The sequence below is a fragment of the Primulina eburnea genome, chromosome 12, assembly GCF_022965805.1.
Source record: "Primulina eburnea isolate SZY01 chromosome 12, ASM2296580v1, whole genome shotgun sequence".
NCBI lineage: Eukaryota > Viridiplantae > Streptophyta > Magnoliopsida > Lamiales > Gesneriaceae > Primulina > Primulina eburnea.
This window is the reverse complement of record NC_133112.1, coordinates 272,586-344,279: the sequence shown is the minus strand read 5'-3', so window position 1 is coordinate 344,279 and position 71,694 is coordinate 272,586. Positions and strand designations below refer to the sequence as shown.

The 71,694-nt window shown below is 36.0% G+C and overlaps 4 protein-coding genes and 1 long non-coding RNA gene across 10 annotated transcripts in view; all 5 read left to right on the top strand.

Moving 5' to 3' along the window:
* The first annotated feature begins 20,148 nt into the window (after positions 1–20,148).
* LOC140807885 (mogroside I-E synthase-like) lies at positions 20,149–22,611 on the top strand. 3 transcript variants are annotated; one of them, XM_073164842.1, is made up of 3 exons: positions 20,149–20,309; positions 20,997–21,671; positions 21,758–22,611. In XM_073164842.1, the coding sequence occupies exons 2-3, from the start codon at positions 21,024–21,026 to the stop codon at positions 22,478–22,480; spliced, it is 1,371 nt and encodes a 456-aa protein (XP_073020943.1). In that variant the 5' UTR covers positions 20,149–20,309; positions 20,997–21,023; the 3' UTR covers positions 22,481–22,611. The 3 variants fall into 3 exon arrangements, with proteins under 3 accessions (XP_073020943.1, XP_073020944.1, XP_073020942.1); XM_073164843.1 differs by having other exon boundaries at positions 20,173–20,274; XM_073164841.1 differs by lacking the exon at positions 20,149–20,309 and having other exon boundaries at positions 20,335–21,671.
* An 833-nt stretch (positions 22,612–23,444) lies between these two features.
* LOC140806580 (AT-rich interactive domain-containing protein 6-like) lies at positions 23,445–31,937 on the top strand. Of its 2 annotated transcripts, XM_073163135.1 has the most exons (15): positions 23,445–23,729; positions 24,114–24,767; positions 24,831–25,087; positions 25,205–25,335; positions 25,413–25,452; positions 27,141–27,193; positions 27,667–27,712; positions 28,196–28,288; positions 29,130–29,252; positions 29,342–29,393; positions 29,510–29,582; positions 30,386–30,452; positions 30,549–30,599; positions 31,301–31,393; positions 31,523–31,937. In XM_073163135.1, the coding sequence occupies exons 2-15, from the start codon at positions 24,122–24,124 to the stop codon at positions 31,625–31,627; spliced, it is 1,830 nt and encodes a 609-aa protein (XP_073019236.1). In that variant the 5' UTR covers positions 23,445–23,729; positions 24,114–24,121; the 3' UTR covers positions 31,628–31,937. The 2 variants fall into 2 exon arrangements, with proteins under 2 accessions (XP_073019236.1, XP_073019235.1); XM_073163134.1 differs by having other exon boundaries at positions 24,114–25,087.
* Positions 31,938–37,309: 5,372 nt separating this feature from the next.
* Positions 37,310–42,195, top strand: LOC140807024 (uncharacterized). Of its 3 annotated transcripts, none has more exons than XM_073163671.1 (7): positions 37,310–38,531; positions 39,010–39,065; positions 40,030–40,139; positions 40,260–40,419; positions 40,843–40,935; positions 41,401–41,532; positions 41,894–42,195. In XM_073163671.1, exons 1-7 carry the CDS (start codon positions 37,826–37,828, stop codon positions 41,969–41,971), a joined length of 1,335 nt encoding a protein of 444 aa, XP_073019772.1. In that variant the 5' UTR covers positions 37,310–37,825; the 3' UTR covers positions 41,972–42,195. The 3 variants fall into 3 exon arrangements, with proteins under 3 accessions (XP_073019772.1, XP_073019774.1, XP_073019773.1); XM_073163673.1 differs by having other exon boundaries at positions 37,314–38,531; positions 41,904–42,195; XM_073163672.1 differs by lacking the exon at positions 41,894–42,195 and having other exon boundaries at positions 37,315–38,531; positions 41,401–41,840.
* Positions 42,196–55,134: 12,939 nt separating this feature from the next.
* Positions 55,135–61,065, top strand: LOC140807077 (uncharacterized). Its single transcript, XM_073163747.1, has 8 exons — positions 55,135–55,994; positions 56,354–56,477; positions 57,089–57,218; positions 57,628–57,664; positions 58,292–58,529; positions 59,323–59,433; positions 59,555–59,653; positions 60,396–61,065. The coding sequence occupies exons 1-6, from the start codon at positions 55,752–55,754 to the stop codon at positions 59,418–59,420; spliced, it is 870 nt and encodes a 289-aa protein (XP_073019848.1). The 5' UTR covers positions 55,135–55,751; the 3' UTR covers positions 59,421–59,433; positions 59,555–59,653; positions 60,396–61,065.
* A 9,051-nt stretch (positions 61,066–70,116) lies between these two features.
* LOC140807253 (uncharacterized) overlaps positions 70,117–71,694 on the top strand; it is a 2,465-nt gene continuing 887 nt past the window's right edge. Inside the window, exons 1-2 of the long non-coding RNA XR_012112650.1 lie at positions 70,117–70,764; positions 71,143–71,694. The exon at positions 71,143–71,694 is cut by the window's right edge and continues 887 nt beyond it. This is a non-coding gene — a long non-coding RNA (uncharacterized lncRNA). The remainder of the gene's footprint in view (positions 70,765–71,142) is intronic.

The following is a 71,694-nucleotide window of genomic DNA, read 5'->3' as shown; positions in this document are numbered from 1 at the left end:
CGTGTGGTAAGTGGGCAAAAATACCTTCGGATTATGATATTTGTTTTATGGAATATATAGAAAGGAAGATATACATAATTATGAATCTAGTCGGCACAGAAAAATAGAAATTAAGTTATCTTCCTGATGTGAAGCATCGCAATATTCGTCCAATTTATATTGAGCATGAAAATGATTTGAAAGCATACTTATATTTTGGATGTGCACAAGAAAGAAATGTACTTCATGTCGAATTTGAACTCAATATTTATTGTTGAAAGTGAAAATATCATGTCAGCGGATTTAAATGTGACTCATTTTGATTATGATTGTGCCGATAATGAAACAAATATGTATGATCACTATTTTGATAAAACTTTTGTCTCAAATGACCATAACCAATAATGATGTATTGGAAGATATAAATACTTCATGTTCAACTGAAAATATGGAAAAGAATGATGTGAGAAGCAGATAAAATGATGTGGAGGACATAGATGCAGTGCATGTGGATGATAATGATGTCATGCAACAAACTTACATCCACCACATTAGTGTAGCTCATGATACTGAGATTTATGTTCAAGCCAACAATTATACATTTTCTTTACCGATGGTTCCAATATATTTATTGGTCAAAAGTTTTCAAGAAAGACTGAAGTGAAGAAAATGTTATTCGAAATTGCTTTGAACTCGTATTTTGAGTTTGAAAGTGTCAAATCTTCCCCAAATATCTATTTGGTTCGTTAAGTGACTAAATGTTGCAGCTGGAGAATTTGGACTTCAAAATATGAGGACTCGACAGATTTTGTGATTCATAAATACTGCAACACACACAATTGTGACTTGACAGGAATGCGCAAAAAGCATCGAGAAGCAAGCTCATATGTCGTTTGTGATATGTTGGTAGTGATCTTTCGAGGACAACAAAAAACACTTCACCCAAAATCTATTATGACAATAATGCAGAATAAGGGGGCTGACATTACTTATTACAAAGCCTTGAAGGGCAAACAACTTGCTCATGATATCTTCAGAGGTGATCCTAAAAGAAATTTTGCTCTTCTGCCTTCATATTTGAAAATGGTCAAGAGAATGAATGTACGCAGTATAATAGATTTAGTAATATATGAGCATAATATACTCAAGTATTTGTTTTTAGCATATGACGCATGTGTATGATGTTATAGATGTATGAGAAAATCGTATATATTGATGGTACTTGGTTGACAGGAAAGTACGATGGTACTTTACTTGTGGCTTCAGCACAAGATGAAGATTTTCATCAATATCTTTTGGCTTGCACTGTTGTGATGTAGAATCCATTGCTTCATAGAGTTGGTTTTCGACGAAGCTCTTGGAAGTAGTGGTTGATGAGGAAGAGTTGGTGATTATCTTAGACAGATATCCGGGTATCATTGCTGCAGTTGCTGATGTTTACAAACATGCACATCATGACCATTATATATGGCACTTGTCACAAAATATGAAATTCGTTACAAAAAGAAGGGTTGTACCGAAATTTTTATGCGTTTAGAAAAAAATTATAAGCAAACCGACTTTGACGTGGAGTATGAGAAGTTTAAGAAAATAAATCCCGATGCTGCAAAGTTTTTGGATGAAAGCGATTCATTGGATCGAAGGACTCGAGCATATAGCCCAAGATTTCGGTATAACATTATGACAATGAATGATGTTGAATTTATAAATGCAAGATTGTGTGAAGAAAGAAAACTTCTAATTATTGCACTACTAAATTCTTTGGAGACATTAACTACATCTTGGTTTTCAAGGTATCGAAATGCATCTATTGCCTCAACAACAAATTTCACTGCAATTATTGAGTCGATTATGTGTGAACTGTTTAATAATGGTCGGGGATATCAAGTTTATGAGCTGGGCTGTCTTGAGTTCGATGTCGAAGTGCTACAAACAATGACATTGGATTTGGAATCGAAGAGATGTACCTATAGAGAATTTGATATTGACAAGATTCCATGTTCTCTTGTAATTGCATCGAGTTATTTCTGTGATTTTAATTTTTATTCATTGTGCTCAGAATATTATTTTGTTATAATATGGTCGTTTACCTATTTTTAGCCAATTTATCCTGTTCTGAATCAGAACAAGTGGCCACTTGATGATATTTTAGTACTGGCACCTGTGATCAAAAGAAGACGTGGAAGAAAAAAACAAAACATATTTCCTTCCATTGGAGAATTTGGTAGAAGATAGAGTTGAATGATATGTAATTTGTCTAAATTTAAAGACAATAGATTTTATTAATGTGTAATGTGTTTGTGGTGAATTTTTAAGTTTGGGTCGAGTGGGTCGAGTGGACAGAGATTGTAATGTGTTCGCAGTGGATTTCTAAGTTTGGGTCGAGTGGGTTGATTTTGGGTTGAGTGGTGGAGTTTGGAGTTTGGTTTAGGGTTTTGTTTAAGATTTAGGGTTCGGGTCGATTTGGGTCGAGTGAGTAGAAAGATTTTGAGTTTTGATCATATTTTAATATATAATTTACTTTAAATATAAGTAGAATGTAAGTATATAAAAAAAAGTAATTGTGTAAAACTTTTTATATGAGTTATATATAATAATTTAAGTATGTTAGTTAAAAAATTCATAACAATAATGGAAACCTAATGGTAAGAATGTATTATTTACTCTAACAATGTGAGTTGAATATCTACTCGACTAAAATTCGTAAAAAAATTCATAATTCGACTAAAACTCATAACAAATTTCACAACAATAGAACCTAAAAAATTCATAACAAATTTCATTACAACATTGACTGAATGTTTAATGTATCTCGAGCCATATGAGTTGAATGTTTAATGTATCTCAATGGATCGAGCCTCCATGTTATTCGTGTACTGAGCATTGATCGAGCCTTCATGCTAGGGTCGAGCCACCTCCATGGGTCGAGCCTATCTCGACCCAAAACCTCTTAGGCTCGACACAAAAACTCAAATTGGGTCGATGGGTCGAGCTTTTTGGTTTTTTTTGCTCGACCCACACGACCCAATTTGAGGTTATGGGTCGAGCCTAAGAGATTTTGTGTGGCTCGACCCACACGACCCCGACCTCGACCCAATGAATTGTTTTCATTGTTAAAATAGATTTAGTGTATTGAAACTACAAAGCTCTGATCAGAATTTATTAAATCACATAAATTCAACTCAAAATCAATATAAAATACCATATAATTGTTTTAATCCAATGATTATAATTTATCTCAAATACAACAAGAACAAAAATGCCTAAATTCCTCAATCTTCTCATCGTTCAATTGATAGGCATTTTCTCTGAACATTGTATAAGCTGCTGCTGCTAAATAGTAAACTCCACATTCACCGCTTCAATAAAAAAATGTATTTGATATACAACAAACCATAATGAAATAATAATTTTTAAAATAAAAAAATTAACCTGATTTTTTGAGTAAGAAAATCATCTGGTCTAACTAGGCTCCATCTTTCAGAAGTATCACTGACACCCATAATATTTGGAGACATAAGCAACAAAGGGTTAATAAGTTTAAGTAATGTCTTGCCCGACCTATCTACGTTGCGGTCTAAATCCATGATTGTGATCTTCTTAATGTCAGGCAAAACTTTTAACAAAACCTAATGTCCTGGAAGATGAAATGATATCAAAATTATTTTGGCTTTATTCCATGAAACAGCTGAACACTCACCAATTTCTGTTCTCACGTAGGGCATCAAACATTCTATATTATTATGCATGCTCTCATTGAAAGCACTCAAAACGAGCTGATGAAAATCGACGTTCATCAATGACACGTCTTGTGACATTAAATGTGAGTACGTCCTTCGTAACTTAAGCAACCCTCGACAACATTCTTGAATATGCTGAAGGTGATGAAGTGAAACATGTTAATTACTAACTCAATGTAATAACAAAAAAGAAAATAAGAAAAAATTTGCGGTCTCATTCAACCAACAAGCAGGTGTCCCAAACATATCTTTCAAGCTCGAGATATCTGTCTGCATATGTTTCAATACACCCACGATATGAGAAAATCTTTCGGCTTGGTCCTTTTACATTGTCGCAATTTTATCCTCCAAACTTGTCAAACGAACTTCATACATATATGCAAGAGATGTATGTCTCATGTCAGTCAATGGAGGAGACGGTTGATTCATGTGTGAAGGACTACCAGATGGCCGAGAAGGTTTTCAGACTTTATCTCGAGATGTTCCGGAATATGTATATGTGAATGGCTGGTGAAACTGTTGATCCTCAGTCTGTACACCCACTTCATCCTCTAGGTCGCTCAATAGATCTTGACTGCACACTACTTTGATATCCTGCTCCTCCGTGATGGGAATAAGTATCCCCAAAATATCCTATATTAATCATTAACATTAAACATGAAAATTAGTTAACAGTTAATCAAGATTGTATTAGATAATACAAAATAAATAAAATGATATTTTTGTATTTACCTTGGTATATAAATTTTTAAATGCTTTGTTTACATCATCAATGGAAGGGGAATGATTCTTACTCCATTTTCTAGTCAACTAATTACACATCCGTGGTATCAGTACATTGGGACCTTCTCGACATCTAGCAAACACTTCAGCAATTGCTGAAAAATATTCATACGCTAAAATCTAGCACAAAGAAGTAAACACATTAATTAGTATGTGTTAGGATTGGTCGATAGGTTGAGATGTGTTTAGAAAGAAGGGTTGAATAAACACTCACGATTTTATAATCTTTTCGAATGAAGTGTCAGTTTTGTGACAAACTGAAACTAGGAATCTTGTCAGTCAATGACAATCAGTTTAACTGATAACAGTTGCGGAAATAAACTGAATGAAAGATAAAATAAATAACTGAAATAATAACACAAAGATTTATGGATGTTCGGAGATTTTAATTACTCCTACGTCACCCATTCTATCACAACGGTAGGATATGCACTAAAAGACTTTGATCGATACAAAGCTTGTACAGACTCACTTCAGTTTGGACTTAACACTGCCAAAACTGAAACTCTTAGTTTACTAAATATCTCACAGTTCTTCGACTGAACTTAGTACAATTGATCTAGTTAAAAGATCAAATAAACAATAAATTAGTTTGTGCTTATATGCTCGGAAAGTAACCTCAAATGCTACAAATAAATCTGATAAGTGTGAGCTTTTTTATTCTTGAATAAGAGTGATAAATTCAGCAGGGTAACAACAAGCTTAAGAGAATATATAGATCGATTGTTTCTTCAGCTGCTCTTTTCACCTATTTATAAGCTTCTCTTCAACGGTAACATTAAATATTATTTGAATTTTATATATGTTATTGTCACGTCAATATTACTCTGACATTTGTACACTGTAAACTCTGAAATGCGGCGTTCCACTACGAGTTTCAGTCTGCTTTGTACTGTTGTCGGTTGAATGTCTTTTTCAACAAATGATGACGTGTACAGTTGAATGATCAGCTGATTCGCTGTTAAGCTCACAACTGAATATATCAACTGATCAGTTTGCAACTGATCGGTAAATTGTCTTCGTAAGTTCAGTTCGGAAGAATGAGGTACTGAAGATGATGTAGGTTGAGCAACTGAAGTGGAAGGTGCAGTTGCTTGTTGGGTAGATTCAGCAACTGTGTCTTTGGATGGCTTTTGAACTGACTGTTCAACTGTCTCTTCTGATGATAAATCTTGGGAGGCCGCTGGAATGATCAGTTCTTGATCCATTTCCCAGTTTTTTATTTCCATCTGCAATGAGATAAGATCTGAGTCCAATTGGTCATACACAAATTTGTAATTATATGCAGTTGGACTAGTAAGATCATAGTTCAGTCACAGTTCAGCAACTATCTGTTGTAGCCTCTTTGCTCTCAGCTGATTGAAGAAATAGTTCTTGCGATCCAGAGCCTGGACAATTGTAGAAGCCTTGACTACCTTCATAACAACAGTCTCCAGACCAATAAATTTCTTCAGTTTAGACTTCATCTGAAGCTGATTGGCAAAGACTTCAGTTGTGAACTTCACCCATTCATTGTAGGCCTTGAGCATGTTCTATGAGAATTCCTCGATCTCTTGCCAAATAAGATCAATGTGAGTTTGGATTGCATTGGTTGGCCTGGGCTCTTCTAACATTTTTCCCTTGTCTTTAGAGTCAGTCAGGGCATGAGGAATGCTCAACTCTGAGGTAATTGCAACAATTTGTTCTCTGATCACTAACCCCTTTGGTCTGGCAGTAGGTAGAGATGTGTAGCCAGCAATAGTGATAAATGGAGCTTTAACTCCAGCCAGTTTCTTCTTTTCACCAGATTTGGTGACTTTCTTCTTCGGTAGAATGGCATATAGAGGTAACTGATCCTCAGTTGAGGGTTCAGTTGGAATAGCTTTCAAAGGGATAGCTTTGATAGGCTGTTGGGCCTCCGACTGCATCAATCTTTCAGTTGGGAATGGTCCCAACTAGGGGTGGGCACGGGTCGGGATTTTCAAGTTTCGGGTAGTTCGGGTCGGGTACCCGATTTTTTCGGGTAGCATTTTAATTACCCGATCCGATTTAGGCCACTACCTAAATTTTCGGGTACCCGATAATTTCGGGTTCGGGTAAGGGTCGGGTTCGGGGGTTTTTTTTTGACAAAGTATCATTTTATCATTTTGTGTCTAAAAAATAATATATGACGAGAAAATAGGCTTATCAAAATAATATTGTCTCGTAAATGTGTACAAAAGTTACACAACAAATATTTATCTCAAAACTTAGAATGAGTATTATAATTAACAAATCTTTAAATCGAGCATAAACTATTGAAATTTGTTGGAATTTTGATGGCTTAATGAATGAAAATTAAGCAAATAAATCAATGTGTTTGATTTGAAAAATTTCGAAACGAATAACAAGCTTAATGAACAAATATTAAGTTCGATGGTTCTGAATAAACTTGAGAAGAGTTCATCAAACGTTGAAAGAAACTTAAACGAGTAGTCAGAACGTGTAAGGAACGAAAATCGAAGAAAAAAATAAATAATAAAAAATAAATAAATAAATTTCGCGTGTACAGTATCCGGCGCGCGCGCCCTTGCAGGTCTTCGTGTCCCTTCGAATTTTTCATGCATTTTTTCATTTCCTTGGCATTGTTTGATGATTGTGGTCAGTTACAAGGGCCAAGGGACACCCCTATGAATGACAGATCGTGTCTTTTAACATGAAAAAAAATTAAATGATTGATTATTAAAAATAAAATACACATTACATCATATCATCTATTGCATCTTCTTCTTATAAGGTAAAACTGGTCCAATTGATGAACTCTTGAATTTTCTATATTCTCACTATCCAAGTTTGATAACCATTCTAAGTAGAAGTCTCGCGAGGTGCTTTGGCTTTGGCCTTTGGAATGGATTTTGGAATTCTGAAACGTAGAATATAAGCTTGGACTTTGGACTTTGGCCTTTCCAATTTATTAAAGTGGACCGGTCATTAGAAGCCCATATCTTTTTTTAAAAAAAAAAATCGGGTACCCGATCGGGTAATTCGGGTACCAACTCTATACCCGAACTCGATCCGATTAAAAAATATTCGTACCCGAACCCGACTATTTACCCTATTTTACCCGAAAATTGCACCCTATCGGGTTCAGGTCGGGTGGAACCCGAAAAACCCTACCCCATTGCCCACCCCTAGTCCCAACTGCTACAACAGGTTTAGTCTTCAAGGTTCTTGGTTTCTTGATGACCTTAGGAGATGGAGTCTTCTCAGAATCAGTTTCACTACAATCAGTTTGCGCTTGATTGTCTTCTTTTGAAGGGTCTTCTTTTTCTGAACTGATCTAGGAGCCTCCTGTGTCCAAATCTCCTTCTTAACCTTCAAGAAGTGCTCAAGAGATATGTTCGGTTTCTGCTTCGGTGGCTGGACATTCTTAGCATTGAATATTTTTTTTTATGATTTTTCAGAATCATCAGTTACCAGGCCTTTTACTTTCAGCAGATAGCTGAGCTGCACCGCATAGCCTTTAGATTGCTTGGATGATTGAAACATATTCTTCAGGATGTTGAAGATTAGATTCTTCCAGTTTAGTTTCCGTCCAGCCATAATAGCAGCCATGGCCTGAAACTTCTAAAGAGTAAGTGCAGCAAAGGATCCAGCTTTTGCTAAAAGCCATTTGGCTACTATATCTGCCAGCAGTTGTAACTCTGGCTTCAGCTCCTTCTTGAGATCAGAAACTTTGATTTTCCGACCATCAGCAGATAAAATGGGTTGCATCTCCTCAACATCAGATGCCTTAACTTCAGTAAGATTAACTAGCCCATCAGTAGGCAGTTGAAATAGGTTGCAGAAGAACTTCTCATCAATGATCAGCAGCTGACCATTCACAGTGGATGGGATAGTGCTAGTTGTAGTGACATATCCGTTGGCATAGAGTTCTCGAATCTCTTTGACATAGATTTCTTGGGAAGATAATCCCAGAAATTGTTTCAATCCGGTTTTTTCCAGTTTGAAGAAAATGTTCTTCGCAGCTTCATCTGCTATAGTCATAACTGATTCAAAAAATCGATCGCCATTGTGTTCATGACGTGAGCTGGGATCTGATTCGCCATTTGATTGAATATTTTGCTGCGAGAAAGAAGGCTTGAATTTGTTTTTGCTTTGTAAATTTGAAGTAAGCGTAAGGAGAAGAACTGAATTGGAGCGGGTGTAGTACTAATGTAAGTGACTCATCACATTTTTGGACACGTGTCAGTCCAGGAAAATTTGAATTAAAAACGTGTGTACGTGTGGTAAAAACGTGTGTAGAGTATTAATGGATTACGTGAGTCCACGTTCCAAAATACTATTCGTTGACAGACAACATTTAATGCTTCGACAAACAGTCACATCATTTAATATAGAATATTATTCGATTTATCAGTTAACTTATAGGAGAAGATCAGTTAGATCAGCAGCTGAATGACCAGTTGAAAACCTAGTCAGTTCAGTTGAAGACCAACTAACTATTTTCTTCTCAGTTAACTTTTCAATTCGATATTCCTATTTAATAAGTGCATATAATTAAAAGAAAGGGTAAGAAAAACTCAGTCTGTGTAAGTCAAAAGACGTTTCAATTGACTTAGAGTCTCTTCATCTTCTTCAATATTAAATGAGACATGTCTATAAGTAAGATGAAACAAATTTAAGATAACAATAGTTCAATATGTCTAATTTGTCTAGTTTGAGCATTTCAGATTTCTGCAGCAGTACTCATCACTTAGTGACACAAATGACACTTCCTCAACTGGAAGTTGTGAAGAAAAACATCGAAGAATACGTCTAGAAGAAGGTCATGTCTTCTTGGGTTAAAGTTCAAGATCTCCAATCTATTTGACGACACGGTTCAGTTCCCACTACCACTCAGAGAGCTGTAGCAAGAAAGTACTTCAGGCGTTTTAACGTCTGTCATGTTTCACAGCTCGTCATTGATGTAGTTCTGTTGCATCTGCTGCTGTGAAAAGAATGACATCAGCTTGAGAAGATCTCTACTTCAGAGTCCTTCAGATAACTGCATTGCCAAGAACTTAATAATTGGTTAAATGATTGGCAAGATGCTGTAGGAAGAGAATTGAATGATGTTGTATAGTTTTGATTTTATTCTTAATGAAATCTTGATTTGTATCGTTTCTGTTTTCTTTTTACTTTCTGCAAAAACCTAACTTTCATTAGCTAATAAATAGTTAACTAACTGAATATAATAACTGATAAATGACTAAGTGACATTAGTTGACAAACAGTTAACAAACTGAATATCACAACTGATAACTGTCTAACTGGCATCAGTTGAAAAACAACACAATAATAGATGAAAAACTGAATGAACAGCAATTGACAAAGCAGCAATAAAACTGATCTAATTAAGATAAATCAATTAAACCAAGTATATTGCGAAAGTGAGAAAACTTAGTCTCTGACAATGGTTTGGTAAAGATGTCAGCAGCTTGTTGTTTAGTTGACATATATTCCAGTCTGATAGCTTTCTTCAGAGCATGATCTCTGATGAAGTGATGCCTGACATCAATGTGCTTCGTCCTTGAGCGAAGAACTAGAAAGTAAGTTATGGCAATCGTGATCGTATTATCACAAAATATGGGAGATTCTTTAGCATCAACTCCATAATCTTTTAGTTGTTGCTGAATCCAGAGCAGTTGGGCACAACCACTTTCAGCAGCAAGGTATTTTGCTTCAGTTGTGGAAGTAGCTATAGATGTTTGCTTCTTGCTGAACCATGAGATCAGTCTGTCTCCTAGAAACTGACAAGATCCACTGGTGGTTTTACGATCTAGCTTCATCCTGCATAATTCGCATCTGAATATCCAACTAAATTGAAAGAAGAGTTTTAGCGTACCATAATCCCACAATTTGAGTGCCTTTTAGCTATTTTAAAATTCTTTTGGCAACAGAAAAATGCGATTTCTTAGGATTTGCTTGAAATCTAGCACACATGCAAACAAAAATACAATATCAGGACGACTAGCAGTTAGGTACAATAATGAACCTATTAAACCTCTGTAGAGTGTCGTCTCAACTGATATTCTCCCTTGATCATTGTCCAGTTAATTTGACTGATGAACTCATATGAGTACTTGCAGCTGAGAATGTTTCCATGCCAAAATTCTTGAGCAATTCCTTCGTGTATTTGGTCTGACTGATAAAAATACCAGTTTCCAGTTGCTTCACTTGTAGCCCGAGAAAGAATGCCAGTTCACCCATCATACTCATCTCCAATTTGTCATGCATTAACTTGGCAAATTTCTCACACAATTTGGGGTTAGTTAACCCAAATATAAAATCATCAACATATATTTTCACAAGTAAAATGTGATCATTCTTAGAAAATTTGAACAAGGTTTTGTCAACTGATCCAATAGTAAAATCAAGATCAGTTAAGAATTTTGAAAGTGTCTCATACCAAGCTCTTGGAACTTGTTTAAGACCATATAAAGCTTTGTTCAAATGATAGACATGATCAGGAAAAAATTAATTGATATAACATGGTGGTTGTTCAACATAAACTTCTTCTTGCAACTGACCATTCAGAAATGCATTTTTTACATCCATTTGGTAGATTTTAAAGTTCTTGAATGATGCATAGACAAAGAACATTCTGATTGCTTCCATTCTTACAACTGGTTCATACGTCTCATCATAGTCAATTCATTATTCCTGCCTATATCCTTGTGCTACAAATCTTGCTAAGTTGCGTGCAACTGAACCATCTTCGTTCAGTTTATTTTTGAATACCCATTTTGTACATATAATTGTTTTACAAACTGGTCTTGGAACTAAGTTCCAGACATTGTTATGAGTAAACTGATTTAGCTCCTCTTGCATTGTATTTATCCAGTTAGGATCAGCAAGATCTTCGTCAGTTTTCTTTGGTTATAGTTGTGAGACAAAAGCAGAATGAATGAACAAATTAAGCATTTGATTTCTTGTTCTTACCGGGTCAGATAGATTACATATCACCAATTCTAGAGGATGTGATTTCTTCTATCTGAGTTCAGTATTTGTTGCTTCCATATCAACAAATTCTTCTGTTGGAAACTGAATGTTTTCAGTTTCAGTTGGGGATGTATCAGTTGGTAACAGAATTTCATATGTTTGCTCCACCAACTGATTGTCAAGAGTTGGTTCCTGTTCAACTGATTGATCTAGTATTTCTGGTTCAGATGTTTGAAGGATCTTTCAATTGATATGATTTTATTCTTCATTATCATCCTCCAAACGGATCCCTGTAATACGATCAACTAGGTCAACTGGATCAGTTGGCTTATCAGTTAGCATAGTTTCATCAAAAACAACATGAATAGATTCTTCAACATTTAAAGAGCTTTTATTGAAAACTCTATATGCTTTGCTAACGAAGATTATCGAAGAAATATTCCCTCTGCAGATTTAGCATCAAAGGCTTTTAAATGATTTTTAACTATTATTAAGAATAAAACATCTGCAGCCAAATATTTTGAAATAAGAAACCACAATTTTTCTTCCATGCCAGATCTCATATGGTGTTTTCAAATTATTATTATTAATCATTGATATTAACTGAGTGTAACATGCAGTGTTTACTGCTTCTGCCCAAACCTTTTGAGAAATACCAGAATCAGCAAGCATTGTTCTAAGCAACTTCTTTAAGGGTCTGATTTCTTCTCTCAACTACACCATTTTGCTGAGGTGTTTTAGCTGCCGAGAGCTCATGCTTGATTCCAGTATTTTCTAAAAAAGTTGAAAGATTTTGATTGATGAATTCAGTCCCTCTTTCAGACCTTATTTGATCAATCTCAATTGATTTTTCATTTAATAGTCTTTTGAACAGTTTAATCAGTTGTGCAGCAGTTTGGTCTTGGATTTGAGAAAAATTGCCCAAGTAAATCTGGAAAAATCATCCACAATTACTAATGTGTATTTCATTCCCTCCAAACTCATGACTGGTATGGGACCAAAAAGATTCATATGTAACAATTCTAAGCACCTGGAAGTTGATTTACAACCTCTGTTTTTGAATGAAGATTTTACTTGTTTACCAAACTGACATGCTGAACAAATTTTATCTTTTGAAAAATCTATTTTGGGCAAACCAGTTACAATATTATGCTTACTTAGATAGGCAATAGATTTAAAGTTTAAGTGGTTCAACCTCTTATGCCACAACCAATTTTTAGAAGATTTGGAAGCAATGAAACAAACTGGTGCATAAGGTTATTCAGTCCAACTGACTTTGTAAGTATTTCTGCAACGATTTCCAGTTAGGATGACCTCATCGGTTGAGTCTCTAACTGAACACATGTGTCTGTAAAACTAAACTGAGAAATTATTGTCGCATAAGTGATTGATGCTTGTCACGTAACTGACTGATACTTATCAAGTTACTTTGGAGTTGTTTCAAAAACTGATGTTTGGTCCAGTATACTTGATAAGTTGAGATAGCAAATTTGCATCTCTTGTCATATGTCGCGAACAGCCACTGTCTGGATACCAAGTTGATTCTTTGTTTGTTCCTGTTACCTGCAATTACACACAGTATACAACTTTGGTACCCATATTCATTTGGGTCATAAACTGATTAGTCCTTTAGGAACCCAGACTTGAATCAGTCTAACTGATTTCCCAGTTGCTGTGTTCCAAATGATTTTTCTCAAATTTTTGGCAATATGTGTGTGATGTGAGGATGAAATAGTATGATTTGTATCCTTTTCAACTGACTATTTTTTTGATATCGTTTCTGAACTGGCTTACAATTGTACTAATTGTAATAGTCACTCCTTGAGTACTGATTTTTGTAACTGAATCGTTTAGGTGACCAGTTTCTTGAATCAGTTGAACTCTATGAGCTATATCCAATTCCATATTGTTTGTCTTTGTTCTTACTTTCAGTCAATTGAACAGCTGGTTTACTATGTTCTGAGAATTTATTTACCATGGTTGGTTTTACAAAGGTAATGTACTTTCCTCTGTTTTCATTCAACCTTGGCTTTGTATCACTTGCAGAATTTTCATCATGATTGTTAAAGCCTAAACCAGTTTTATCTGCAACTGATTTTTGTGAATTCCGCATTTCAGTCAATGCAACTGAAGACTTGTTCCAAGCTTGAATCAGTTTAGTATGTTTTGAAATTTCTGTTTTTAACTGACATATCAAAGCTTGATTTTCAATCATTTCAGCTTTTTACTATGCAATCTCCCTTTCTAGACTCAACATTTCAACTGACTCATCAGTTTCTGTCTTGTTTTTATTGGGATCAGTTTGCTCAGTTCTAACCTTCTCAAATGATCGAGCAAGTTTGTGATACTCATTTACCATGTCATGCAATGTGGTAATGAGTTCCTCACGAGTGAAATCAGTATAAATGAAGTCAAATACATGTTCACTTGCTGACAGTTCAGAATTTCTGTCATTAAGCACTTGACTTCCTCTTCATCTTCACTTGAACTGCTTGGCTTTCTGGTTCTGACTTGTCATTGTCAGTTTCTGCCCACTTAGATTTGCTTTCTTCAACCAAAATCACTTCATATTTCTTTTTGAATGATTTCTTGTTCTCCTTGGTCCTTTTTTTGTGCTCATAGGGCTCCTTTCCCTTTTCAGTTGTTCCTCGACTGTCCTTATTTGGCTTAGGACAGTCTGCTATGAAATGACCAGATTAGCCACAGTTTTAGCAAACATAGGATTCTTCTTTGGACTGATTATTCTGATATTGCTTCTGAAAGTTTCCTTGATTTCTCCTCCTAAACCTTCCAAATTTCTTGACAAACAATGACATAGTATCATTACTCAGTTGATCAGAAGATTTGTCAACTGAACCAGTTGGTTCCAGTCTGACATTAGTTAAAGCAGTTGTGGAAGCTGGTGTAGAAGGTTCTCCTTCTCTGGTTTGTAGTTCAAACTCATAAGCCTTTAGATCAGCAAACAAGTCATGAAGTTTGACTTTGTTAAAATCCTTTGAATCTCTCATTGGCATGGTCTTGACATCTCATTCTTTGGGAAGACCTCTGACCACCTTCAGTGCCACTTCTTTGTTCGAATACACCTTTCTAAGTGCATTCAACTCATTGATAATACCACTGATCCTCTCATCATATTCATGCATGGATTATCCAGCCTTCATATTGATGTTATCAAATTTCTGAACAGCAACTCATAGCTTGTTCTCCTTTGTTTACTCGTTTCCTTCATACAGCTGGATCAGTTTCTTCCATATCTCTTTCCAGGTTTTGCACATCTTGATTTTGCTTAAAGTGACTTTATCCAGCGTTTTGTATAATATATCCTTAGCCACATTGTCTAGGTTGGCTTTCCTTTTGTCCTCAGTTGTCCATCTTCTCTGGGCTTTTCTATGCGATGAGGTGCCCCATCAGTAATGACAACTATTGTATTTGCTTTTAGAATCTTCATGGGACCATCAGTAATGACATACCACATGTCATCATCTTGTGCAGCTAAATGAGCCTGCATTTTGATTTTTCAGTCGTCAAAATCTTCTCTGGAAAACATCGGTATTTTGTTGAATGAAGACATGTTGATCAGTTTTGTGAATAAGAGTATTTTGAGACAAGATTCAACTGCTCTGATACCACTTATTAGGATCAGTTGAGATGTGTTTAGAAGGGGGGTTGAATAAAAACTCATGATTTTATAATCTTTTCGAATGAAGTGTCAGTTTTGTGACAAATTGAAAGTATAAATCTTGTCAGTCGATGACAATCAGTTTAACTTATAACAGTTGCGGAAATAAACTGACTGAAAGATAGAATAAATAACTGAAGTAATAACATAAAGATTTATGGATCTTCGGAGATTTGAATTACTCATACGTCACCCCTTCTATCACAAAGATATGATATGCACTAAAAGACTTTGATCGATACAAATCTTGTACAGACCCACTTCAGTTTTGACTTAACATTGCCAAAACTGAAACTCTTAGTTTACTAAATATCTCGCAGTTCTTCGACTGAACTTAGCACAATTGATCTAGTTAAAGATCAAATAAACAATAAAACAGTTTGTGCTTATATGCTCGGAAAGTAGCCTCAAATGCTACAAATAAATCTGATAAGTGTGAGCTTTTTGATTCTTGAATAAGAGTGATAAATTTAGCAGGGTAAAAGCAAGCTTAAGAGAATAGATAGATCGATTGTTCTTCAGCCGATCTTCTCACCTATTTATATGCTTCTCTTCAACGGTAACATTAAATATTATTTGAATATTTATATCCGTTGATTGTCACGTCAATATTCCTCTGACATTAGTACACTGTAAACTCTGAAATGCGGCATTCCACTACGAGTTTTAGTTTGCTTTGTACTGTTATCGGTTGAATGTTCTTTTCAACAACTGATGATGTGTACAGCTTAATGATCAGCTGATTCAATGGTAAACTCACAACTGAATATATCAACTGATCAGTCAGTTGTCTTCGTAAGTTCAGTTCGGCTGGTTTCATTTGCCTTCGATAAAATGTGCATTAATTTTCAGTTAGACAACTGTCAGTTGATAAGCTACTTGATCACTTAGTCCAATAAATTAATCACTTAGTTTGTCAAACAACCGAAATTAAGTTTTCAACAGTATGATATAAAATAACAACGATATTTCATAAAATGAACAATATTTAGTTACCTGTAAATGATGAATAAATTCATTTATATGGAATTTACTGCACTCACTGAAATCTGGATCATTCTCACGACGTGCGACCAAATTTTCATAGCTTCTAAACTTACCTTCGAGATCTTTTCTAAGTCCATAAAGTACTTCCTCGAAAGCTATTCTACCCCATGGATAGTTAATAAAACTATCGAAGTTATTTACTAATCTAATCCATTCTAAATCCACTGTATCATTTTTATTTTTTCTTTGTCTACTCAATACACCTGTCACGAACAAAAGACTGACCAATTTCAACTTTTCTACGTCTATCTCTTCGCCTAAGTCATTCTCATACTCATCCATTCTAACTATGAAACCCCCCAAACCTATACTATCTTTTCCACCAAAATGCCTCCACCTAAATTCATATTCCTCTGATATCACATGATAAAATTTTGAACAATTTAGCCCTGTTAGCAAATAATATTCTAACAATGAAAATCATAAAGGTCGTTTACGATATACCATCCAAAATTCCTTACATCCACTGTCATAAGTCTGTCTACTCATAAAAAACCATAACAATCGATTCATATTATTATAATCCTTAGCACATATAATTAAATTACCAAATTGTTTATGCTGGACCAAATATTTTATTCTTTCTCATTCAAAAATGATACAATCTTCTTACAAATCTCAATGTATTTTGATTCTAAAGTTAACTTACATTCAAATAATTGATTTCTTCCAAGTTTAGTGGGGAAAAAATCTACAAAAAAAAAAAACAATAAACAAAAATGTTATTACTTGTCAAATGTTATTACTTGTCAAACTTTAAAATTAAATAGTTTCCATTTAAAAAATTAGGTCGAGTCACTGAGATTTGGGTGAAATAACAGTTCGACCAATCACGCCCTCATTCGAGGTGGGTCGAGCTCTTTGTTTGAGTCGAGAGCTGTGACGAGCTCTTCACACCTGGGTCGAGAGAGAAGACCCTCTCGACCCAAGTGTTAAGAGCTCGATCACACCTTGACCCAATATCCTGGGTCGATTTGGTCGATCTAGTTGCGAACAAAAATTTTTGGTCGCAATTTGTGTGCGTGTGTGTTGGCTAATAGGTAGAATAAGAAATGAACAAAATAGATTTATAACATTTTAATCGATTTCATGAGTCGAGTTCGACCCAGTAAAATTCAAAATAAAAATTTGATTTCTTACCAATACGTGATTCTCTCGTTCTATTTCTTGCAGACGAATACCTTATAGACTCATTGTTAGTTAGAAACAAAAAAAAATTAGAATGGATGATAAGGAGAGTTGAGAAGAATAAGATATTTTGTGAAGATTGAGAAATAATGGAGTTACACGTGGATTATGTTGAGTTGGGTGGAGTTGAATCGTATAATTTTTTTATTTAATTAAATTATAAATTTTATTATATACAAAACTAAAACAAAAATTTAAACAAATTTAAAAGAAATAAAAAAATAAATTACATTCACTTCTTGGGACAATAAAAAATATACGACTCATTTTAATTTTAATTAAATAAAAGAGATTTTGATTTTTTTTAAATCGAAAAAAGAGAGTTGATTGCTGTTAATTAGGTGAGTTCATTTATTAAGTCATTAATTAATTAGTTAGATTTTACTTTTAAAAAAATATTTTTTTAATTGATATATCCCTCCTCGATTTGAGTTTTCATTTATTCCCGTTATTTTTGTGTTCTTCACGACAAAATAATCAAAAATCATTTGAAAATTTGAAGATTTGTAGAGAAGTAAATATATACTCGAATGCTCTGTATTGCTAGATTTGTTTCAGTTTTGTTCTGATTGTTTTTTTTAGAATTTTTGTGAGTGAAGTTAGTGTGAGTATTTACAGTCGATGAACGTGTTTATTGTGTGGGTCGAGAAGGTGGATGGAGTGTGATTCGAGTATGATCATATGTGTTAGGTCTGTATAGTGGAGTGTGAGTAGAGAGTGTTAGTTCTGGCTATTGTCTCGAGTGGGTCGAGGTGCAGCTGTGGGTCGAGGTGCGCACAACATGTGCACCAACTTGTGAGTCGAGGTGTGCATGTGCACAACTCGACCCACATAATACGTCTATATATTAGCATATTTATAATATAGCATATTTTTTTAAATACATAATATTGTATATAATATAATAATCTTATCTATATTTTGTAGGTTATGTCACCTGTGATCAAGAGAAGACGTGGAAGGAAAAAAAAAACAGATTTCCATTTGTAGGAGAATTTGTTAGAAGATAAGATGGAATGATATATAATTTGTTTGAATTTAAAGACAATCGATTTGATTTTATTAATATGTAATGTGTTTGTGGTGAATTTTTAATTTTGGTGTGGGTCTAGTGGACAAGATTGTAATGTGTGTAGTAGATTTTTAAATTTGGGTCGCGCGGGTGGTAAATTGTTTCAATTTTGGAACGAGTGCATCGAGTGATAATGTTAGAGGTTTGGTTTAGGGTTTTGTTTAGGGTTTGGGTCGAGATGGGTAAGAAATTTTTGATATTTTCGAGTTTTGATCATTTTATAATATATCTCACTTTATATATAATTAGAATGTAAATATATATAAAAAATTTATTTGTGTAAACATTAGTTATATGTTATAATTTAAGTATGTTAGTTAAAAAATTCATAACAAGTAGAAGAATGTATCTCTTATTCTAACAATGTGGATTGAATTTAAACTCGACTAAAAATCTTAACAAATTTTATAATTCCACTAAAATTCATAACAAATTTTATAATAATAGAACTAAAAAAAATCATAACAAAATTCATAACATATTCACTTTAATGAATGTATATCGAAGCATATGAAATAATGTTTATTGTATATAAATATTAACAAATTTTATAATTCTACTAAAATTCTTAACAAATATTATAATAATAGAACTAAAAAAATTCATAACAAATTTCATTACATATTCACTTTAATTTAATGAATGTATATCAAAGCATATATATAGCTAGCTTTATGGGTCGAAAAGCCAAAATTATGCTTCTCAACCCATCTCGACCCAATTTTATAACGAAAGCCAAAATTATGCTTCTCAACCCATCTCGACCCAATTTTGTAACGAGTCATAATCGTCGACCCAGTTTTGATTGAAATTGTTATAAGCCTTAGCACATAAAATTAAATTATCAAATTGAGTGTACTGCACCAAATATTCTATCTCTTTCTCATTTAAAAATGATACAATCTTTTTACAGATTTCAACATAGCTTGATCCTAAAGTTAACTTGTATTCAAACAATTGATTCCTTCTAAGTTTAGTGGGAAAATAAACCTGTAAAAAAAAATAAACAAAAAGATTATTAGTTGTATAAATTTAAAACAAAACAAATGTTATTAATTATAAAAATTTAAAATTAATGGATCATGTTACGACCCATGCGTCATGAAGGGGTCGTGAAGTCTTCATGTCATGACTCGAGGTGAGTCGTGAAGTCACGACCATGGGCCTTGGGTCGTGAAGTGCTTCACGACCCAACTTTGGGTCGTGAAGTATAAGTGTTTCACGACCCAGTTCACGACCTCACGACCCATGGGTCGTGAAGACTTGTGCACGACCCATGGCTTCACGACCCAGGGTGAAGCTCTTCACCTTGGGTCGTGAACACTGACGACATCCAATAAATTTAATATCTCAAAATAAATTTTTTATCAATTCGTGATTTTCTTGTTGGATTTGTTGTAGAGGAATAATTTGTAGACTCGTGGTTAATTATTAGCCAAAAAATGAGAGGATGAAAGGTTGAGAAGAAAAAGATTTTTTGTGAAGATAAGGAATGAAATGAGATCTAGGATTGAGTCGAGAAAGATGGAAAAATTGAGTCAAGTAAGTTTTTAATTTAATTTAATTATAAATTTTCTTATATAAAATTAAAATATACTCATGAAAAATTAGTTTTTAAACAAATTTTAAACGATAAAAAAAATAAATTACATTCACTCTTTTTGTTTTTTTTAATAAACTCTTCCGTGAATCCCGTTTTCCTCATTTTCCCTTCACTTCTTTTTGTCTGATAAACACTCCAACGGTCCTTCCTATTTTCCCTTTGGTGGACTGCCACCAGCAAACAATCCTTCTCTGCAGCAGAGGTACAAGGACAAACAAAACGCTTGCCCACCGCCGATCGAGTTATTGAATCTGTGCCTTATCATCTTTTATTTACGTAAGTTTTATTCAAGCTAGCTGATTTAGGAATATAAATTTGTGATCTGGATGATGTGTAAGACGGCAAAGCTTAGATTACCGTTTGCTAGTGTTAAGAACTGAAATCTCCACCAGGGTTGTCGATTTTTTTATTTTTATTTTTTAAAAGTACGGATTTTATGCATTCGAATCCCCACGGTTGGATTTGAATAAATGAGGTGTCGGATATGGTCTTTCAGAAATTTAATAAGTTTAATTAATTTTGTCAAAAAAGTTTAAATTGCAGTTTTTTAAATAAAATCCAAATAAAGGAGATGAATATATGAAATACAAGAAGATAATTTTGATTCATCGGGCTTGGATATGGTTATCGTTTTGCTTTTGTGTAAATTGACAAAAACGTAAAAGCTTTGTGAACTGCATGGATGAAATCAATGAAGGGACTATTGTCATTTAGTGCCTGCCTTTAGTTAGTAACAAGAAAAGAAACTTGGAATTGGGTATCAACGTTTGTTTTTTTTAGATAGTATAATGTCTTTGTGCTTTTATTTATTGTTTTCAGTCTTATTATTTTCCTGATGTTTGCGTAAAAGAGAAACTATTGTATGATTAGTGCTTACTCTCGAACTGGTCAGAAAGGTGCATGTTTGAATAAATAGCGATGCATAGAATGTCACAGGTTTCTCAGTTTCCAAAAGTTATGCAGGGAAGGGGCCTAGATTGTATCGACAAAATGGAGAAAGAAGTAGCTGCCTGCAAAGCTCATATTGTGGTGCTTCCTTATCATGGGCAAGGCCACATGAATCCATTGCTCCAAGTTTCTAAAAGATTGGCCGCAAAAGGAATCAAAGTCACTGTAACCACTACTCTCTCTAACACCAAAGCCATGCAAGCTGCATCTACTTACATCACATCTGAATCAATATATGATGATTTCAGTGAAGGAGGGTCTGCAGGACCTGGTGGTTTTAAAGGATTTCTGGAAAGATTTGAGGCCATTGGCTCGAGAAACTTGACAAGTCTCTTGAGAAAATTTCAAGATTCTGAAAATCCTGTGGCATGCCTGTTGTATGATGCAAATGTAACATGGGCCTCAAATGTAGTTAACGAGATGGGTATTAGGAGTGTTGCCTTCCTCACACATTCTTGTGCTTTCTTTGCTAGTCTCTACCTGATGCACTGTGATTTATTGGGGGTTGTTCCATCAGTTCCTATTCAGTCAATGCCTGGATTGCTCGAGCTTCGGGTTCCAACTATGCCTTCATTAGGTCCTCAAGCAGGACGTTATCCTCCGATCATCCGATTTTTGTTAAGACAGTTTGACAACATCGAGAAAGCAGATTGGGTTCTCTTCAACTCATTCCATATGTTAGAAGAAGAGGTCATTTAGCACCGAGCATTCATTCTGTTTGAATAGCACGGAGTTATTTATAATAAATATATGATTTACAACGTTGTTGAATGCAGGCGGTCAATCAGATGTTGAAACTCTGGCCTGTGAGGCCCATAGGACCGACTTTGCCTTCTTTTTATCTAGACAACCGCGTAGAAGTCGACTATGATTATGCTTTCAATGTGCACAAGCCAAACACTGATATTTGCCTGAAGTGGCTCGACTCCAAAGATACCAGGTCAGTCATCTACGTATCGTTTGGCAGCGTCTCCAGTTTAAGCAAGGAACAAACTGCGGAATTGGCCGAGGCCCTTGTGAATAGTGGCAAGAGCTTTTTGTGGGTTGTGAGACCATCCGAAGAACACACACTTCCAACTAATTTCATTGAGGAAACTTCGAATCAGGGATTGATAGTGAAATGGAGCCCACAGTTGGCAGTTCTAGGCCATGATTCTGTTGGATGTTTCATATCTCATTGTGGTTGGAATTCTACCATAGAAGCAATAAGCTTAGGAGTCCCTATAGTGGCAATGCCTCAATTTTTGGACCAGATAACTGATGCACATTTTGTAGAGCACATATGGCAAGTCGGAATCCAACCTAAGGCAGATGACAAGGGATTTTCTCAAAGTGTTGAAATAAGTAGGTGTATTCTGGGCATCATGCAAGGAGAACGAGGAGAAGAGATACGAAAGAATGCCGCTCGTTTGAAGGCGCTAGCAAAGGAGGCGGTAGCTGAAGGAGGAAGTTCGGATAGGAACATGTGCGAATTTATAAGTCAGCTCCTGCCAGGATAGCAGTTTTGTATGTATCATCTTTAATTAAATGGAACATGATTTGAACACTAAAGCAAAAAGGGTGCATAACATACCCCTTGTTACAACTACAAAGAATTACTTTCTATTATCAAAGACATGGACTTTAATTATTGAGGAGTCTTGCAATTTGTTTAATAAGCAAAGGGAAAGCTTTTCTGCAGAAAGAAATAAGAATAGAACAAAATTAAACACAAATAACCTACAAACATTAGGAATGATGGAACGAAGAAAAGTTTGGAGTAGAAGCAGATAAGTCAAGAGATTTAACTCAACCCAGTCAAGCATAAAAAAATGAAGAACATAAAATTTAATAAAAATTTGAATGCATAAGAATCCATGATTGTCTATTCTTTACATGTTTGCTTAATAAACTCATTAAAAGGGGCACAGAAGTCAGATAGTTAAATAACAAAAGTAAAGATGATATGCGATGTAACAATTGAACTTTTGTGTGAGACAATCTCACGAATCGTATTTTGTGAGACGAATATTTTATTTAGATCATTCATGAAAAAATATTATTTTTTATGCTAAGAGTATTATTTTTTATTGTGAATATCAGAATGGTTGACCCGTCTCACAAAATAAGATTTATGACATCGTCTTACAAGAGACCTACTATTATTTCTTTGGTGATCTTCCTTGGAATTCTTCATTGCATTTAATTCAAGGCAAAAACTTATGTGAGACAGTCTCACGAGTCGTATTTTATGAGACATATCTCTTATTTAGGTCATTCATGAAAAGTATTACTTTTTATGCTAATAGTATTACTATTTATTGTAATATCAGTAAAGTTGAACTGTTTTACAGATAAAAGATTCGTGAGGACAGTTTCACAAGAGACCTACCATTAATTCAATAATAGATTATAATATGTTTTTAATAAAAAAATATACATGCGTTACATATATTCTTTTTTTTTTTTATTAAACCGAGGCAAACCCGTTCTTCCGTTTGAACTACGAAACCGCAGAAGCAGAAGTTTACAATCTCTCTCTTCGCCGTATTTGTTTATTTTTGTTCGCAGAATTCTCTCACTCGCGTCCCCTCTTGCCGTATCAGGGGAGAGATCTCACATTTAAAGATACAAATTTTTTCAATTTTATTTGCACTCGAGATTCTACTCGGTTAATCATCACCTCTCTCTCGCATTCCCTCCGCATTTTCCTGCAAAAACAGGCCAAGCCCTGGATTTCATAATCGAAGCTCTGGCTGGTTGTTACAGGCTAGTATTGGCGCACCTTTTTGTCTTTCAAATGTGTTTTATTTCGAATCTTGGAATTATATTTAACATAATTATGTTTTTATTGCGCTTCAGTCTTTTTCCCCAAATATCGGGCTTTGGGTTTTTAATTCATGCGCGGAAATTCACTTGTTTTTAATTTGATACGTAATCAGGGTTTTGAACGGGTTAGCTTGCTGATGGGCGATAAAATTTGATGGGTTCTGTTCGGTTTGTTTGAATAATCATTTAGGTTTTTATTTGTGATGATTGTGATTTTGCACGTGAGTTTTTCTTCTCTTTGTTTTTTTTTCTGATCCCGAGAATCATGTTTGCACCTTTTTGTCATATATATATATATATATATATATATATAATTCTTATCAGATATCATAATGGATAAGAGTGATGTAGAGATGGAGGATATTGAGACGCTCAACCATTATACAGGATACAGCGTTCAAGAGTCTGAAGGTAAACTGCATGATGGTAGGGTTGAAAACAAAGATGAAAACTTTTCCCCTTCAATACTTATACCAGAGGATGCCAATAAAAGCTTGAACAGTGGAGATGAACCCAGTAATTTGAAAAATGAATCAAGAGGCAAAAACACTGTTATGAGTGACATGGAAGGCAAAATTAACAGCAAGAGTAAGGTTATTGAGCCCAGGAATGCTGAGGAACCTGTAGGAGTATACATCAATGCTCAGACCAAAAGTGAAAATGAAGAGTTAATCGAAACCAAAACTAAGGAAGTTAAGCAAACTGCAGCTGGTTGTGCACTGGAGGGACAATCTCATGTCAGTAATGAAGTGGTGATGTGCCACACTGCTAGTGGTGAGTTGGAAGAAGAGAAGGCTACTGAGGAAGGCATGGGCAGTGGAAGTACTGTCGACAGTGCGATGAAGGAAATTGCAGGTGAAGATGTTGAGAAAAAGCACAAGGAGGATGCAAATCCTGTTGAACATGTTAAAATGGAAGAACAGACTTCAGCAATTGCTGATGCTAGGAATAATTTGATTAAAGTTGGGAAATTTCCAAGTAAGTTATCTGCCTATAATGTTCATCTGAGTCAGACAACTGCTGCTAATAAGCTTCTGACAGATGGGGATGAGGAAATGAAAGATCTAGCAAAAACAAGCCAGGATAAAGAAGTTGAAGATGAGATTAAAGAACAAAATAAGGAAAAAGAAGTCATTGCTGCTGAGATTGCTGCCGTAGATGGGGGTGATAATGCTTCATTTCCAAACCAGGAAGAACCTTTGACTCCCAAGTCTCTTCTAAAATTGTTACCTGCAACAGGTGGAGACCATAATGGGGAAACTGTCGAGCCTGTTTCTACACTAGCCACATTGCCATTGGTAATAAATGTGGAATCAGATCATAAGTTAAAATCTAAGAATGGTGGTTGCTCATATGAAGTTATGACTTGTGAGATTGATAGGTGTCGTCGTTGATATTTCTCTTATGATTGTTAGATGGGAGAGAGTGATGATGGAACACCAGAGGAGCAAGCGATATTCATGAAGGATGTTGAAAGTTTATATCGAGAGAGGTCAATGGAATTTAAACCTCCCAAATTTTATGGCCAGCCACTGAATTGCCTGAAGTAAGTATTCTGTTTATTGATCTTATTATGGCTGTGTTCTTGGATAAACATTTACTTCCTCATTTTTGGGATGCTAGGTTATGGAGAGCTGTGATTAGATTGGGCGGCTATGACAGGGTATGCCTGCTATTATCTTCTTTTGCTCTGCACACTCCATCAAATACTACTTCTTGGAATTTAGATAATCAACCTGGCCTTTGCACCAAATCTTTCTTTTAGGACACTTTGTCAAGTTCTTCTCTTCCCAGACACTGCATTCTAAAAGGCACACCATTGTGTGCAAGTCCATTTCTAATTCCTGCTTTGATCCCACGTTTATTTCTCTTTTGTTTCTTCTCTTGTGAGTGTCCTTGACATTCCTTCCCTTGTTGCATATCTTTGTCCTCTTCTTTATTCTAAAGACACACAGGAACCCACAAATGTATGTATTTCACTTATTTAAAGAACTTTAATTTTTCCCTTATTATTTAAATTTTAGTATTTCCCTTTTTTTTCCTTCAAAAATTGCTCTTACTTAACGTATTTTAATATGGCGATCACCTTACCCAAAAGGGCCAACACCTCGTAGGCATTGAACTAGCAAATTAAGAACAAGCTTTTGATGTTTACACATGTTTTATGTTAACTGTATATTTGTGTCTGATGTTTAATGTATGTATAAACTATATGATTCATGAAGTTTGGTGTCCTATGGAAAATTTTCAGAATGTAATATACTTTCTGCTATTTTTCCAACACTCTATAGAGGCAATATATTACATATCAACTAACCTTTATTTTGAATATGTTGTTCTTATCAAGAAGGTTTTTTTTCCCCGAATTCTTGTTGGTATATTTTTTTACCAATTGTTCATTTTTCTTTAAATATGACTGGTCGCTTAGGCTAGAAACACTACAAATCATTAAGTATTTTCTATCTTTGATGATTTTTTTATGGATTTATCAGGTCATTAGTTATCGAAACAATAGCCACAGGGGGTTGCATCTTGCATGAGCCGTAGTGTGTAAACAACGATCTCAAAATTCTTTGATATGCTTGTTAATTGTGATGCATGAAGCCCATTTATAAGCCACTGTCATTATTCCTAGTCTATTACTGTTGGAGTATGTTTCTTGTCCTTGTCCAATAGATTATAATTTCTCTTCGCTGTATTCCCACTATCTCTGTGGTACTAACAGGATGATTAAGAAATTTCTTGTCTGTGTCAGCACATTATTTTTCATCTGTTCTGAGGTGGAAATACTCTTCATGGTTAACATAAAAATGGATACTGAAATTGTCGGAAATCATACTTGACCTGACTTTATTAGCTACTTAAAGTACATATTCTCATTTACAAATCAAATCATCTTTGTTTTGGCTGCATTGTTTCTATTGTTTCCGTAATATACGCAAAATAGCCTCTTGATTGGTATGCACTTCAAATACTTGTTCTTGGCTGGACTATGATATAAAATCAATAAATAAAATCAAATCTTTCAAGACCGCGACCATTTTGTAACTCCTGAAATTTTTTAGATAAAATTTTGCAATTATTCTTCATCCTAGTGGTTTAATTGAGGTACAATGACTGTAGCTAAAACTGTTTAGTTTACCTTGTACTCCAGGTATAAATTACAATCACACTAACAGGAACGAAATTAACATTGCTTTCACAGAAACCTGTTATACTATCATAGTGGACTGGAAACTTAAATTTTCTTGAAGTATATTTAGCATGTATAAGAACTCTTACCATCATTCTGATGATGAAGTGTCAAAATACCTGTATTCAGTCATTATGAAATTCAAGGTCTTTCAACAGGTAACTGGAGCTAAATTGTGGAGGCAGGTAGGAGAGTCATTCCATCCACCAAAGTAAGGCTCTTTGGCAAAAGTTATGATCATGCATTTTTTTGGGGTACAAAACATGGTGTGAAATTCTTTGTTCTTTTTATTTCATTCTATTTAACAATTTATGGTACGGGTTACTAACGTATGGAATATATTTAGTTATTTTCTGAATCCTTTGAATATTGAGAGTTATTGTATCAAATGGTTGAGAGTCTTGTGACATATATCAATGGGCGGTTGGCCTAAGATTCATCAATGTAACTTTAATAGTTGATCAACATTTTTTTCCTGGTGAAGAAACCTTTAAAAGTTTCATTGTGGTGAGTGTTTGTAAGTCTCGTTTTACTTTTAGGGTGCATTGTTTAATTCTAAATTTTCCATGTGTCAAATCTTCTGTAGGTAGATTTTTGTAAGTGGGTATGAACATAACTTGTTCCTTTTTAGAAAGTGAATCTAGATTATGAAAACTGATCATGGACTTGCCTTTTATTTTATAGGACATGCACAACAGTTTCCTGGACATTCCGTATTTTCTATGAGAAGGTGATATACTGGCTTTCCTTTTCCCCTCCCATTTGATTCGGTTGTAACTGCTGTTTTATTTCCATACATCATCTGTTCTTGGTGTGAATCCATCTGAGGGGACCTAACTCATCCGTTTATATTAAAAAATTGTGCTCCTTCGAGAATTTTACAGACCGTGATAAACATTTTGTTATTGTTACTTCTTCTTTATGCCACTTCCTGATATGAATATGAGCTTGAATTTTGCTAGTTCATTTAAAAATTATGAAAAAAATATTAATCAGATTAGGATAAAGTCCCGGTGAGATTAAGGTGGTATTTATCTGGATATCCTGTTTGTCCCTTGACATGAAAGAAAGTGATTGAACTAAATTTGGAATTTCAGAGTTTTGTATCTATAGCTCTCAGAAGTATGCGGTTCTTTTTACTTTTAACAATTACACTTGGTTCCTGTGTTAGTTACTACGTTTGATGACCTGATTCCTCGATCTATGTGGTTAGTCTCTTCTGGAATATGAAAGGCATAAGAAACAAAGTGGCGAGCTTCACTTTCCAGTTGCTCCGCTCCCTGAAGCTTCTGGTGTTGACATCGAGGTTTGTAAATTTGATCTTTCTTAATACATATCTTCTTCGCGAAGGAACTTTTTCGGTATCCTTTAATTGTTTTTGTGAACTCAATTAGATAATACCTCCAAGGAACCCAATGTAATGTTGACCTCTAATTGTGTGAGCTATACTAACCCAAGTGAGTAGGAGTATTATTTCATGCTTTGGAATGCAAGTTTAGGCATCACTACACAATCTCAATTCTCTATTGAAATGCTTTCTCATCCTCACTAGAAACACTCCAATAATTACAAAAGACTTTCGTCATTAATTGTAGTAGACTTGTTTTTCTGTGTGTGTCACTGTATCTCTATTTTTTGTTTGAATCTTGTTAATTTTGTGTGGAGAGATACAACCTTGCCGTTTTTACAGGCTAGAACTGGGAAATTTGTATCTTTTTTATATTATTGCATAATTACACTCATATACTTAGAAATTTAAACATGGCATGGAGATGAACAAATGCTTCCTGAAGCTTCAATCTATCTTATTTGGATTTTTGCATGCTAATGGAGGATATGTGGCACAAGAGATGCTTCATACTGATGAAATATAATGTATTTTGAAATAGGTTTCTTTAGTTTATGCAAGAAATTTTAATGGCTCAAATGTTATTTCCAGCACTCCCTCCCTCTCGCAATTTTTCCCTGCCCTGCCCTCAAACATATGCTAATTGATAGTTACGTACAAGTGTACCAATCATTGTGCCATGTTTTTAAAATGCATATGTTGATTTGTATGTTCATGTGTTTATGTGGCTGTAATCGACTGATGGTTGCATAAAAACTAATATAATCATACATTTTTTGCATCTTCGATATGTATACAGGGAAACGGATATCAAGGATCGGGATCAGGAAGGGCTAGAAGAGACTCTGCGGCTCGTGCTATGCAAGTGTGGCACGGCCAAGACATTTTTTGTCATGGTGAAGCTGGTGAACCAGTGGCAAAGGTTTGTGGATATTGTCATCTGAAAGCACATTGTTTGAGCTCTCATTTATTTTCGCATTGTGCGGCGCATAATGTTATGGGATATGATAGGACAAGAATCTTAACAATACGACGAAGCGTGAGAAGAGTCTCAAGAGCATTGGTAAGGGAACACTTGAGTTTTTGAAAAATTACAGATGAACTCTTTTACATTCTGAACTTTGCTAGAAATTGGTTTTTATTATTATTAATTTACACTAAATCGATATGTGGATTCAGGCTCAGTCAAACAGAAGAGACCAAATGAGGTAGAGCTTTCAGCCAAGGTTGCTCGGACTGAAACATCTAAGCAGTAAGTCTAGGTTAAAATATAGTTAATCTCTATTCTTTGGGTGATTTTTAAAATATATTTAGTCTTTATTCTTTGGATGTTTTTTTTTTAAAATTTGCAAGTGTGATGGTCAATTTGATAATTTTTTTCTAAATTATAAGTTCAATTTTTTTGTTATTTGAGTTGAACTTGGCTGGTTGAATGGAATTCAATGTAATTTCTGTGAACTAATCAATTGCACAGGTATATTAGTTGTTGTGGACTAATTTGATTTGTCTGATGTGAATTCTGATCGATTTTATACAAAGTGAAGGATTTGAATCTGAAATGATCATAGCACTTCAAGCTGCCAAGCTTTAGTTCTTTATGGCTAGTTTGTGTCAGATCTTCTTTTGGTTTTGTTGCAGTGGCAAAACAGACGTTGATTGGCTTAGCAGTTGATATGAATATTGAATCGGCACGACGGACATGCTTTTTGTGTTTATGTTCAGAATTTTGTGCGCATTTCTTAAATGTATAAACAAGATTTGACAACGGAGATATTTGGGCCTAAACGTGTGTCTATATTTATGATAACCCGGACTGTTACTTTTTATATGGATTAGCATGGGACTGAATTCTATCTGAAAGTAATAAGGACAAACCAAAGAATATGTATTCAACTGGTACTTCCTGATGCCCTTAATGTTTAAAGGCATTACTGTATGTGCTTGTCTATTGATTGTTTATCTTCCTTACCCAAAATATTGAATCCTCCTTGTGATATTGTTCTCCCTTCTAAAGTTTCGAGTTGGCATTGATATTTTTCAAACTTCTATTGTTAGACTAGTGACATCAGTGGTTGATATCGGTACTCCAGCTGATTGGGTGAAGATCAACGTACGCCAAACTGTATGGCTGCCTCACATTTTATTTATTTTTCTCCAGTCTGGGCTTATTCACATAGATGATTAAAAGTATTGGCTGATACTGGTTTTATGTGTGCAGAATGATTGTTTTGAAGTTTATGCTTTAGTCCCGGGGCTTTTACGTGAAGAGGTGTGTACTTGTGACTTTTGGTAGTGTAGTTTACTTTGTTTTTATGTGGTGGTTGGTTCTTCCAACCCCTTCCCCACAAATAAAAAATCCACTCTCTCTTCATGTGTGTCACTGGTTCTTGATATGTGTAGGTCATTAGGTATATGTTCTTTATTTTGTTTTTTCATTTATCTGAAAGATATCATGTTGAGTAGCAAAGCTGAAAAACTACTATAACTATATTATTATTGGTGTTGAAGATATTTGTTGGTTGTAGCATGGTTTTTCTAGAGCAATCAAGACGAACAATTAATGGTTTGTTCACAGTTGGTCATCTTTTAGGTCTGGGATGTTGGTCTAATTTTGTGAATCTTAATTGGAAACCGTTTTAAAAGAAAGAAAAATCAAAGAATTACGATTTTATGGTCGTGCTACTGTTATGTAGAATCCCCGAACGCCAGTGTTTGCAGACTTGAGTATTGTTCAGAGTTACAATGGAATGTCTGAAACGGTTGCAAAAAGTGTCTCCACAGCTAATTTGTTCGGATATTCTACTTTTAATTGTTCAAATCTTTTGTTGCAGCTATGGTTGGATGATTTGCTATTCCTTCCCGCTTAATTGGTCTTTAAGAATATGCTTTTCTGTTGGATGCAATTCATTTGTTGTTTTTCTTCCTTTATTAGGAGAAAAAATGATATTTATAACATTATTGCTGCCATAGGTGCGAGTTCAATCAGATCCTGCTGGACGTTTAGTCATCACGGGGCAGCCCGAGCAAGTTGATAATCCTTGGGGGATAACACCATTCAAAAAGGTAGCCATGTGCTCTCTCTCTCTCTCCTTTGCAGACATGAATATGGTGGGATTCGATTGTTTATCCTATTTAAAGGAAGCTACTTGGATAGCGAGAGTTATAAGTAATGAGCTATTGGGTGGTTTTCAGATTGTTAGCTTACCTTCAAGAATCGATCCACTTCAGACCTCTGCGGTGGTTAGCCTCCACGGACGCCTCTTTGTTCGTGTTCCTTTCGAGCAGTCAAATATTTGAATCTTCCTGCATTCCTTTGAACAAGAATGCGAATGGATTAGTAGGCGTTACAGTAACCCCAATTCTTGCAGAAAAACCTTTAAGTTTGTGAATGTGTAGGTTGACCAGTGCATGCTTGTGTGGTAATTGCATTAGCAGAATAGGTTTTCAGATGTCCTCCTAAGTCTGGATTTTGATGGAGGTTTTTCCGGGCTGCGGCCACCACACCCCCTTTTTTAACTTACTATCTCCTCTGTGTGACCAACCATGGATCGTTTAGCTAGTCAAGCTTGAATTTCTTTTCGTTAATGTGATTCACTTGTTTAGGTTTCGAATTCGATTTCCACTAATTTTGAATTTACTCCATGTTGAATTTCTTTTGTACGTTACGCCCTTGATATTTTGATAAAAATGTTAACAAAATAACTTTTTAGGTAATGTCCTCGTTTAGCTTCAATGACCCAGTTCTTTTGGTCTCTCAATTTGGATTCTTTCCCTGTGTCCGAAGATTTTGTTTGAACTCTCTAACATCGCATGGTTTACCATTTCAGTTCTTCCACATTTTTCGGGTAAAAAAATAGTTACATATCAATGAAGTTGTATAAATATACGAATTATGAGTAATAGTAAACTTTGATTTGACATATTATTTATGAAGATGCAAAACGTGAAAATTAGAACAAGAAATATTGATACATATTATTGAAATTATAGAAATAATTGAAATTATAGAGCAAATATAGAAATGTATGGTACCAACATAATTTATTGATACAAATTAACAAAAAATCAAAATATCAATTGAACAAAGAAAATAAAGAAATCGAAATATAAACTTTCAAGATCTTTTATTTTCAAAAAAAAAAAAAAAACACGTTTGATGGAAATGGTAAAACTCAGTAGCTTGTTCCATTCATTTTAAATGATTACATTTACATACATATTTTAATTTAATTTATTATTCCATGCTACTTCCTAGTAATAACAAGGCAAACTTTCCGATGAAAGAAGCATGCAAGACTTTTGTTAAGATAAAAATCTTTATTATTAGGACAAAAAATATATATGATAGTCAAGATTTAATTTTATTTATTTTATATTTGAGGCAACACAAAATGAATCTATATGAATGCTAATGGATCAGGATTTTAGGTCTATGAATTGAGGATATGTGAGTGCTATCTCGGGCTGTTAGGTCCATGAATCTGGAGATGTGTGTGTCTATTTGCTGATGCTGTCTTAGTTTTATTATTTCCTTACCACCGACTCAGTCTCCATTAGAGATAATATTACCCGTTAAGATCTGACGTTACTATTTCATGGCACACCTAACCAACTAGATCAAGTAGCGTAACATCAGCATTTTGACGCACGAGAACTTCCCATGAGGTCATTCAACCCAGTACTACTCTCATTCATATACGTTTAACCAAACATTCCCCAGAAACATAAAGTATGCTTCTTGAAATACTTGAATTCATGACCTCGGTCTGATATCAATTGTTATGATCAAACGCTTGTCATTAAGTCAAAAGATATAGTTGTTAGTAAATGCGCAATTTATTTACTTATACTTGTGGCGGCGCAAAGTTCATCCACTTAGATGCTAATGAGTCGGGCTGTTTTGGCCACGAGTCCGAAGATGTGCATGTTTATCTACTGGTGTTGTCTCATATCCATTAGAGATCAGTCTTATCTTTTTTTTACCGTCGGTGTAAGGACCTCGTATTGTATTATCGTAAATCATATTTCGATTCTCGATAATTCATGAAATTGTCATATTATTAAGTGTATGAAGTATATAATTAACAATGAAATTGAGAAAATATGTTGTGATACAGATAGATTGTAGTAGTAATTGATTTGTGTTTGAAAAGTATGCTGGACCGCAATAGAGAAGTGACACATGTTACGGTTTTTAGCATGATTATATGAATATAGTTCAAATGAAATGAAGCCAATTTCATTAGAAAGCTAATACATAGTACTAAAACTTTCATGTTTTGAGTTTTGTCTAAATCCATCTGGAAATAGGGGCAAAATCAACCCGAAGTATATCGTATGCATCGCAGTTCCTACACTGACACATTTTGGGAGAATGAGTACAACTCTCGCGTCTGATATCCAAATTGAATGAGGTCAGTGAAAAATGTAAGCCAAGACATAGATCTAAAACTTTCATGTTGATCACTTTTGCTAATTCGGAACTTAAAATAGTGTTTCAGACAGAGCAAGGTGCGCACTTGTGCAGGAATCAGCACACCAGCGCGCGCGGCTCTGTAAAAATGTTCCAGGAAGAACTCGCGTGCTAGGACGCCATTTCATTTGGGCCTCAGCGCTCACACTTTAGCTGCATACTATTTAAGTTGATAAGAATGAGTTTTTCCTCTGACTTTCTTTTCCATTGCCTTGAAGCTTCGAGACAGAGAGTGAAATCGAGTTCTATCGTACGAATCTACTTCGAAACATTATCGAAACTCGAAACAAATTATATATTCGGAATCCTCAGGTTGAGAGCGTTCTTTTGAGGTATTTTTCTTCTCGATTCAGAACTTTTGTTTATTGAATCGCTTGAATAGCATGTATTTAAAATCGAGATCAATATATGCGATAGAATAACCAACAGAAACTCATTCAAAGTCGGAATCGAATTATGTTGTGATTTCAATTTGATATGAATTTTCAAAGTTTCAAAAGAATTTTGAAACTTGAATTGTTGCTTTTAAATGAATTCACTGATTTAAATGAATATGTTGATGATGTAGATTGATTATCTGTGTTGAAATCTTAATATCAGATAGAGCTACAGTGAACTGTGAACTGGAGATGAAGAATTGAGGTATGTTGCGATCGAGTAACATACGACAAGTATATGTGTCATATGATATATATTTGATTGATTTGACTGAAAATATGTGTCTATATGCCTTATTTGTTGAGTTGATGTGGTGTACATGACATTCATGATTGGTATATCGATGTATAAAATAAATATTTTGTTAACACACATCATTTTATTCATACACAATACATGATATGCACGTTGAGCTATGATCATTGGATACCTTTATATCATTGGATTTGATTCTGGGGTTTGTGAGCACGATGCTATGTTTGGCATTAAGTGTCCCTTAAAAGCATAGTCATTCGTAGCCCCTATGATTGATTGATTGAAATTTGGGATTTGATGGCGTTTTGCCGACGCTTATCATATGATCATCCCTTACACTTGATTGAGGCCGGTGTGCAAGCCGAGCATTGATTTGATAGCGATTCGTTGGTTCTGATACATGCTCAGTGGATGAGCATTTGACATGATATCTCCACGACATGCATGTATTGCATATCATATATCATTGTGTAGATACATGTTGTATATATTATGATTGTTCCATATGGAGCGTTTGCTCACCATCAAGGGGGGTTGTTGTCTTTGTATGTGAACAATGAAAGATACTCGAGGTTATCAGCAGACCGAAAATGATACTTCTGGAGGGAGTCACATCTGAGTTGAGATTGATTGATCTATCCTAGTGTATATATGTATCTATATACCGGAGCATGTCCCGAGGATATGAGTTGGTTGTATGTAGTCGATTTTGATTATCTGTGAGCATATTTTCTGATGTGGTATGTTTATATGAGACTTTATCATATACTATTATTAGTATCATAATTATAGTTGAAATATTTTGGGCTCATTGTAAAGAAATTTTTTAATCGTTTTCCGCTGTAATTATTGAACTCTAATCAAATTGTATTGTAATAACGATTGAGAGCTAAGTGCCCCACAGTTGGCTCTGTACCTAACATAGACAATATTATTCATTAAGATCTGACGTCACTCTTTTATGGTCCACTTATCCAACCAGATCATACGGTGCAACATCAGCAACTTGACGTACGAGAACTTTCAAGAGATCACTCATCTCAGTATTACTCTTACTCATGCACACTTAACGCAACAACATCATCTTTTTCTTTTCTTAATTAATTATGTCATGTTTTTAGTCACAAAAGTAGAGATGTTGACGGTTTGGGTTCTAGATTAGGGCATGTTGAGTCGCCATTTATGTTATTTATTTAGTTGATATATAGTTGCAAATGCAAAAAATAATGCAAGTATCAAAACAACTTTTTATGGCGACTGATTAAATATTTTAGAGATTAATAATGAGGAGAAAGAGAAAATGGATTAAAAAAATACAATAATATAATAATTGATAAATTTTGAAGTATTATTTATTGTTTATTTAGTTTTTTAATTATTGAATTTGTACATGCTTAATATAATGATATTAATGGTTAAATTATTTGACTAAATATAATAAATAATATATGTATTACAAAATATGGATATAGTCAAGGTTTTAAAAAGTGTGAAGCGTCCCGATGTACGCATGTCGAGTTCCAAGCTTTTCAAGTTTAAGCAAGATTAGCACAGGTTTAAGCGTGAAAAAATATTTTTTATCTTTAGTATAATTGTTATTATCTCCAACCAATAAATAGATAAAACAATACATAAATATGATAAATTTAAGTCTTATGTATTAATTCTAATATTTATAAAAGCAAAAATTCTCAAAATTACAATATTTATTTGCAACTAGCCAACATTAAAAAGTAAAATGGTAAATATTTGTCAAATCATTATCAGACGTACTTAATCATAATTAAAATTTAAAATAAACATCTAAATTATAAACTTAATTTATTATTTTAAAATAGAAAGACATACTTTTAAAATAAAAAATTTAAAAATAAATAGATGTGATTAATTGTGTTTAAGCACAATTAATTAAACGTCTTAATTACGCTTAATTCGGTCAAACTACATTTTAACTATTTTTTTCTGTTTTTTTCCAAAACGAGACGTTTTTATCGAACTTCAGGATTAAACACACTTAAGCGGGCTTTTTAAAACACCGAATATAGTTAGTTTTTTTCAATTTTTGGTGGGTTAGTTACCCGGTAACTCATGGTATATTGGGTTGGGTTGAGTTTTCCCAATCCGTAAAATTGATGGGTCATCCCCTCTCATTTGATGGCGGACTAAGGTGGGTTGAGAGTTGAGACTTGAGATAATCGGGTTAGGTTGTCCGTTTCGAAATATTTACAGAAAAGTCAAACTTTCCAATTCCCATTCGATTTCTCACGCTAATAATAATAATAATAATAATAATATACAAACCAAAGCCGAGAAAACAAAACCATCATTTCTGAATGGCAATAGACAACCACCCGAAACCCTCTTCTTCCTCCATTCGCAAACGAGGCAGCCATCAAATTCAAAACCATATAACCAGAAGCCATTAGAAGCCCCAGGCCACAATTGTCAATCCGACCTCCTGTACCATACAAAAAATATGGAAAGCACACCAGCCCCTAGCGGAGTAGGATGAATCTGAAAACAACCAATGCAGAGCCGCCGCACGGATACTCACATTTGTTACCCTGACGCTAATTAAGATACATATTTGAACTCACGAAATTATTTTACTTTTGGAAAACCTGTTTTTGGGCTATCAAAATTACAACAAGTTTTTTTCCGTGTGTTATGAAGAAATATAAATTAAACTAGTGAACGACGTCCGCGTAAAATAATAATCGAAACACCTTTTTTTAGATTAAAAACATCCATTAAAACTAAGCCCTCAAGTCTTGAGAAGCAATTACAGTAAACTATTATACAAACCTAGGCATAACAGAACTAGCGTCATGAGCTAATCTATTAGCTAATAATGGAGCTGATAATCCGCAAAGAGGAGGTGAAGTTTAGATAACCAAGCAAGTCTCGAATCTTCAATAACAACGCTCCAACAGAGCCAAGATCTTTTATAGATTGGGTCACTGTTTGGACCACGAATATAAAATTCGAGAAAATGCAAACAATTGTCAATTTATGGCGTAAACAGGAATCCGAACCAAAACGAATAGCCGCATCTCCGCTCCTTTCACCGATCCGGAGTGCCGAATGATACAAGCTGTTGCCCCTAAGACAGTCCCCTGCTGCCACAAACTGAACTGACATCTCTTCTCGTCAAATCCTGCATCCACGTCCATTAATAGGAACAGCAATCAAAGGATATATATACCATTAATCGGAACAGCAACGAGCTGAATCCGTGGTTTTCAAAATATAAAGAATTAAATATTAGTAGCATGTTTTTTTAGGGTAAATAACTCTGTTGTTTGGTAATTTTTGAAAGAAGTTTACATATGACTAGTCAACTGTGCTCCCTCTACCTCAATCCCCCGCACTCTTGTCGCTTCCGATGTACTCCAGTAACCTTCGCCGTACTGCGCCGCCACCACCGTCGCCGCCTTCTCAAGTACTCTCCCTCACCCACCCGCACATCCTCACCCATTCCCTCGGTCTTCAAGCTCTCTGATGATTCCATTCAAATAAATTTAAAACCACCTCCTCTTACTTCCCTCCGAAATTTCCAAACGCGACTACGTCAACTCCTTGATGACAGCCTCGAATCTTTTGACGACCTTAAAACTGTCATCACCGTTGATAACCGCAATGGAGGCGGGGTCGTAATCACTTGCAAGAGGTCCACCGTTGAGTTTTTTGTTGCAATTTTACTTTCTAGTTTGGTGATTATTTTTACTTCCAGAGCTTTATTAAAGCTCCGACAATATGATGGTGAGAGGCTGATCTACAAGAGAGATCGGAGCCTTGGTGGCAGGGAAGTGGTGGTAGGGAAAAGTCAGGGCTCTTTGCCGACAACACATAAATCGGCGGCATCGAGTGGGGAAAATTCCGATTATTTTAATCAGAAGAAAAGAAGACCGACACAGATGCTGGGAAGGAGGAAGGAAGTGTTACCTCAGTGGTGGCCTCAGGTTATGAATTCGGGTTCCATTGAAACAAGCAATACGGAGGAATACCAAAGAATGGCTAATCAATTGACCCGAGGTAGGTTCTGTTTCTAATGTCTCTGTTATGGCGTATATGAAAGAAAGACCGGTCTGTGCTTCGAAATAGTTAGAGTTGACTTGATAGCACCTTGGATTGAGGTAGCACACTGATACGGAAGGAAAAGGTCGCTGTTCAATTTTTTTTTTTCAGGCAGTGAAACTAACCTGTGGTATTTTTGTTTTGTTCCTGTGTTTCGGAGACTTAGTTGTCTGCATTTGAAATCCAAGGGTTTAACTTAATTTGAAATTGAAAATTAAGATAAAGGGTGATTGAGTGAGTGAGTTCCTGCATCATCTTAGTTTTTTTTTCTTTACTCATATATATATATGTTATACTTTGATGACATCCTTTATACTTTGATGACATCCTCCTGCATCATCTTAGTTTATGATCTTGGATGTTGAGTCAGTTAGCCCCTGTTTGAAGGTTGTCTGATCTTTTGACCTCAGTTCAAAGCTTAAACTTTAATTTCCAGAATTTATGGACCGCAAAATGAGCGGCCAAGACATTTTGGCAGATGACATTGTTCAGGTTTGCTCTTTCCTTCTAACTAGCATTCCTTTAAATATGATAGCTCATGAGTTTATCTCAATCTTTTAACTCTCACTTTATCTTTATAAGAACAATATGTGGTGTATTTTCTTCGGCTTGGAATTTCTAGTAGGTGCCGAGTCTGAGAGGCACTTATTGGTGTTATATATTTATTTAGAAATTTCAGAGGAAATGTCGAGACTGGTATTTATACGCTAGCTGCTGTCTTTTAGATGAGACAATTAGTTACTATGTGATAGACAAGCAACATTGGAAAAGGCAGTGGCCAGAAATTAAGACCATATATATATATATATATATATGTATGTATGTATGTATGTATATGTTTCTATTATATGTTTTCATGTGTGTATGTTATTAGTCAAGACCGCGAGATACATTTATGGATGATTCAAGCATGAAGCACCAGGGATAGAGATTTTGTTTCAATCTTTTATTTATGTTCAAATTTCAAATGTCAATATACCATGTGCGCTATGAACATGGGATATCTTTTTTAAATATGAACTTATCTTGGTAGAAGTAGTTTTTAGAAACTATTGTGTATAAATAATGCCTTTGAGGGGACAAAAGCAGTCTTAAGGTTTATTCTTGAATTTAAAGTGACTATATGCTGAGCTTCATTGTTTCTGTTGTCCAGGGACAATTTTTTTTAAAGAAGGTAAAAATAATGAACTTGATTTTAGGGCCTCAACTGGGAAGCACCTTTGCATTACATGTTGTTAAAGTCGCTGTCATTTATATCCACTTTTAAACTAAGAAGCAAAAAGAGAATGTGAGGATATATATCCTATTGGTGGGTTAATATCACGGAGGAAGACTGCGATTCTTGTGGTGATCATATTGGATAAGTTGCACAAACTTTACCCTGTTTGTTTGCATCTGGAGCTGACCAGTAAATACAATTAAGTGATATTTTTGTCATTTTTCCTGGGCGCCACAGTTACGTCATATATGCAAGTCCTATGGAGTGAGGACCTTCACTGACACTGAAAATGCACGGGATTCTCTCTATCGTGCCTCAATCAACTTTGTTTTGAATTACTGTGAAAGGTATGTTTAAATATAGTATGCACAGCCGTATAGAATTGCCAAGATGCATATCAGGTTCTTATGTCGTCTTATGTCATTTATATTTTGGCAAATAAGTAACTTGATCTTGTTTTACCGTAGCATATCCGATATATCCACCTCCGTTCACATTAATGGTGAGGATGCCAGAGACTTTATTGCTGGGCTTGCTGATAACATTGGACTTGAGAACACTCGGGCTGCTAGAATGGTGTCCGCTGCTGTTGCTGCACACACACGATCTAGAATTCTGCAGGCATGGGTATGCTCCTCGGTACTTGCTACATGAGATATGATCATAGGTTTTGTCGCCAATATCTCTCTGAAAGATATACGAAACTCTCATTTTACAAATGTTTTTGGTCTAAGGTGTTTCCCGACATTAGAAATTCGGAGAAAGCTATTTTACGTTTGGCATTTTCTAAGTTACAGAATACCTCCCATCAAACATCATGACACGTCTTATTCCTCGAAGATTAAAAATTGTGTACATACATTTCCCATATTAAAAAAAAGTTTTCATCTAAACTACTTTGAATATACAAATAAAGACATCTCAATATCCCTGGTGAAGGCAAATGTTGTTTTTGATGGTCAGATGTTTGATGGTGTCCTTCATGCCAAGGACATAACAATGATTGTACTTTTTCGCTGTAAATATCTTATTTTAATAATCTTCTCTCAGGCATTAGAAGTTCAAAATAAACATTCTGAAGCACTGGTCGAATTGTTCAAAGTATGTCTCATTCACCGGATCTTCCCTCCTGGGGAGAGTTCGGTAAGTGCTGCTGACTCCTTTTTGCTCTTGGAGTTCTATCATTTTTTTTCTTGGTGCAAAATATTTTCTTCTCAGTTTTTAAGATAATATACGTGTCTGTGCCATCGATTCATCCAAATGCGCCCATGATAACAATTTTTTATGTACTGGTACTGGAAGATTAAATGGACTTTACATGTAAAAATGCCCATAGTCTGTTAGGTTTAAATGGGATCAACCCATTTAACTTATAATGGAATTGAACACTAACCGCCTGCATCCAAAATTATCAATGCATATCTTATCCCAAAATCGCCCCGTCCTGCCACGTCATACCTAGATTTGTTTGCCTCTTTTTATATTTTTTCTGGACAATAAAACTGATTTATTATTTACATATCTCCAAGGAATTTCTGTGCTTTCAAGCCCACGATTCACTTAACTCAGTACTATTGGTTTCCATTATTTTTATATCTGTTGCTGCAGCTCGAGATGGAAATGGTTGCCCGAGGCCTTGCAAAGTCTTTGAGCGTGGAACAAAGAGAATTGATTTTTACTTCATTCAGTGTCATCTGTGGTCATGAAATGCATCAAAGCATGGCAGAAGCATTGGGTTTGGTATGCACAGTCTTGCCTTTGACCTTCTAACCCTTGTAGTCCATGTTAATGTTCCTTTGCCTACTGTACACGAGTATAGAAGCTTCCTGACCTACTGAATGCATCGAGTCTATCGCCTGTTGGGGAGAAGAAGAAAAAAATGGGCATGTAATTTTTATAATATTCATGTACAGTTGGAGGAAGACTACTGCTCTCGCTTTTGTGTTGCCGTGAGTTTCAGTTGTCACAAGAAATGAAGCATAGATTATAGCATGAATGTTGTGAACTCCATACAGTTTCATCATATATTCCTTATTCCATTTGGTTTATTCTGTCTCGATTCATTACAATTATTTAAATGGAACGTTGTTGTTGTTGCGAGGCTGACACAGGTAGGAGTGGAAGATCAATGAGGAAACCAGCGTTCATAAACTCTAGATTTCTTCATACAATTTGCTGATAGGTGTAGAGGTGAAAAACACGTAGCTCAAATTCTGCCTCCGCATTATGATTGTTGATTAATTTATCACGCACGATGTAACTTCAAATCAGGTATCGAAGAGTTTTGGGGAACATTCTTAGTTAGAGAAGTACAGGTTATGAAAAAGTGTATAATTTACAGTATGATACATAAATAAATATAATAGTAGATGCGAATGTTATTGACTAAATTGTCCTTTTTACGTGAATTATACGTTGGTTGTACGCGATATCAATTATATTATAAAAATTAAAAAAATTGATTTTTAAAAACAATTTGAATCATTTAATTATTTATATGTGTTTAATTTCTTATCATATTAGACGATTTATAAGAATTTATATATCTTACTTTCAAAATTGTTTCCAAATTAAAATTCAAACAGTTGATTTTATGTTATATAATAAATTGTAATGAACATAATATATAGAACAAAATGAAATGAAATAAATTTTAAAACAAATTATGTATTCAAACACCAGATATAAAGCATAATAACCTAAAAATCAATTAAATTATGGATTTTATCAATGTATAAATTATAATCTACGAAAGCGAAACATATTAAAAACAAATAATTATCAATTTAAAATCACTATGATTAACGCATAAAAATAATATTAAACTAATAGTTGCTTCTTTAAACGAAGCAGATGCCTTGGCAAAGATGGTTGCTTCTTTATCAGAAACCAGTACCCAGAAAGTGCTACATGTTTCTCGGCTAGTCCTTTCCGCAGAGGAAGAAATATTGCCAGCGCCCGAGGAATCCTGGATGACACCCCTGATCAAATTCATTATAAATAATGAATTACCTGAAGATAAAGCCCGAGCCCAAAAGTTTAAGAGACAAGCTCTCAAGTTTGTTCTCTTAAATAATGTCTTGTACAGTAGATCATTCCAGGGACTTCTATTGAGATGCTTATCTGAGGGAGAAGTGGATTATGTTCTCCGAGAGATTCATGAAGGGTGCTGTGCTGAGCATCTCGGAGAATATCTTTGGCCCGGAAGACAATGCTTGTCGGATTCTGGTGGCCAACTACTAGCCAAGACTCTGCTCAAGTGGTTCAGGCTTGTGATGGTTGTCAACATCAATCAAGTTTTCAGAATAGCCGGGCCACCCTTATGAAGCCTATTTGGGCATCTTGCCCCTTTGATCAGTGGGGTATGGATATTGTGGGTCCCTTCCCAATTGCTCGGGCTCAGAATAAATTTTTGCTGGTGGCTGTAGATTATTTTTCTAAGTGGATAGAAGCTGAGCCTTTAGCCAAAATCACTGAACAAGAAGTTTTAAAGTTTTTATGAAGAACCGGTTTGGAGTACCTAGAAGACTGATCTCAGATAATGGAAGACAGTTTCAGGGCAGAGAGATTACATCCTGGTGCCGAGAAATGAAGAGCACACAGTCTTTCACATCTGTTGCCTATCCTCAAGATAATGGATAAACAGAAGTTGTGAATAGAATTATTTCACAAGCATTGAAAACCAGAGTGCAAGGCAAATGATAGGATTGGGTGGAAGAATTACCTAGTGTTCTCTGGGCATACCGAACTACTCCTTGCCCCTTGGGCACCTACTCAAGAAACTCCCTTCAACTTGGTATATGATTCTGAAGCAGTCCTTCAAGTTGAAATTGGACAAACTTCTTCCCGGGTAGAATCTTACCCGGATAACAATGATCAAAGTCGGGCCATGGAGTTGGACTTGGTAGAAGAGAAGAGAGATCGAGCGTTGATTCGAATGGAAGCATACCGAGGTCGGGTTATGAAATCATATAACAGGAGAGTCCGAATCCGAGACTTTCAAGTAGGGGATTTAGTCATGAAGAAAGTCAATCCAGCTGGGGATGTTGGAAAGCTGGAAGCTTGGTGGGAAGGACCTTACAAAATAACCTGGAGGGTCAGCTCGGGATCTTTTTATCTAGAAGATGCCCAAGGACGTTCTCTCAAAAGGCCTTCGAATGTATTTAATTTAAAGAAGTATTATGCTTGACAGATGTAATTATTTGATGGAAGATATAATGGAACATATATTTTCTCAGAGAAAAGTGTTGTATATGGTTCTTATATCTTAGCCCGGGAGGTAAAAAGCCCCGGTTATTTAAGAAGCCCAGGGCACTACACCCTGTCTTGGGGAACCACACCTCGATCAACAAGTCCAGGGCGGTACACCCTGGCTCGGGGCACCACACATCGACCATTCCCAAGTCTCGGGACATGCTCTCAGGCCCAAGGCTCCGTACCTTGGTTCTTAATAAGCCCAGGACACTACACCCTGACTCGGGGCACCACACCTCGACCATTCCCAAGTCCCGGGACATGCTCCCCGGCCCAAGGCTCTGTACCTTGGTTCTTAATAAGCCCAGGGCACTACACTTTGGTCGGGACACGACACCTCGACCATTCCCAAGTCGCGGGACATGCTCCCGAGCCCAAGGCTCCGTACCTTGGTTCTTAATAAGCCCAAGGCACTACACCCTGGATCGGGGCACCACACCTTGACCATTCCCAAGTCCCGGGACATGGTTCCCGGCTCAAGGCTCCGTACATTGGTTCTTAATAAGCCCAGGGCACTACAGCCTAGCTTGGGGCACTATACCTCGACCATTCCCAAGTCCCGAGACATGCTCCCTGGCCCAAAGCTCCGTACATTGGTTCTTAATAAGCCCAGGGCACTACACCTTGGCTCGTGGCAATACACCTCGACCAGTCCAAATCCCGAGATATGCTCCCTTGCCCAATTTTCCCATTTTGGTTATACGCACCAAGGTTTTATATCCGGATTTAAGGTTGCTAACATCTTGGTCGCTTACTGAGTATGAGGCATTTTATTCATTCAGGGGTTCAAGATCTCGGGTACTTATTTGAAGTTACCGGTTAGTTTTCAAAACTTAAAAAAAATTTTGGTTTGATTAAATCACAATCGGTTTCATTATTTGGGTATTGAAAAGTTGCTAAGGCATTATGAAAGGCACAAGAAGTGAAAGAAGTAAATTTTCTTTAGAACAACCCGGAGGTAAAAAATTACAGTGCAAGTTAAAAAAAAGGAGAAAAACAAGTACAAATCCTACTATAAATCCATTTGCCCTGACCCTGGCTGTTCCTCTTCGTCTTGGAGTCTTTCTTCTCCTCTTCCCCATCCTTTGGGAGCGATACAATGGCCCGTCCAAAGTCGGGAAAATTTTTCTTATCCTTGGGCAGGAGCCCAGCCTCTGCGAATTGTTCTCGGCATTTATTAAAGCCGATCTTGAATAGAGGATAAGCCCGATCTTCTACAACAGCCTTAAATTCAGGGGAGAGGAGGAAGGATGTTTGAAGTTGTTCCCTAATTATCACCGCTTTAGCCAGGCCTTTTCAGTAGTAGTAGCCCGGGACATCTGCTCTTCCATGCCTTCTGCCATAGATTTGTTTTTACCCTCAAGGACGTGGATGTGTCTTTGAAGGGCCTCCTCCCTGGTGAGGCTCTCGTTGGTGGCTTCCCGAGCGATTGAGAGATCTTGGTGGGCCTTATCAAGGTCAGCACGCAAGCCATCAACCTCAGCTGCATGAATGGCCCGAGCCTGTGACAATTCCTCTTGAAGCCGCTCTTGGATAACCTATAATTGTCGGGCCCGGTTATTGGTAAGAGTGGCTGTGGTGGCTATCTCTTCAAAGACCGAGATCATCAGCTGTACGCCCTGTACAAAGAAAAAAAGTTTAAAAAAAAGAAAAAAAAAAGAAGAAAAGGGAGAGAGAGAGAGAGAGAGACAATGGAAACAACTTGCCGCCAAGATCTTGTTGGAACCTTCGAAAAGTTTTGGAGTGGCCCGGAATCTATTCAGGTGCGCCTGTGGGAGTAGCCCCCTCCATAAAGATGTTAGCCCGAGTGGGCTGAAAAGAAATAAGAGGCTCCTGGGGGCTCTTGGGTTTGCTGTTGGCGAGGAGGGGTGGTTGATTGGCTTGCTCGGGAGGATCTTTGATCTCCTTCTTGGTTACCTTCCACCAAAATCAACTCGAGGCTCGTAATAGACTTTCGATTCCTTTGGAGGAGAGGAACATGGTCTTTAGAATCGGAGATCTCTACCCGGGGCTCCTCCGTTCCTATTCAGAGTTTTCCCGTGCTGACTCCTTCATCAGAGCCGCCTCCTCTACCACCAGTTTTTTCTTCTCAGCAGCCGCTTTCCGGGCTGCAATTTTCTTTTCCTTGGCTGCCCTCTCAACCTCCCACTGTCTAAGGAATGCCTCCTGCATTTTATCTGCATAAAGAACAATCTCAGTTGTTAAAAATCAAGTACTAGTTGGAATAAAAAACAGGGAGGAAGAGAATTATCGGGTTGAGCGCCCGAGCCTGCCACCTCTTCGACTATCCGATCCAAAGGGTCTTCAGCCCGAGCACTCAACCCATAGGCAACCAGATTCTCCTGGGAGATAAGGGTGGAGGAAGAGTATTTTTTGCCCTCTACCAAGTCTTGGTTTCGGGTTTAAAACGAAATAAAAAATCAAATGTCGGAGATGTGGTGAGTTTGGACACAATCAAAGTAGTTGAAACAAATTTTTTGGGCTAAAATAATTAAATTATAAAGCCCAATTCAATTCCGAAGCCCAATTTAATTATGAAGCTCAATTAAATTATATAAGCCCATAGCTGATCAATTCTTATCAATTCAATACGATCACAAGACGTTGAAAAGGGAGGATATCGTTGGAGGAGAGAGAGATCGTGGAATTGAAAGTGGAAGAACATGGATCATGGGAGAGTGGAGAAGAACCGTACAGACGTTGAGAAGAAAAGGGAGATTGACAAAAAGAAAGACACACAAAACTCTGCACAAAAATCTGCAAATACTCTCTACTGAGTTTCAATATTCAAACACTAGTTTTCAAGCATTTCAGTATATTTTCTAGGATTATAGGTCTTATTTTTTCAGATTTCAGCAACTTTATATGTTAAATTTTTTGTCTTGTAAATTCCTATCGTTTATTGAAAATATAGACAATGTTAGGTGCTTATTCTTCAAATTCCAGTAGTTTTCTTTGTTTTGGCGCCATATTTTTTTAGGAGATTAGAACCGGCGGTCGAGTTTAGGATTCGCTTTCGTTTGATAGTTAGAAGTCATATTTTTTATTGTTTTTACACAAATTGATGCATTTTCGCACCTGACACGCCCGTAAATATCAATATTGTGCAAAAAAAATTTCATGCCCAGTAGGACCGTATTATGCCGCCAAGAAGAAAATAAAACGTTAATCAGGAGAGCGAGGAATCTTTGGCTAATAAAGAGGGAACTCAGGTACAAAAGCCCGAGCAACCTGTTGTTGCACCACCGGCCGAAGAAATTGATCTGCAGGTTCCAACTATGTATGATCAAGTTTCAAATAGAGTGATGAAAGAATTGTCAGCTATAAAGACTGAAGAAATTTCACAAGCATTATTTAAGGCAATGTTTGAAGACTCTATTGAGTAAGCCGAATCAGTCTATCCGAGGGAGCAAAATAGCACTGTCAAAGAGACTCATCAAGGAAGCAACCAGGTCCATGAATTTGACCAGAGAGTAGGAAACTCAAGGGCTGGCGATCCTTGCTGCCCCAAGTTCACTCTCCCGAATCAACCAGAAAGAAGGTATACACCACCTCACAGGAGAAAAGAAACCTTAGGAAGGAGAGCTCAGCCATATTCACGTGTTCATGGAGTGGAGAGTTCAAAACAACCGATTGCTCAGGCGTACAATGTGACAAACCCTCTGTATCAACCGAGAGCGTATGAGGATATGTCACACCAAGATTGTCAGGGAATTGATGGAAGTTTTCAAGGATGGAATGCTGGTTACAGCACAGGGGCCCAGACTCGGGGGGCAAACTATTTTCACCATCCATATCCAACAGAAATGCAGCAATGATCGATCCTGATGTAGTGAGAGAAAATGTTCAAGAGCTATATGGGCCGACTTTGAGACAGATAGGCCGCCTAGAGTTCCATAAACCCTATCCAGACTACATATACATGAATAACCCTTATCCAAGGGGTTATATAGTTCATGATTTGAGTTTATTCTCCGAGAAGGATGGCCATTCCAGCATGGAACACATAGCCAGGTTTACCATTCAGTGCGGGGAATTAGCCAACCTGGAGAACTTCAACAATTAAAAGTTGCGGCTATTCCCGAATTCTCTCACAAGGACTTCATTTTCTTTGTATGCCTCACTCCACATAAATTCAGTGATGAGTTGTCAAGAGATGGAAAGACAATTTCACATCGAATTCTATAGAACAGAGCCAAAAATGTGTATTGCCGATTTATCCAGAGTCACACAAAAGAAAGAAGAATCTATAGAGTCTTTTATTAACAGATTCAAAAAGATGAAGAATAGATGCAAGGTGTTCTATCCCGAGACCGAGTTTGTGAAGATGAGACAAAAGAGACTGGATTTTGAATTAAGGAAGAAATTCCAATGGAGTTCAGGGACTTCTTTGAGCTGGCTGCCGAAGTTGCTGAATACGAAGAATTGTTGCGGGAAGAGTCATACAAAAAGAGAACTGCTATGGGGTCTTATTATCAGGAGGTGGAAGATGTGTTATTGATAGAAATTCAATCAGATTGTTCTTGCACAGTTCTCCTACTAAAAAAGAAGCAGGAAGAACCTGAAAAGAAGAACAGCTCCCAACTGCCCAAAAATATGCAGTATACATTTGATGTGTCAAAGACCGATGGAGTTTTTTCGATTTCTTTGTAAAAGAAAAATTCATCACCTTTCCACCGGATCACAGGATGCCACTCAAAGAAGAGTCGAAAGGTCGAGAGTATTGTAAGTACCACAACTCCTACAATCATGCTACTAAATCTTGTTGGGCGTTCAAGAACATTTTGCATGACAGAATTAACAAGGGAATCGTGAAGTTCCCTAACAAACAAGAGTCTATGGCGGTGGATGATGATCATTTTCCCCCAGTAGCTTTGGTTAATGTAAATGTGACAGAATTGAGGGATCTTCTCAATGAGAAAAGAAGCAGATCATTTGCAGGGAAAGACGGAATAATCAAGAAATGCTGAATCCCAAAGGATCAATTGTTTGAAGCTCATGGAAGCCATAGTGCTGATCAAGTAAGAATAGTTCAGCAGAGTTTCCCCAGAAATGTTGGTGAATCTGCGGCCTATCGGCCGAGGAACCAACATTACTTCGAGAGACCAGAGCGTGAGAATCAAGGTTTCAGAGGATAATCATCTTATGCCAATCTATGCATAGAACGTGTGTTTTGAAACCCAAAACTCTTCCTAATGATGCACAAAAGGGCTGCCACGGTAGGGGACCTTGAAAAGATGTTTATCCACATGTTTAAGGACCTTAGGAGCATGCTTGAAAGTTGGACAAGGGAAGGAACTAGGTTGAGCGAAAATTTGATGTTTTAGGAACTAGGTTAAGGAATTTTTATAAATGATAGAAATATGAAAAGTTGATGGAGATGAATTGATTGTGACTAATACGATGATATGATGACTATGATGATATGTAAGGCCAATGCTCAGTTGACGGGTGAGAGTGTCGCTGATGTCCCCGTCATCCAGTATTGTGGTCATACGTAGATGGATCCATCGACCTTCAGCTGATACGAAAGTCATAATTAACGATCAGAATTCAATAAAAGGAAAACGTTTACATATATGATGAAAGGAAAAAATTTTAAGTTTATGCATGTTCATGAAAAGCTATTTTAAGTAAAAGTATTTTCACTATTGAATGTAATCGTATATGTGTTACTTGTTATCATAGTTAAGGTTTGATGAATCAATAGACTCACTAGGTGTGATCAATGCAGGTGAGGATGATATTGATATTAAGGGAGACCTTGATGGTTGATCTTGCTGGACTGAAAGTTCACATAACCTGAGGACCAGCGCTAGTTTTCCGCAATTTAAATTAAGTTTATGATTTTAGTTTACGTTAAAGATTTTATGACTTTTATGATGCTTTTGAGAGGTTTTTGAGAGGATGTTAGAGTTTGGTTGATTTTGAAATATTGCTAAGTTTAGGTTTGATAAACGAATGACGATTTTATGTTAATTACCTTCCTTTGGATTTTTAAATAATAGTTGGTTGGTTTATTTTTAAATGGTGCAAAGTTCTTTTAGAAGATATAAATATGTATAGTAGTATTTCGGCCGAAGTTTTTAAAAAAATTCTAGTTCTTTCTAAGAAAAACGAGTAGTGGGTGTTTCAAAATGTTAGATAAAAGATGATTAAATTCAATAAAAGAGGGAAAATAAGAGATGAAAGAGTGCATGTATCATTAATTTTTTTATTTTATCTCATTTTTAATCTCCCTGCCTTTATGGTAGCCGTTAGTCGTGGCCTAACATTATAAGCTTGAAAATACCTATTGAGCGGGTCATATTCCTCCAACATTTAGTGGAGAAAGGTATGAAAGACAAGCTTATGGAGAATTTCTTTAAAAAAAAAACTTAGAAAATATAAGTACTCCTTGAACTAAAACACCTTTAAGGAATATTAGTTTTGATTTTCACACTACACACGTCTCATTATCTGGATATTTTCTAGTGAATGCTTGAGTTGTAAAGTTGTAACGAAAGTGAATCTTATGATTTTCGAAGTGCGATTTTTTGATTGACTGTGACATAATTTAGAATGTTGAAAAATGTTGATTGTGTCAATTTTTTGGTGAACCATTGAATATTCATCGATTATATTTTTATTATCTGATTTGTTCGAGGACGAACAATTGATAAGAGTGTGGGGATTGATAAGCCAAATCATATAAAGATTTTAGGGATTTAATTTTATAATATTTTTGCTTATCTGTAATTATTATCCTTAATTTTGTGTTTATCCGAATTAATTTTATAATATTTGTAAATTTGAATAAAAGATGAAAAATGCCTAATTTGAGAGATAAGACGATTTTTCAAAATTTCAAAAGAAACAAAATACCAAAAGAAAGGAAATAAAATATTCTTATATTTTTTTATCTTGAGAATATTGAAGTTTTGGAAAAAAAATCTATGTAGATATGATTGAGAGGAAGCCTCAAAACTGAAAAATAAAATCTCTACAATCTTATCTACAATGTTTAAAAATGAGATGAGCTTCAAGGAGTTGGAGGATTAGGCCAATGAAGAAATATAAAAGACATACTACGTGAGCAGCAAGAGAGGAGGTACAAAAAAGAGAAAAATAAAAAGTAGCGTAGAAGGGAGCATGCAGAGGAGAGAGACGTGAATGAGGAGAAGAGAGAGCAGAAGATAAAACAGAAAGATGTAGAGAACAACAGATAAGGATAAAAGAAGACGAAGTGCAAAAGGGAGGAATAGAAGGTTACAATAAAGACAACAAAAGATTGCACATAAAACATCAACAAGGTGGAAGATAGAAGGCAGAAGCATGAAAAATTCCTTAACGCACGCCAAAATCATTGATAATTCTTCTTATTCCTTCTTTATTTTGTTTTCTTCTGTGAAATTAAATCTGAGTTTTCACTTTTGTTTTGAATTTATGGAATAGATTTCTTTAGGCTAAACCACGATAGGGCCAAACAATACTTTGTTTGATAACTGGTTTATTTTAAATATATTATTTTTCTTGATTTTAATTATTGAATGATGTTGGTTTAATATTTCTTGTTAATAGTCTGATCAACTATTTACATGTCTGTTGATTAATCAAGAATCGGAAGATGATTGATTGAATATAGCAACAAAGATATAATCAACACATGGTTAAACTGACTAGAAATAGTATTCGATTTCACTGTGCGGTTTTAGGTGAAAACTGAAATTTCACGAACATTTAATGCATTTAGATCTAATTAAATTCAATTAGAAATAATTCGAATGTTAGATTTAAATAAGTTTATTAACTCGAGGAATCGTTTAATAAATAAAAATGAGGATTTTACCGTGATTGTCAAGAACTAAATAATTAATTGAATTTTCACACGTGTCAACATAATAGAGTTTGGTTCCGTTGTATGTCTTTATTTATTTATTTGAATTTGAATCCCTTATTTTTAATTGCAATTATTTTATTTAATAGTTTAGATTAATAATCCATATATCATCTTTTTATTTATGTTCTCTAGCTTAAGTTAAGTGATATAAATTCTAGTAATTAAATATTAGTCTGTGAGATCGATACTTTGACTCATCATCCATTTACTATAACTTGACCTAATTCGCTTACTAGATTTATTACCAACCGAAATCATCGATCAATGATCACATAAGCAACTCACAGAGTAACAAAATAAAAAGTAAATTTGTATTTAAATAATCATGCTATGTAAGCCAATCATAAGTATATAAAAATCAAAATTTAACGATGTACTTGCTTTAATCTACTGAAAAAAATTACAACCTTCGAAACTTATATTCTGTAATGATAGAGATACAATCTATGCATATACATACACATCTAGGATCAATTTATATTCACTTCAAAATTTCATAACACTTCACAAAACAAACATGCTACCAAGATGATAATTGAGAAACTACAACAAAATCATGAAAAATAATGATTTTTTTTTTTAACCATGACATATGTTGTAGTAGGATCGAATCTGGAATTGCTATAATGTAATGCCCGAGATTTAATTACTGTAATCAGACGTTGATTAACTGTCAGAATTGTGATTAGCCAATATCACAGCAGTCAAATAAGACATGAGAGGTGAAGCCGGGCGTCGGTACATTATACGCTAAGATGTTGGACAGAACATCTGGCGCCCGAGCGGTAGAAAAGAACCGCCCGAGCGCCAATGCACCATATTTATAAAGTTTGGGCAGAACGTATGGCGCCCGATCGATAAAGAATTACCGCCCGAGCGCCAATGGATAATAAGCGTGGTCTCGGACATAAGGCTTCGCGCCCGAGCGGTACTTTCTTACCGCCCGAGCGCGAGGCATGCGAAATAAGAATTTGACATTTGGCCTCTTGCATGCAACGTGTATATATATATGTATATACAAGCCATTTTCCTCAAAAAAATTGAAGAAAGGGCCGAGGAAGATTCACGAAAATCCTTACGCCTTTTTATTTCAATCCGTCCGTCAGATTTTGAATCTGAGTACAGTACCGAGTTCCTATCAACGTAGGCTACAACTGGAAGTAAGTTTTGCTACGTTTTGACATGTTTTGAAATTATGTTGTTGTCAGAATTGAATAGGATTCATATATGATGTTCTTGTCATGTTAGACATCATAGAATCGAAGTCAGATTGAGAAACAGACTGTTTATGAAATTGTTATGATTTTTTGGAATTGATTTGACTGAAGTTCATATCATCTTTGTATTATCGTTCAGATTTGAGTTGTATCGATACTGATTACGAAGTCTGGTATTATATCTGTGATGTTTAGACTGACGGGGTTATCGAGACTGTATTGTTATGCCGTCGAAACATCAGTTGATTGATATTGAACAGATTCGGTGGTGATTTTAATTATATCGTGATATCGTCGATATGGATTAGATCGTATCTCAATTGACATTGATCAGATTTTATTGTGATCTGAATATTGATCAGAACAGGTATTGAATTGAGTTGTTTATTGATACTATATCTGTTCGATATTGTTATGACCAGATTGAGAATTGACCGAGATAGAGTCGGGACTTCTTCTTCTTTTGAGCGAAAAGATAAAGATATAAATTAATGTTGAGTTGGGATTGCACAACTCGAGTGAGGTTTGACTCGAGTTTCCCTAAATCACATACTTTACTTATTGCATTGATATTTGCATTGAGTTGATTGATATACTTGTTCTCTTGAATTATAGATAACAGGCGTTAGACGAGTAATCTTGTGACAGAAGTGCCTGATAGTGGTGGTATCGTCACGGGCACATTGCACGAAGTCTCAAGATAGGATGTTAGCGATGGAGCTACAGTCCATGACGGTTAGGTCAGGACACCGGATGTTTGGTTATATCGAGTAAATAGAATTGGAATTTCTTCTATTACGGAATTCGATATAGGAACACCATATTTGGTTATATCATAATTCGATATAGGAACACCATATTTGATTATATCGTAATTCGATATAGGAACACCATATCTGGTTATATCGAGTAAATAGGATCAGAGTTCCTTCTATTACGGAATTCGGTATAGGATCACCACATCTGGAAACCGGGATCCCTAGGCTAGGATTGAGTCTAGTCTAAAACATAGAGTCACGAGTTTGAGTGACAGTTATATTGATTTATATTGATGAATGTCCCTTTATGTTCCTGATATTGGTACATGCTTAGAATATGATTTATTCTTGATATTGATTATGTTCCGGATTAGGGTACATGTTTAGAATATGACTTATTCTTGTTATTGATTCATGTCATGATTTTGATATACGATATGACTCTCTGTTATATGCTTTTATATGGTTTATATGATTGCATGTATACATGATTTATACTGGGATATTTATATCTCATCGGAGTTATCCGGCTGTTGTCTAGTTTGTATGTGTGCATGACAACAGGTGGGACATGATCAGGGTCAAGAAGAGAGCGAAGCTGGACTAGATAGCGTGGAGATCCGAGTTTCAGAAGCAACTTAGGATTCAGCACCGATATGTAGTTGAACCTAGTTGAATTATTGTAGGTCATACAATAATTGTATGTTATGTTTAATATGTAATTTGAATCTAATTACATTATGTTTCCGCTGTGTATTTAAAAAAAAAAAATTTAACCCCTGTTTATTATAAATGATTAAATAATTCCTAAAGACGATTAAGGAATGAATTAGCGTCCGGATCCCCACATATAACTTCTTCGAGTTCGTCGTTGTGTCTCCGACCAATCGTCCTTCCCTCCTCTGATTTGGGGATTAGGGTTGTATTTGTGGTTTGTGAAATGGGAAGTAGTGTTCGACTGGTTTGTGAAATGAAATGGGTCACAGTCAATGTTAATTTTAATATCAAGATAAAGATAGAGACGAATTTTGGAAAAAAATAGGAAATTTGATGGATTAATTATGAAGTCAACAATGAAGAAAGACTGAAACAAAAAAAAATACTACAAATTGTAAAATAGAGAATACAAGATCTTTTGATTAAACAATAAAAAAAATAAAATCATCTACTTAGATTTGGATGGTAGAAGGTTTGAGGAAATCTTTGACGGTCACCGTGAATGTGTTGTGTAAAATTAATTCCCAAATAAATGACAAGTAGCCTCTTCATCCATCATCCCCGCTCTAATCTCTTTCCCCTCATTCAAACCCTAACCCCCTTCCTTCACCTTCTTCTTCCTTGATTAATAAATTTTGCTCTTCCATAGATATTATAATATTATTATGTGTAAATACAACACAAAATTTCATTTTATTCGATGGCCGAATTTTGAATTTTCGTTTTACGATCACCTTTTCCCCACCACGCCCCCATAGCCCATCATACTCCATTCGTACACTTTCTGTCTTCTGTTGTACAGCTGATCCAAACCCCACCATTTTTTCTTTCTTATGTTTTCGTCTACTTCTCCCTCAATCTAGGGTTCTCTTCTACCTTTTGATTTCTGTTGTATCCTTATACGAATTCCACCTTATTGTCCAATTTATTGCCTCTGGATTACTTTGCTTTCAATCGCCTTTTCCTTGGTTTTTCCTCTTAGAATGACGATTTTGGCTCCACTTTAATGGATGCCCTCCTCCACATTTTGCGATTAATTGTTCATTAAACCCTCCCTGTTTCTTCCAGAACTTTCCTTCTTCTGTCTGTTACTATAGAATAACAGAAAAAAAGGTTAATTTAGTTTTAGGTGTTATGGCTTATCAGCAGCAGCAGCAGCCGGTAATACCGAGTCCTAGCTCAGGCTCTGGTCCGGGTGGATTTCAGTACGTGAATTCTCCTTTTGGGGATACCACTTTCACTAAAGTCTTTGTTGGAGGCTTGGCGTGGGAAACTCAGAGTGAAACCATGGGTCGGTATTTCGAACAGTTCGGGGAGATTCTTGAGGCTGTTGTCATCACTGACAAGAATACTGGTCGATCCAAAGGATACGGTTTTGTGAGCTCTTGTTATCCTAATTTTAATACCATTTAATAACATAGCCTCCATTTGGTTCTATTTTTTTAATATTTTGTTTTTGTAATGGAATTGTGTGAAGTTTCCGGCTTAGAATCTGGACTATGCAGTATAAATAAGTTACACGTAAACCTTCCTTCAAATTATAATTGATGCCACTTGACTGTTAAATTGTCCTATCAGCTTCTTTAATTATAGTTGATGCCATTTGACTGCTAAATTGTTCTATCATCTTCAGTTACTAACTGACTCTGTGATTGATTTTTTTTTTTTTTTCTGAAATGGAAATTTGGGTAAATGAATGACTTGGTTTTGTAATGGTGTTTGCGTGGAGGGTTTAGGTGACTTTCCGGGATCCTGAATCTGCTAGGAGAGCTTGTGCCGATCCAACTCCAATTATTGATGGCAGGCGTGCAAATTGTAACCTAGCTTCACTGGGGAGACCTCGGCCAGCGGTTCCTTTTGGTAATGCACCTAATTTTGGTTGTGAACTGTGGAAAACTCGTATGATCATCAATAGCATATCAGATTTCCTTTAGGCTACCCAATTATCAATTTTGTTGAATGATTGGCTTGAAATGTCATAGTGGACCTGACTTTTCCGATTTCAAGGATAATTATAATCTTGCATCTTTTCATTCACTCATAAGAGCTCTGCCCTGTTATACTGCCTATGGACTTGATCAAAATTTCTTAATGCATGATTTAGAGAAAATTTTGTTATGGTGGTTTTTACTGTTGTGCTAAATAATTTTAGTCACCTATCAGAAAACTAAGCAATCCATAAAACTTGTACACCTGTCAGTTTTTTTCATTATTTGGAAATATATTTTAAATTGGTGTCAAATATACTTTTATTCAGAGAGGCTGAAGAGTTAATGTATTATCATTCACACGTCAGTGAAACTTACCACCGTGTTATTCCATGCAAAGTTTTGGTGTAGCTCTCGGAATACTGCTTCTCAAATTTTTAGTTAGATTGTTTGTCAAGTGGAGCATGACTGTGGCCTGTGAGCCAAGATATAGGTTTTGGTTTTAAATTTCTGCAAATGCCGTTATGGTTTTTTTGTTTATAGGGCGTCTCAGATCTCCATCACCTTATCTTGGAGGTTCACCAGCTGCTAGGGGTGGTTATGTGGGAGGTTTTGGCTACCAGCAACCAGTTACTTATGGCTTTCAGCAAGGCTTAATGTATTCTCCTTACGGGTGAGCTTCGTGTCATGATTTAATATTCTTGCAATATTTAAAATATTTTTTTAAGTTCGAGTAACTGGATTGTCCATGATGTACATCCACACGCCTGGAATTTTCAGTGAGCTGAAACCTTATTTCTGATGTGATGTCATTGGGAAACAGAAAGGAATTTGGCTAAATTATGTAAGATTTAGTAAAAAATGTTGGGTTTTCTATATTTAGTCTTGCTTAGTTGTTACTAAAACTTCGTAAATAAATACCACTTCTACCAATTTTTTATGCATTTAATTACCTATCTTTTATCATCTTTATGACTCCACAATCGTTGTCTCTTCTTGTATTACTTTATATTCACCCCGAGTTGCATTTTGAGTGTGGTATATTCTTATGATTGGTTATTTCAACTCTTTGATTGATACAGATATGCTGCGTACGGTCCTGAGTATGCTTATCATCAGGTTTGTAGCATTGAGAAAACTGCTTTGGATTTTATTTATTACTATAATTTCTTTTTAGGGAATATTACCAAAAGACTACCCTTGACATTTTCATATTAAAGAAGCCTGTGGATTAGAACTTGTATAAAAGAACCAACTGTACCAAATTTCATCTCGAAAGACTTATTTGGTTGAAATCTCTTTTTTTCCCTTGATTACCTTTGGTTGATAAATTGGAAATCATATACCACAATTGCTAAATTTTGAAGATAATATGTCCATGTAATAATATTTTACATAAAATAAGAAATAGTTAGTAATGGATATGTGTGTGTGTGTCTATATATATATATTAGCTCGAAAAGTTTTATCTTGCAACACAAAATAATAATTGTATTATGCTTCAAAATAATGAATAAAACTTTAATATAAGAACACTTTTTCTATTAAAATCTAAGAATTACTCGTTGAATATAATAAAATGCAAGATTTGACGAAAAGTTTTTATATGAAAGTTTAGTAAAATGGGTTTAGTAGACAAGATTTTTTATTTCAGGGGCTTTTTGGTTATGAAATTTTATAGTGATGGTTATTTGATTACGCCGTGTATATATCATTTTATAATTCTGTTGTTGTTTTCTATTAAAGGGTATTTACAGTCATTTTGGAAGTCAGCAATACCTTCATCTGTATGGTGTTCCTGGTGCTGTTAACACAACCGTGTATCCTTACAACCAGATGAACCAGTCTGTTCCTGGAAGCCATAGTTTTACAGCATTGCAGGGCTATGCAATGCCTGGCCATCAGATTGTGCAGTTTGGTGGTCCTAGTGTCAATGCAATCACTACAACTTCCGTTCCAACTATTCCAGTGCCGTATCCTACTGGTAAATATGCTTGCTTTAGCAGACATGGGCCCATACGTTTGTTGAGTTCTTGGATTTTATATGATTAATTAACGGGCATTCATTTTTTTACCGCATTTCCTTTTTTCAACTTTTATATCATGTCTGTTTACGAAGTACATTGGAATTGGATTTTGTACGCACTATTAGAGTGCTAGAACCTGCTAATATTTGCACCTTGTTTGTAGCATCTGGCTGGAAGTCGAGGCACCAAATTAAAATTCTTCCGATGGTTGTTTTCATAGTCTTTTTGGGTATTCTGTTGCGATACTGCAAGTTGTGGTGGCTGTTTAGATGATGATATTGATGGTGGTTTCATAACTTGTTCACTGCTATTTTTATCTTGCTGGTTGCTGGCGGCAATGTTCCGTTGGATTAGGATGTTGTGGGGTTGTGTTGGGTTGAATGAGAATCGGATTGAGTGGCTACGTTTGTGTTCTAAGTGGGGCTGTGTTGTTTATTCTTCTTTATTTTTAAGCCCGACCAGTTATACCCATTTATTGCAGTCGAAAGAAGTAGATCTTAAGTCATGCACTCTTCTGAAAAATATAATCCAAGTATGACTCTGTCAAATTTATGTTGTGGAGAATGATATTGTTTGTTATCATTAATTCCTTTTAGACCTATAGCATTTGGCTCTATCTGATTTTTTATGCTCAAATGCCTTTCCCCTTGTTGCATGAAGGCATCTGTTCTAGGTTATTCACATAAGTTGGTATCATCTTTATTTATTTTTGAACAGCCAGATCTGTGGCTAATGTGTTGTTTTTATCAGGTGTTGCGACAGCTCTTCCGCAGCAGCCACAGTTCATTCTACCTGCACATTCACCTCATTTCATGCAGGGTAGCGGTTCTGACCAAAATACTGGGTGAGGGTTTGATCTGGGTAAGTTTCTCTTCCACCCCTGCGGCCCTGCATATGTTTATTTTGCACTTGTCATTACTTATGTATATTATTCTTATACTAGACGGAATTACTTATGTATTACTGATATTCCTTTTATCAGGTACCGTTAGATTGCAGCAGGACTAAGAACAGCAGTACTGCTACTTGAGTGGCGGGCTTCCAATCTAGCCTTGCAAATTATCTGTTTTGCATTCTAGAGGTATTTTACTAGTTTTGAAGAATGTGTCACGGTTGCTCATTTCAATTTATCTACATTTCAGCATTTGGTGTTTTGTGTTTGAGTCAGTTTTGAGATCAAGGTTAACAAATCTACTCCTCAGTGGGTGTTTGTTGGGACCATCGTAGAGGTCTAGAATTTTTGGCAATTGACGAAGTGGTCTTACCAAAGTCTTGAAAATTTTATTAGATAATAGTTTTAGGCAATAATATTCCTTCTCATTCCCTCATTTCAGTGCTAGTAAATTGATATGGACGTGTAACATCTTGGATTCAGGAGGTTATTTTGTTTCCAGAGACAAAATCCTTTTCTCTTCAAGTAAAGATGATTTGGTACCAAACAAGTTTTATATAGTCTGATTTGTTCAAACTTCTAAATTACTAATGTTCATTCATGTCATATTTATACATCGCATGTGTGAATAATCGGTTTCTAGCTTACGATCTCATATTTAATTCTTTCTGACTCATATTCTTTCTCAAAAACTTTTATTTACGACTCGGAATAAAATTTGGGTTTGAGAAGCAATTTGTATTTCTAGAAATACAAATTGCTTCTCAAACCCAAATTTTATTCCGAGTCGTAAAGATGTTCGAGGTTCAGTTGTGTGCTTCTGACAAACCTGAAGCTAAAAGATTAAATGCTAGATTTTCAAAGAGGAAACATATTTATTTCTGCACACAGCCCCTTGCTAGTGCTACTGATGATTCATGGTATTATGCAGGTCTTACATTGTCACGTTCACCGGAGAAGTCAATGTCTGAGTCGCTCCTGATGGTGGAGGGAGGGAAATGGAATGTGCGGGTTGCACTTCCTTCAATATCATCCGTTATCTTCTAAAACTCGTTTATTCTGCCAGCAGTCTGTATTGACTGGCAGTAGTCATCGCCTAATGGTGGCTGGAATGGGTATCTGGTTGCCATTTAATAAACAATAATAAATCTTATGCAAAGAATCCACCATGGAATCAACATATGATTCTGTTATTGTCCTGAGTTCCCAGCATTTTGGGTTTGTAGATATCTCTGGTGTCTGTGTTGCATCCTACATCGTATTTGAACGTCGGGTCAGCATCTTGTGCATAATGCTAGGCTTTTTTAGGATTTATTTATGTCAACGTTGGTTGTCAGAGCCTCACTTCAAAATATGAAAGAAGCTCAAGGTGGTCTTATGTTTTAACCGTGTTTGTTCTGTTATAACTGGTGCACTTTTGTGTGCCCTCTCTCTTTCTACCAAGATTTGTGCTTGGGAAACTTGTCGCACCATGGGAATATATGCACGAAAGCTTGTGGAGCAGTGGGGAGGTTTCCCGTTTCAGGGTTGGTAAAATGATGGATGGTTTCCATTTGCTTTTGGTGTCATTCACACTCCTGTGGTTCCTTGGTCGCAGTATAGGTTTGTTTGAATGCGTGACAGATAAAAATTTCAATATTCTTTCGTGTGCTACTTCTGATTTCTCAGGATGATTGCTCGTGTCATTAAGAGCAGCTTTTGATAATTTGATCCACTGCATGTTTTTGTTCAAGTGTTCCAGGATTTTTAAATACAATATTTGATTGAAGAAATTGACGGAGGGAGTGTCGGTATATGATGATGATGATGAACTTTGAAGCTAACTGAGAGGATATGGCGGTTAATTTTTTTTAAAAAAATTATTTATGTATGTCAACATTGGATTTGAATATGGGGACATGATTAAAAAGTCAATTTCAAAATACTTCTTTGGGGTTGGGTGAGTTTGAAATCCATTGAGTTGCTAAACCATAAGCTAAATGTAATGCAAGAAAAAAAAAATTGAAATATAAAAAATTCATAGCTATCATCTAAGTATAAACACTCCTAATTTAGAGAGAACTCGGTCTTTACTTCTTGTATTCAGGCCTATATAAGTAATAAAATTTATGTAACTCCATTTTTAAATTAAAATGTTAATATTTATTTATCATTATATTATATTAGTAAGTATTGTGAAAAATGGAGCATCTGCTAATTATTTGTAACCGTCATTTTCGAAACTTCAGGAGTGCTTCCAAAAGATTCTATTTGTGTTGGAAGATAAACTGATTTTTTTTTAGAATAGAGGATTCAACAAATAAATGATTTTAATAGCAGTATTTAAAAATATTCTTATCCAAGTGTCAGCGAAAAATAATTTTAAATTAGACAAAATAATTGGGATAAGATTGTCTAAAAATATTCTCATTTATTTATCAAAGTACAAAATCAGTTGGGAAAAATTATAGTGAGACCAACTTCTAGAGTTGAATAAACCAAGCAGAAGAAGACACAAAAAACTGATTTTTTACGGAACAAGGAAACAATCCCTTCAAAGCCAGTATGTTAATTTTAAAGTGTTGGATATATCAGGTCCTACTGTTTTAAACTCAGGGATGACTACATGAATCAAAAGTATAGCCGTATCTTGCCCCAAATGTTGGCCAACACTTCGCGCAACATCTCCAACCGTCGACTTATAGTAAGACAAATTTGGGTACCAAAGGTAACAACTCATTGTAATATTGTCTATACTTCATTAAAAACTAAAACTGCAGGCCACTAATACTTTGATAGTGGAAGCTCACGCCATATGACAGGATCACGAGAACATCTCATTGATTATGTTGAACATAAAGGTGGTAGAGTAACCTATGCAGGGGGAGCTAAAGTAAGGATTGTTGGAAAGAGAACATTAAATTTGAAGGACTACCAAAGCTACACAATGTACTTCATGTTGAATGATTAAATTCAAATTTGATAAGCATAAGCCAATTGTGTGATGATAATTTGCATGTCAAGTTTGATTAACATACTTGTGAAGTTTTTGATGAAACTAACATGTGCATTATGACAGGTACAAGGTCTTCGGACAACTGTTATCAAATAGGTGAAGAACTTTCATGCAAACATGCACAAGTTAGTGAACTCGATCTATGGCATAAAAAAACTTGGACATGTGATTTAAAACCCTGGAGAACTTATGTAAGTACGATGCAGTACGAGGTATGCATAATCTTTCATCTGGTATACCATATGTTTGTGGTGATTGTCAAAAGAGTAAGCAAACTCGCGTGCCACACCAGATGTTGCCCCACTTTGGGACAACACGTTGTCTTGAATTGCTACACATGGATCTTATGGGTCCTATGGAAGTGGAAAGCTTTGGAGGTAAGAAGTATTCCTTTGTGTATGTCGATGATTTCTCACGGTTTCATGGGTAAGTTTCATTAGGGAGAAATCAGACACTTTCTATGTGTTTAAAGAATTAGTCACGAGAATCACAAACTTCTATAATTTAAAGGTGAGAAAGATCAGGACTGATCTTGGTAAGGAATTTGAAAACTCTTCATTCTCATCTTTTTGTGACAAGAAAAGAATTTCACATTAATTCGCAGCACCAAAAACCCCACAGCAAAATGGCATTGTCGAACGCAAGAACATGATGCTGCAAGAAATGGCTAGGGTGATGCTAACTTAGAAGAATATTTCAAGCGTTTTTGGGCAGAGGCCCTTAACACAGCTCGTCATATTTCGAATAGGGTGTATTTAAGAAGTGGTTCAACCATGACTTCCTACGTAATAATCATATGGGAAAGAAGCCTAATCTTAAATATTTTCATGTTATTGGTTGTGTTTGTTATACTTTGAATGACAGGGATCAACTTGCAAAATTTGATTCAAAGAGTGATAAGTGTTTGTTTTTGAGATATGCATAGTCGAGCTTATCGCATGTTTAATTTAAGAACTAGGACAATTATGAAATCTATTAATGTTGTTTATGATGACTGTGCAGATATAAAAAAGAAAATGGCTGAAGATGATGTGGAAGATCTTTTGAAAACTCCTGCATCACTGGAGAATGCAGGTGTTACCCCAGATGTTGCAACACACGTGACCCTGAAGTCACTGAATCTGAGGAATAAACACACAGTGGTGATGATGCAGTAGATGATGGACATAATATTCCAACTAAAATTCAGAAAAACCATCCATCATCTCAAATAATTGGAAATATGCATGGAGATGTTCAAACCCGAAAGAAAGAGAAAGTGGACTACCGCAAGATGGCTGGACTGATATGCATGAGCTCTATGTACTCACAGGCTAGATTTTCATGTTTTATATCCAATTTAGAACCCAAAACTGTTGATAAGGCTTTAAAGACGAATCTTGGATTAATGCAATGCATGATGAACTTGAACCGTTTGTTCGAAATGATGCGTGGAACTTGGTTCCACCTTCTAACATGATAATATAATTGGTACAAAATGGTTTTTCAAAAATAAAACTGATGAGTCGGGAAACATCATTCGAAACAAAGCAAGGTTGGTTGCTCAAGGATACACAGGTTGAGGGTGTTGACTTCGATGAGACCTTTGCTCCTGTAGCCCGTATTGAGTCAGTTCGCCTATTGCATGCTACATGAAATTCAAATTTTTTCAAATGGATGTCAAAAGTGTTTTTCTAAATGGAATCTTGATTGAAGAAGTGTAAGTTAGACAACCTAAGGGTTTTGAGGATCTACATCATATGGATCATGTCTACAAATTGGAGAAGGTACTTTATTGTTTGAAGCAAGCACCACATGCGTGGTATGAGAGATTGACGGAGTACCTACTTGAAATTGGCTTCAAACAGGGTGAGGTAGACAAAACCCTTTTTATTTAGAAATCCAAAGGTGAGATTCTTATATGTCAAGTTTATATTGATGATATAATCTTTGGTTATTCATCCAAGAGGCATGCTGATGATTTTGTTGAGTATGTCATCTACTTTTGAAATGAGCATGGTTGGTGAGTTGAGTTTCTTTCTTGGTTTGCAAATTAAACAAGTGCATGATGGCATCTTTCTGTGTCAAAGTAAGTATGCTAAAAATTTGCAAGTGAAAACACCAAACAGATGAGAATTCCTATAGGCTCAAGTGAAAAATTGTGCAAAGATGATGTTGCCGAAAATGTTGACAACACTTTATACCGCAGCATCATAGGTAGTCTCTTGTATTTGATAGCCAGTCGCCCTGACATCATGTTTAGTATATGCTTATGTGCTAGATATCAGGCCAATCCTGAAATCTCTCATTTAAAAGCTCTGAAGCGTATCCTACGTTACATAGCAGGAACTATTGATCTAGGACTATGGTACACTCAAGAAACCAATTCGAACTTGGTAAATTTTTTTGATGCTGATTGGGCTGGTGATTTAGATGATAGAAAAAGTACATCTGGATGTTGCTTTTATCTTGGCAATAATTTGATCTCATGGCACAGTAGGAAACAAAATTGTGTCTCACTTTCAACTGCTGAATTTGAATACATGGCAGCTGGAAGTTGTTGTTCTCAACTCTTATGGATGAACCAAATGATAGAAAACTATGGATTTAAGAGTGAATCTTTAGTTGTGTACTGTGATAATTTTAGTGCAATAAATATTTCAAAAAATCCAGTACAACACTCTTGAACTAAACACATTGACACTAAACACCACTTTATTCGAGATTTAGTAGAAAAATAATTGATTCGAATTGAATTTGTTGGTACAATTAACCAACTGGCTAACATATTCACAAAAACATTAGACTTTGAGAGATTCTCCAACCTTAGGAAATCTCGTAGCATGTGTTCTGACTAAACATTCATACGTGTTGTCTCATATGTTACAACATCTCGGACAACACCTAACATGCATATGCATTTTTAGGACTTAGGCATTCTGCATTACATTCATACTGTGATATGTTGTGTTGAACTGTGTTGCATAGTTTTCTGATGCACTTACAACTCCCTGTTATATTTTAATTCCTCACACCCATACATGTGAACTCAGTCACAAAGGATTCGAAGAATGGTCATGTGAGGCCCAGAGCCGAAGAGGACGGGGGGTGATCGCCGGTGCCATGAGAGGTGGCACGAACAATGAACGGCTCCTGGCAGGCTTCTAGGTGGAGGGAACATGAATGAATCGTTCTTACACCGGAAGGAGAGGGATTCCGAGACTGTTCAATGTAATGGACTGTACAGTTGAAGAGGGCTTATAAGATTTGATTGGTACTACTCATATCACGAAGGTGCATCTTCTTTTCGGTAGCTCATCACATAAGAACTCCAAAGTTAAGCGTGTTTGACTTGGGGCAATTTTGGGATGGGTGACTTCCTGGGAAGTTTCCTAAGGTGCGTGTGAGTGAGGATATAAGCACGCTGGAAAGACCCGTCTTGATACAGTGAGGACAGTCATCAAATCTAGGGCGTTACAATTGGTATGAGAGCCGACCTCTCCGAGTACGGTGTGGTTCGGGGACGAACCAAGCGGAAGCTGGTGGGCATGTGAGGCCCGGGGCCGAAGAAGGCGGGGGGTGATCGCCGGTGCCATTAGAGGTGGCACGGACAATGAGCGGCTCCTGGCAGGCTTCTAGGTGGAGGAAACATGAATGAACCGTTCTTACACCGGAAGGAGAGGGATTCCGAGACTGTTCAATGTAATGGACTGTACAGTTGAAGAGGGCTTATAAGATTTGATTGGTATTACTCATATCACGAAGATGAATCTTCTTTTCGGTAGCTCATCACATAAGAACTCCAAAGTTAAGCGTGCTTGACTTGGGGCAATTTTGGGATGGGTGACCTCCTGGGAAGTTTCTCAGGGTGCGTGTGAGTGAGGACATAAGCACGCTGGAATGACCCGTCTTGATACAATGAGGACAGTCGTCGAATCTGGTGCGTTACAGGTCACTTGAATCTAACCAATGTGACAAGTAACCCAAGAAAAATTGAAAGATAATAATTAAAAATTTGGGTATGTGGATCGAACGAAAGATGGAAAAAGCTACCTAAATGAGCCCAATGAAATATGATCTCACTACTGCCTTCAATGACAAGTTCTACACTGAGCAGGCAGTTGCTCAGTGGCATTTATATGCGCATCGCGAATTCGTGGAGGAAAAGAATGTCGATACCGATGCCTTTGCGAGACACAATTTGCTCGCCTTTCTCAAACACTACCACCTCCTCTCCATAGTCTCTGTTGTCACACCATTTAGTCGAAGACTTGTGCTGGAATTCTACTCCAATCTATCACCTGGTGTAGGTGATGAAAGGTCTGTTAAATACATGAAGGTCTTTGTTCGCGACAAAATCTACGAGTTCAACCCTGCCGCATTAAACTCCCATTATCTGACACCAACAGAGGATGAGGATGGACTTGCCCCTAACATTCATATGGCCACTTCCACACTCACAGAGGGGCCTCTTTACACATTTTCCAGCCCATCCTCAGCTCCTGTAAGCCGTCAATCTTACATCGTTCTACTCCGTACTCCACAAATTGGCCATACACAATTGGACACCGTCCACAAACACCACCATTGTGACAAGACACCAAGCAATGATTATGTACTCCATCGGGACGAATGAAGTCTTCAACTTTGGAAAGCTGGTGTTCAAAACGGTGCTTCAATATGCTGATGGAGGGCACAAGGCGTCGAAGCTCCCGTTTTCAAGTTTGCTCTATATGATGCTGGTCTCTCAAGGCTTTGTTCAGAATGTTGATGAGCAACTGTCTGACATCAGTGAACTATTCAAGATTGCTCCTGCATTCTTAAAGGGCAACCGGAAGGTTGATCTTTCCTGGTGCGCCTCTCCCACTACCCCTGCTACAGGTGCCACTCCCCTAAGCAAGTCTGACACCCCCAAGTCCACGGATTTTACTCTGCTCACAATGGATGAAGTTCAAGCACAAATTAATCATGCACTATCCAAAATTGTTCAAGGCTGATATAGCCTATTATGAAAATTTGGTTGGTGATTACCGGCTATTTCTGGAAGTGGGTGTCCATTCTGGACAAAAAAGGGAGATAATGATCAAACACCTACTGGAGAAGCTGGTCTTTCAGGGACCAAGGAAATTGAAGATGAGACTGAAGAAGGGGATGGGAACTGAGTGTGTTATGTTTGATGTTTATTTTTTATTTTGCTCTATCAGTATGTTAGGACTATTGTTTTACTCGGCGCTTGATGTAATTGCCTAATGAATTGTTAATGAAATTGTGCAGGTGTTGTCCCATGTGTTGCCAACAAAACTAACAACACCCGTGCTAACTTTATTTTATTCAGGGAGAGAAAAGTTCTCTAATTCAGGGGGATAATGATTTGAGCTAACAAAGATAAATGAGTTTGATCTCATTTTGTCCAGAAAAACAAAAAAAAAAGAGATTGAAGGAAATATAATCTCTTGATATAATTACTTAATTTAAATGATTTCCCTAATATTATCTTTTCCTTGTTGAATTGATTGAGTATAATATCGTATGAGATTTTTCCTTTCTAGATAATGAGATAATTATACAAATATTATTATGATATGATATTAATGTTTAAAAGAAATTTTGTTTCTCATAAAACTCTTACTTTCTTTGTTCAATAGGTTTTCTTGTGGAGATAAACTCTATGAGAGAGAAAGTATATAAATAAGATAAACAAGGACATTGTTACGGCTCTCCCTCCCGATCAATAATACACGCACTTGTGCACGTTGTGGATTTCAGAGAAATATTTCCTCAAGGGACGTTTTGTTTTGAAGAGTGCTGGTGCATGTGCTGCCATGATTGTTGGAGACATTTCAGACAACATGCGTGCAAGTGTTGGCTGAGGATTGTTTTGCTGCTCCAAGCTTTTGGCATCACACTTTTTCTTTCTTGTTTATGTTTTAGTATTCTTAGTCGTTTTTAGAAGGCTATTTATTTTCTCAACGTGTTGAGAAAATTGATTTTAGTCATAATCACTAGTGATTGGTTTATGTAAACGTTTTGGTTTTCTAGTGATTAATTTTTGCCCTGAGGCACCGCTCAAGTATTTATACTTATGCAAATTTAATCTTGTCCATTTTATTGAGTTAAAGTCAATTTGTGTTACAAACTCTAATATTTCGCTGCAGGTTGTCTTAAATGTTGTAACATTTAACACAACACTTAATTCTGATAAAGCATAAATTTACAATCTTACACTACTGGTATTACATAAACTCATATCTGTCAAGAAATATTCCTTACAGAAGGCGATGGGTGTCTTATTTTCAGTGCCTACTTGTCACTTGTAGAATTGGGTGTTGATTTCCTGTAATGCCGCCCTGCTTTTCTATCGTGTCACATCAATAGGATTTTGTCAGGAACGATTATCGAGACAAGATCTTACCTACTCAAACACTTGAGTACAATACTGTTATCGAGGTAGCCCAATTAGAAATCATCCGGGAGCTTTGTATGAGAGCCCGAGCTTTTGATAACCTGGAGAGAAGATGTCCCGGGCATTCACCTGCCCGGACCTGATGAAATCTTCCTGCAGATTTATCCTGATTTGGGCTGTCCATATAATATCTCGGGTCATGGGATGACCCGTGCTCTAATGGGGGTATCACTGTGAAAGATTCTTGGCTTTCCATATATGCATCAGTGACATGGCTTGGATTCTGATTGGCTTCAAACGGTTGTCTTTCATTACTTCTCTAGTGCTCCATTATTTATGTGGTTTTACTTTCTGGTTTTAGTCTATGCATGCTTCTTAATATAGGAAATAAACTGCAGAAAGGATATAGGCACTAATGGAAATTTATGACAGTACTTTTTTATGGATGGATGACTCTTGAGAGGCAAGGGAATGCTATTTTATTTTGTCCTGGATTAAAATAATATAAATTAGTTGCTTAGATGACGTACTAAAGTTCTGTTTAGTGGAACCCTGTTTATTATTACCAGCAGGCCCCTGTTTCATTGACACTTTCTTTTAAATTTTGTAATCGAACCACCATGTCAACTGTTTCAAAATCACAAAATATTTCCACTTTCATTTATTAATTTTTCTTTGCAATTGAGTTATCATTTGATTGAATAACTATATGCTGAACTTTTTTCATATTTAACTAGAGTGTATATAGGTAGTATCTCTAGTATCATTTTGCACCTCTGTCACATTATCTTTCAGTTTTTTTTAAAATGTTTTTTCCTTAAGCCATGGATCCTGTTTATCATTGTTCTGTCCAATGCTATGACAATCAAACTCTAACATAAAGTATGTGTTCAGGTTCGACTGGTGCATGTTATCAGCGTAAAGGCCGGATAATATAATTGTTTCTCATTTCTCTGAAGTCTTTACACGAGTTTTCCTCATTCAATCGTGTATTGTTTGTCCATTTATGTTCCGTCACTGCAAAAGAACTGACAGTTGTATCATTGCTGAATGTTCTATTTTGTTATATTTACAGTGCAGCGTTTATCCATCTATTTTTTGTTACTGCGAAAAAACTGAAAGTTAAGCCAAAATTGATGTGTGTTTTATTTTCATCTTTAGAAACACACACCCTTCCCCCTCCTGATTGTTTTGTTTTAATTCATTTCAGCATCAACATACAATAATTCGGAACAAATTTTCTTTGATCTATTGTAAAACTGTAAGTGCTATCTGACATAAGCTAGATATTATGGGTATATGATTGCTTCAAATAACCAAGAGAAGATTTTTTGAGTTTGGAGCGAGTATTGCAACTCGGTCATAGGATTATATTATGCTCGATGGACCCAATACATAGCCCTTTCTGATGTGTCATGAAAATATATTTATGCACCCCCTCATCATTTTTCTGATAATTTTTTAGATCCCTTGTGTGTTATACCCTCATCATCTCGACATTTTTGTGTGGTTTTGACATCACAGGATTGGACGTACAGAGGATGAATCGTCTGCCATGTACTTGCTGTGTATAGTCTTTCACCTTATTTATATTCATGTGAGATTGTGCTGTACTATTTCTCCCATTTGTACCTTTCGCTAAACACAGGTCTTATGTTCAAATCAGTTAATATTAGGGCTTCTCCAGAGGGAGATCTTGACATTCATGTAGCTCTGGAGCTCTTACGTGTAAATGAACTAAGTGCTAGATGAACATTTTTCATGTAATTAAATGTCTGCAACTAAATTTCAGGATGCATCTTAAAAAATAATGGCATTTTCTCAGAATGGTCCGAGGCTGCCTGTATCCTATCTTGCAATGGTGCCATTTCAAATTTGACATTGTGCCAAGCTGCGACATCTGGTGGAACTGCAACTTATGAGGTTACCATGTTCAAGTCATATTAATACATAGTATTACTATTGTCCTCTTAGTTATTTGATGACAAAATCTGATCTCTTGATACATCACAATTCACTGATTGATGAGGTCTGGGATTTTGAATTTATTTGAGTTGGTTCATTCATCCTTAAATTCAGGTCTTTAACCTAAATCCTGTATTATGTAGTATTTTGATTCAGAGGTCCACGTCCGAGTAGGATATCAAACTTGAGTATTTTCTTTTTCTACTCAAGAGACCAATTTAATAAATAATACTAGATCCGAATTTCAATGGATCAACACAAATCTCATCATACGAGTTATTGCACTTGAGGAATTATTCCCTATTTCTTGCTAGCAATTCTTTACCAATTCTGCAGGGGGGCAGTTTGATATCTTGTCACTCTCTGGTTCATATCTTCTATCGGAAGTTGCAAGTCAGAAAAGCAGGACTGGTGGACTAATTATAACATTATCTGGACCCAACAGAAGACTTTTGGGTGGTCGTGTGGCTGGTTTACCGATTGCAGCAACCCCTGTGCAGGTTAGTTTGCTTGCTCAATATGGAATTGCTCATTGGTTTGATGTGTGAATCGTATCATATACATGCTCTGTAGTCAGTGGCTCCAATACAAGCACTCACTTACCCAGTGCAATTGGTGCTTGATTTTTCTGTTGGCATGATAGCACGCTAAATGCTTTGATGCGAGGCAGTTTACTGCCAACTATAATGCCTCTATGCTGAGTGTCATAAACCAAAATTTTCTATCTTTAGTTTCATCGGGCTATAAGCTCATGCCCATTTTGGATTATTTGAAGTATTGTTCTTTTTTGGTTTGTTGTGTGAATCATATAATATACATGTTCTGTACTCAGTGGCGCTAACAACAGTACTCACCCACCCAGTGCAATTGGTGATTGATTTTTCTCTT

Excerpts from the sequence above, each read along its gene's own strand:
- LOC140807885 (XM_073164841.1), top strand. The coding sequence starts at position 20,952 with ATGCATAGAATGTCACAGGTTTCTCAGTTTCCAAAAGTTATGCAGGGA. Across the intron at positions 21,672-21,757 it reads TCCATATGTTAGAAGAAGAG|GCGGTCAATCAGATGTTGAA; the intron begins GTCATTTAGCAC and ends TGTTGAATGCAG.
- LOC140806580 (XM_073163134.1), top strand. The coding sequence starts at position 24,122 with ATGGATAAGAGTGATGTAGAGATGGAGGATATTGAGACGCTCAACCAT. Across the intron at positions 25,453-27,140 it reads GATTGGGCGGCTATGACAGG|GTAACTGGAGCTAAATTGTG; the intron begins GTATGCCTGCTA and ends GTCTTTCAACAG. Across the intron at positions 27,194-27,666 it reads GAGTCATTCCATCCACCAAA|GACATGCACAACAGTTTCCT; the intron begins GTAAGGCTCTTT and ends TTTATTTTATAG.
- LOC140807024 (XM_073163671.1), top strand. The coding sequence starts at position 37,826 with ATGACTAGTCAACTGTGCTCCCTCTACCTCAATCCCCCGCACTCTTGT. Across the intron at positions 38,532-39,009 it reads GGCTAATCAATTGACCCGAG|AATTTATGGACCGCAAAATG; the intron begins GTAGGTTCTGTT and ends TTTAATTTCCAG. Across the intron at positions 40,420-40,842 it reads CTAGAATTCTGCAGGCATGG|GCATTAGAAGTTCAAAATAA; the intron begins GTATGCTCCTCG and ends ATCTTCTCTCAG.
- LOC140807077 (XM_073163747.1), top strand. The coding sequence starts at position 55,752 with ATGGCTTATCAGCAGCAGCAGCAGCCGGTAATACCGAGTCCTAGCTCA. Across the intron at positions 55,995-56,353 it reads GATCCAAAGGATACGGTTTT|GTGACTTTCCGGGATCCTGA; the intron begins GTGAGCTCTTGT and ends TGGAGGGTTTAG. Across the intron at positions 58,530-59,322 it reads TCCAGTGCCGTATCCTACTG|GTGTTGCGACAGCTCTTCCG; the intron begins GTAAATATGCTT and ends TGTTTTTATCAG.